Genomic DNA, 72089 nt, shown 5'->3' with positions numbered 1-72089 from the left:
TTAGAATAACTGCGAAATCTTTATTGATCAAGCTAGAGAGTTTGTTTGAGGCGTTTGAGTACACTATTCTCTATTTAGCACAGTTTTATTAAAGAATCGTAAATTAGAATAACTGTGAAATCTTTATTGACCAAGCTAGAGAGTTTGCTTGAGGCGTTTGAGTACACTATTCTCTATTTAGCACAGTTTTATTAAAGAATCGTAAATTAGAATAACTGCGAAATCTTTATTGACCACGCTAGAGAGTTTGCTTGAGGCGTTTGAGTACACTATTCTCTATTTAGCACAGTTTTATTAAAGAATCGTAAATTAGAATAACTGCGAAATCTTTATTGACCAAGCTAGAGAGTTTGCTTGAGGCGTTTGAGTACACTATTCTCTATTTAGCACAGTTTTATTAAAGAATCGTAAATTAGAATAACTGCGAAATCTTTATTGATCAAGCTAGAGAGTTTGCTTGAGGCGTTTGAGTACACTATTCTCTATTTAGCACAGTTTTATTAAAGAATCGTAAATTAGAATAACTGCGAAATCTTTATTGACCAAGCTAGAGAGTTTGCTTGAGGCGTTTGAGTACACTATTCTCTATTTAGCACAGTTTTATTAAAGAATCGTAAATTAGAATAATTGTGAAATCTTTATTGACCAAGCTAGAGAGTTTGCTTGAGGCGTTTGAGTACACTATTCTCTATTTAGCACAGTTTTATTAAAGAATCGTAAATTAGAATAACTGTGAAATCTTTATTGGCCAAGCTAGAGAGTTTGCTTGAGGCGTTTGAGTACACTATTCTCTATTTAGCACAGTTTTATTAAAGAATCGTAAATTAGAATAACTGTGAAATCTTTATTGACCAAGCTAGAGAGTTTGCTTGAGGCGTTTGAGTACACTATTCTCTATTTAGCACAGTTTTATTAAAGAATCGTAAATTAGAATAACTGTGAAATCTTTATTGACCAAGCTAGAGAGTTTGCTTGAGGCATTTGAGTACACTATTCTCTATTTAGCACAGTTTTATTAAAGAATCGTAAATTAGAAATACTGTGAAATCTTTATTGACCAAGCTAGAGAGTTTGCTTGAGGCGTTTGAGTACACTATTCTCTATTTAGCACAGTTTTATTAAAGAATCGTAAATTAGAATAACTGTGAAATCTTTATTGACCAAGCTAGAGAGTTTGCTTGAGGCATTTGAGTACACTATTCTCTATTTAGCACAGTTTTATTAAAGAATCGTAAATTAGAAATACTGTGAAATCTTTAACAAGCTAGAGAGTTTGCTTAAGGCGGTTGAATACACTATTCTCTAATTAGCAGAGTTTTATTAAAGAATCGTAAATTAGAATAACTGTGAAATCTTTAACAAGCTAGAGAGTTTGCTTCAGGCGTTAGATTACACTATTCTCTATTTAGCACAGTTTGATTGAAGAATCGTAAATTAGAATAACTGTGAAATCTTTATTGACCAAGCTAGAGAGTTTGCTTGAGGCGTTTGAGTACACTATTCTCTATTTAGCACAGTTTGATTAAAGAATCATAAATTAGAATAACTGTGAAATCTTTAACAAGCTAGAGAGTTTGCTTAAGGCGTTAGATTACACTATTCTCTATTTAGCACAGTTTTATTAAAGAATCGTAAATTAGAATAACTGTGAAATCTTTATTGACCAAGCTAGAGAGTTTGCTTGAGGCGTTTGAGTACACTAGTCTCTATTTAGCACAGTTTTATTAAAGAATCATAAATTAGAATAACTGTGAAATCTTTAACAAGCTAGAGAGTTTGCTTAAGGCGGTTGAATACACTATTCTCTATTTAGCAGAGTTTTATTAAAGAATCGTAAATTAGAATAACTGCGAAATCTTTATTGACCAGGCTAGAGAGTTTGCTTGAGGCGTTTGAGTACACTATTCTCTATTTAGCACAGTTTTATTAAAGAATCGTAAATTAGAATAACTGCGAAATCTTTATTGACCAAGCTAGAGAGTTTGCTTGAGGCGTTTGAGTACACTATTCTCTATTTAGCACAGTTTTATTAAAGAATCGTAAATTAGAATAACTGTGAAATCTTTAACAAGCTAGAGAGTTTGCTTAAGACGTTAGATTACACTATTCTCTATTTAGCACAGTTTTATTAAAGAATCGTAAATTAGAATAACTGTGAAATCTTTATTGACCAAGCTAGAGAGTTTGCTTGAGGCGTTTGAGTACACTAGTCTCTATTTAGCACAGTTTTATTAAAGAATCATAAATTAGAATAACTGTGAAATCTTTAACAAGCTAGAGAGTTTGCTTAAGGCGGTTGAATACACTATTCTCTATTTAGCAGAGTTTTATTAAAGAATCGTAAATTAGAATAACTGCGAAATCTTTATTGACCAGGCTAGAGAGTTTGCTTGAGGCGTTTGAGTACACTATTCTCTATTTAGCACAGTTTTATTAAAGAATCGTAAATTAGAATAACTGCGAAATCTTTATTGACCAAGCTAGAGAGTTTGCTTGAGGCGTTTGAGTACACTATTCTCTATTTAGCACAGTTTTATTAAAGAATCGTAAATTAGAATAACTGTGAAATCTTTATTGACCAAGCTAGAGAGTTTGCTTGAGGCGTTTGAGTACACTATTCTCTATTTAGCACAGTTTTATAAAAGAATCGTAAATTAGAATAACTGCGAAATCTTTATTGACCAAGCTAGAGAGTTTGCTTGAGGCGTTTGAGTACACTATTCTCTATTTAGCACAGTTTTATTAAAGAATCGTAAATTAGAATAACTGCGAAATCTTTATTGATCAAGCTAGAGAGTTTGCTTGAGGCGTTTGAGTACACTATTCTCTATTTAGCACAGTTTTATTAAAGAATCGTAAATTAGAATAACTGCGAAATCTTTATTGACCAAGCTAGAGAGTTTGCTTGAGGCGTTTGAGTACACTATTCTCTATTTAGCACAGTTTTATTAAAGAATCGTAAATTAGAATAATTGTGAAATCTTTATTGACCAAGCTAGAGAGTTTGCTTGAGGCGTTTGAGTACACTATTCTCTATTTAGCACAGTTTTATTAAAGAATCGTAAATTAGAATAACTGTGAAATCTTTATTGGCCAAGCTAGAGAGTTTGCTTGAGGCGTTTGAGTACACTATTCTCTATTTAGCACAGTTTTATTAAAGAATCGTAAATTAGAATAACTGTGAAATCTTTATTGACCAAGCTAGAGAGTTTGCTTGAGGCGTTTGAGTACACTATTCTCTATTTAGCACAGTTTTATTAAAGAATCGTAAATTAGAATAACTCTGAAATCTTTAACAAGCTAGAGAGTTTGCTTAAGGCGTTAGATTACACTATTCTCTATTTAGCACAGTTTTATTAAAGAATCGTAAATTAGAATAACTGCGAAATCTTTATTGACCAAGCTAGAGAGTTTGCTTGAGGCGTTTGAGTACACTATTCTCTATTTAGCACAGTTTTATTAAAGAATCGTAAATTAGAATAACTGTGAAATCTTTATTGACCAAGCTAGAGAGTTTGCTTGAGGCATTTGAGTACACTATTCTCTATTTAGCACAGTTTTATTAAAGAATCGTAAATTAGAAATACTGTGAAATCTTTAACAAGCTAGAGAGTTTGCTTAAGGCGGTTGAATACACTATTCTCTAATTAGCAGAGTTTTATTAAAGAATCGTAAATTAGAATAACTGTGAAATCTTTAACAAGCTAGAGAGTTTGCTTCAGGCGTTAGATTACACTATTCTCTATTTAGCACAGTTTGATTGAAGAATCGTAAATTAGAATAACTGTGAAATCTTTATTGACCAAGCTAGAGAGTTTGCTTGAGGCGTTTGAGTACACTATTCTCTATTTAGCACAGTTTGATTAAAGAATCATAAATTAGAATAACTGTGAAATCTTTAACAAGCTAGAGAGTTTGCTTAAGGCGTTAGATTACACTATTCTCTATTTAGCACAGTTTTATTAAAGAATCGTAAATTAGAATAACTGTGAAATCTTTATTGACCAAGCTAGAGAGTTTGCTTGAGGCGTTTGAGTACACTATTCTCTATTTAGCACAGTTTTATTAAAGAATCGTAAATTAGAATAACTGCGAAATCTTTATTGACCAAGCTAGAGAGTTTGCTTGAGGCGTTTGAGTACACTATTCTCTATTTAGCACAGTTTTATTAAAGAATCGTAAATTAGAATAACTGTGAAATCTTTAACAAGCTAGAGAGTTTGCTTAAGACGTTAGATTACACTATTCTCTATTTAGCACAGTTTTATTAAAGAATCGTAAATTAGAATAACTGTGAAATCTTTATTGACCAAGCTAGAGAGTTTGCTTGAGGCGTTTGAGTACACTAGTCTCTATTTAGCACAGTTTTATTAAAGAATCATAAATTAGAATAACTGTGAAATCTTTAACAAGCTAGAGAGTTTGCTTAAGGCGGTTGAATACACTATTCTCTATTTAGCAGAGTTTTATTAAAGAATCGTAAATTAGAATAACTGCGAAATCTTTATTGACCAGGCTAGAGAGTTTGCTTGAGGCGTTTGAGTACACTATTCTCTATTTAGCACAGTTTTATTAAAGAATCGTAAATTAGAATAACTGCGAAATCTTTATTGACCAAGCTAGAGAGTTTGCTTGAGGCGTTTGAGTACACTATTCTCTATTTAGCACAGTTTTATTAAAGAATCGTAAATTAGAATAACTGTGAAATCTTTATTGACCAAGCTAGAGAGTTTGCTTGAGGCGTTTGAGTACACTATTCTCTATTTAGCACAGTTTTATAAAAGAATCGTAAATTAGAATAACTGTGAAATCTTTAACAAGCTAGAGAGTTTGCTTAAGGCTTTAGATTACACTATTCTCTATTTAGCACAGTTTTATTAAAGAATCGTAAATTAGAATAACTGTGAAATCCTTATTGACCAAGCTAGAGAGTTTGCTTGAGGCGTTTGAGTACACTATTCTCTATTTAGCACAGTTTTATTAAAGAATCATAAATTAGAATAACTGTGAAATCTTTAACAAGCTAGAGAGTTTGCTTAAGGCGGTTGAATACACTATTCTCTATTTAGCAGAGTTTTATTAAAGAATCGTAAATTAGAATAACTGCGAAATCTTTATTGATCAAGCTAGAGAGTTTGCTTGAGGCGTTTGAGTACACTATTCTCTATTTAGCACAGTTTTATTAAAGAATCGTAAATTAGAATAACTGCGAAATCTTTATTGATCAAGCTAGAGAGTTTGTTTGAGGCGTTTGAGTACACTATTCTCTATTTAGCACAGTTTTATTAAAGAATCGTAAATTAGAATAACTGTGAAATCTTTATTGACCAAGCTAGAGAGTTTGCTTGAGGCGTTTGAGTACACTATTCTCTATTTAGCACAGTTTTATTAAAGAATCGTAAATTAGAATAACTGCGAAATCTTTATTGACCACGCTAGAGAGTTTGCTTGAGGCGTTTGAGTACACTATTCTCTATTTAGCACAGTTTTATTAAAGAATCGTAAATTAGAATAACTGCGAAATCTTTATTGACCAAGCTAGAGAGTTTGCTTGAGGCGTTTGAGTACACTATTCTCTATTTAGCACAGTTTTATTAAAGAATCGTAAATTAGAATAACTGCGAAATCTTTATTGATCAAGCTAGAGAGTTTGCTTGAGGCGTTTGAGTACACTATTCTCTATTTAGCACAGTTTTATTAAAGAATCGTAAATTAGAATAACTGCGAAATCTTTATTGACCAAGCTAGAGAGTTTGCTTGAGGCGTTTGAGTACACTATTCTCTATTTAGCACAGTTTTATTAAAGAATCGTAAATTAGAATAATTGTGAAATCTTTATTGACCAAGCTAGAGAGTTTGCTTGAGGCGTTTGAGTACACTATTCTCTATTTAGCACAGTTTTATTAAAGAATCGTAAATTAGAATAACTGTGAAATCTTTATTGGCCAAGCTAGAGAGTTTGCTTGAGGCGTTTGAGTACACTATTCTCTATTTAGCACAGTTTTATTAAAGAATCGTAAATTAGAATAACTGTGAAATCTTTATTGACCAAGCTAGAGAGTTTGCTTGAGGCGTTTGAGTACACTATTCTCTATTTAGCACAGTTTTATTAAAGAATCGTAAATTAGAATAACTCTGAAATCTTTAACAAGCTAGAGAGTTTGCTTAAGGCGTTAGATTACACTATTCTCTATTTAGCACAGTTTTATTAAAGAATCGTAAATTAGAATAACTGCGAAATCTTTATTGACCAAGCTAGAGTGTTTGCTTGAGGCGTTTGAGTACACTATTCTCTATTTAGCACAGTTTTATTAAAGAATCGTAAATTAGAATAACTGTGAAATCTTTATTGACCAAGCTAGAGAGTTTGCTTGAGGCATTTGAGTACACTATTCTCTATTTAGCACAGTTTTATTAAAGAATCGTAAATTAGAAATACTGTGAAATCTTTAACAAGCTAGAGAGTTTGCTTAAGGCGGTTGAATACACTATTCTCTAATTAGCAGAGTTTTATTAAAGAATCGTAAATTAGAATAACTGTGAAATCTTTAACAAGCTAGAGAGTTTGCTTCAGGCGTTAGATTACACTATTCTCTATTTAGCACAGTTTGATTGAAGAATCGTAAATTAGAATAACTGTGAAATCTTTATTGACCAAGCTAGAGAGTTTGCTTGAGGCGTTTGAGTACACTATTCTCTATTTAGCACAGTTTGATTAAAGAATCATAAATTAGAATAACTGTGAAATCTTTAACAAGCTAGAGAGTTTGCTTAAGGCGTTAGATTACACTATTCTCTATTTAGCACAGTTTTATTAAAGAATCGTAAATTAGAATAACTGTGAAATCTTTATTGACCAAGCTAGAGAGTTTGCTTGAGGCGTTTGAGTACACTATTCTCTATTTAGCACAGTTTTATTGAAGAATCATAAATTAGAATAACTGTGAAAGCTTTATTGACCAAGCTAGAGAGTTTGCTTAAGGCGTTTGAATACACTGTTCTCTATTTAGCAGAGTTTTATTAGAGAATCGTAAATTAGAATAACTGCGAAATCTTTATTGACCAAGCTAGAGAGTTTGCTTGAGGCGTTTGAGTACACTATTCTCTATTTAGCACAGTTTTATTAAAGAATCGTAAATTAGAATAACTGCGAAATCTTTATTGAAAAAGCTAGAGAGTTTGCTTGAGGCGTTTGAGTACACTATTCTCTATTTAGCACAGTTTTATTAAAGAAACGTAAATTAGAATAACTGCGAAATCTTTATTGACCAAGCTAGAGAGTTTGCTTGAGGCGTTTGAGCACACTATTCTCTATTTAGCACAGTTTTATTAAAGAATCGTAAATTAGAATAAATGTGAAATATTTATTGACCAAGCTAGAGAGTTTGCTTGAGGCGTTTGAGTACACTATTCTCTATTTAGCACAGTTTTATTAAAGAATCGTAAATTAGAATAACTGTGAAATCTTTATTGACAAAGCTAGAGAGTTTGCTTAAGGCGTTTGAATACACTGTTCTCTATTTAGCAGAGTTTTATTAGAGAATCGTAAATTAGAATAACTGCGAAATATTTATTGACCAAGCTAGAGAGTTTGCTTGAGGCGTTTGAGTACACTATTCTCTATCTAGCACAGTTTTATTAAAGAATCGTAAATTAGAATAACTGCGAAATCTTTATTGACCAAGCTAGAGAGTTTGCTTGAGGCGTTTGAGTACACTATTCTCTATTTAGCACAGTTTTATTAAAGAATCGTAAATTAGAATAACTGTGAAATCTTTATTGACCAAGCTAGAGAGTTTGCTTGAGGCGTTTGAGTACACTATTCTCTATTTAGCACAGTTTTATTAAAGAATCGTAAATTAGAATAACTGTGAAATCTTTAACAAGCTAGAGAGTTTGCTTAAGGCGGTTGAATACACTATTCTCTATTTAGCACAGTTTGATTGAAGAATCAAATTAGAATAACTGTGAAATCTTTATTGGCCAAGCTAGAGAGTTTGCTTGAGGCGTTTGAGTACACTATTCTCTATTTAGCACAGTTTTATTAAAGAATCGTAAATTAGAATAACTGCGAAATCTTTATTTAACAAGCTAGAGAGATTGCTTGAGGCGTTTGAGAACACTATTCTCTATTTAGCACAGTTTGATTGAAGAATCGTAAATTAGAATAACTGTAAAATCTTTATTGACCAAGCTAGAGAGTTTGCTTGAGGCGTTTGAGTACACTATTCTCTATTTAGAACAGTTTTATTAGAGAATCGTAAATTAGAATAACTGTGACATCTTTATTGACCAAGCTAGAGAGTTTGCTTGAGGCGTTTGAGTACACTATTCTCTATTTAGCACAGTTTTATTAAAGAATCGTAAATTAGAATAACTGTGAAATCTTTATTGACCAAGCTAGAGAGTTTGCTTAAGGCGTTTGAATACACTATTCTCTATTTAGCAGAGTTTTATTAGAGAATCGTAAATTAGAATAACTGTGAAATCTTTATTGACCAAGCTAGAGAGTTTGCTTGAGGCGTTTGAGTACACTATTCTCTATTTAGCACAGTTTTATTAAAGAATCGTAAATTAGAATAACTGCGAAATCTTTATTGACCAAGCTAGAGAGTTTGCTTGAGGCGTTTGAGTACACTATTCTCTATTTAGCACAGTTTTATTAAAGAATCGTAAATTAGAATAACTGCGAAATCTTTATTGACCAAGCTAGAGAGTTTGCTTGAGGCGTTTGAGTACACTATTCTCTATTTAGCACAGTTTTATTAAAGAATCGTAAATTAGAATAACTGTGAAATCTTTATTGACCAAGCTAGAGAGTTTGCTTGAGGCGTTTGAGTACACTATTCTCTATTTAGCACAGTTTTATTAAAGAATCGTAAATTAGAATAACTGCGAAATCTTTATTGACCAAGCTAGAGAGTTTGCTTGAGGCGTTTGAGTACACTATTCTCTATTTAGCACAGTTTTATTAAAGAATCGTAAATTAGAATAACTGCGAAATCTTTATTGACCAAGCTAGAGAGTTTGCTTGAGGCGTTTGAGTACACTATTCTCTATTTAGCACAGTTTTATTAAAGAATCGTAAATTAGAATAACTGCGAAATCTTTATTGACCAAGCTAGAGAGTTTGCTTGAGGCGTTTGAGTACACTATTCTCTATTTAGCACAGTTTTATTAAAGAATCGTAAATTAGAATAACTGTGAAATCTTTATTCACCAAGCTAGAGAGTTTGCTTGAGGCGTTTGAGTACACTATTCTCTATTTAGCACAGTTTTATAAAAGAATCGTAAATTAGAATAACTGCGAAATCTTTATTGACCAAGCTAGAGAGTTTGCTTAAGGCGTTTGAATACACTATTCTCTATTTAGCAGAGTTTTATTAGAGAATCGTAAATTAGAATAACTGTGAAATCTTTATTGACCAAGCTAGAGAGTTTGCTTGAGGCGTTTGAGTACACTATTCTCTATTTAGCACAGTTTTATTAAAGAATCGTAAATTAGAATAACTGCGAAATCTTTATTGACCAAGCTAGAGAGTTTGCTTGAGGCGTTTGAGTACACTATTCTCTATTTAGCACAGTTTTATTAAAGAATCGTAAATTAGAATAACTGCGAAATCTTTATTCACCAAGCTAGAGAGTTTGCTTGAGGCGTTTGAGTACACTATTCTCTATTTAGCACAGTTTTATAAAAGAATCGTAAATTAGAATATCTGTGAAATCTTTAACAAGCTAGGAAGTTTGCTTAAGGCGTTAGATTACACTATTCTCTATTTAGCACAGTTTTATTAAAGAATCGTAAATTAGAATAACTGTGAAATCTTTATTGACCAAGCTAGAGAGTTTGCTTGAGGCGTTTGAATACACTATTCTCTATTTAGCAGAGTTTTATTAGAGAATCGTAAATTAGAATAACTGCGAAATCTTTATTGACCAAGCTAGAGAGTTTGCTTGAGGCGTTTGAGTACACTATTCTCTATTTAGCACAGTTTTATTAAAGAATCGTAAATTAGAATAACTGTGAAATCTTTATTGGCCAAGCTAGAGAGTTTGCTTGAGGCGTTTGAGTACACTATTCTCTATTTAGCACAGTTTTATAAAAGAATCGTAAATTAGAATAACTGTGAAATCTTTAACAAGCTAGAGAGTTTGCTTAAGGCGTTAGATTACACTATTCTCTATTTAGCACAGTTTTATTAAAGAATCGTAAATTAGAATAACTGCGAAATCTTTATTGACCAAGCTAGAGAGTTTGCTTGAGGCGTTTGAGTACACTATTCTCTATTTAGCACAGTTTTATTAAAGAATCGTAAATTAGAATAACTGCGAAATCTTTATTGACCAAGCTAGAGAGTTTGCTTGAGGCGTTTGAGTACACTATTCTCTATTTAGCACAGTTTTATTAAAGAATCGTAAATTAGAATAACTGTGAAATCTTTATTGACCAAGCTAGAGAGTTTGCTTGAGGCGTTTGAGTACACTATTCTCTATTTAGCACAGTTTTATTAAAGAATCGTAAATTAGAATAACTGCGAAATCTTTATTGACCAAGCTAGAGAGTTTGCTTGAGGCGTTTGAGTACACTATTCTCTATTTAGCACAGTTTTATTAAAGAATCGTAAATTAGAATAACTGTGAAATCTTTATTCACCAAGCTAGAGAGTTTGCTTGAGGCGTTTGAGTACACTATTCTCTATTTAGCACAGTTTTATAAAAGAATCGTAAATTAGAATAACTGCGAAATCTTTATTGGCCAAGCTAGAGAGTTTGCTTGAGGCGTTTGAGTACACTATTCTCTATTTAGCACAGTTTTATAAAAGAATCGTAAATTAGAATAACTGTGAAATCTTTAACAAGCTAGAGAGTTTGCTTAAGGCGTTAGATTACACTATTCTCTATTTAGCACAGTTTTATTAAAGAATCGTAAATTAGAATAACTGCGAAATCTTTATTGACCAAGCTAGAGAGTTTGCTTGAGGCGTTTGAGTACACTATTCTCTATTTAGCACAGTTTTATTAAAGAATCGTAAATTAGAATAACTGCGAAATCTTTATTGACCAAGCTAGAGAGTTTGCTTGAGGCGTTTGAGTACACTATTCTCTATTTAGCACAGTTTTATTAAAGAATCGTAAATTAGAATAACTGTGAAATCTTTATTCACCAAGCTAGAGAGTTTGCTTGAGGCGTTTGAGTACACTATTCTCTATTTAGCACAGTTTTATAAAAGAATCGTAAATTAGAAAAACTGCGAAATCTTTATTGGCCAAGCTAGAGAGTTTGCTTGAGGCGTTTGAGTACACTATTCTCTATTTAGCACAGTTTTATAAAAGAATCGTAAATTAGAATAACTGTGAAATCTTTAACAAGCTAGAGAGTTTGCTTAAGGCGTTTGAATACACTATTCTCTATTTAGCAGAGTTTTATTAGAGAATCGTAAATTAGAATAACTGTGAAATCTTTATTGACCAAGCTAGAGAGTTTGCTTGAGGCGTTTGAGTACACTATTCTCTATTTAGCACAGTTTTATTAAAGAATCGTAAATTAGAATAACTGCGAAATCTTTATTGACCAAGCTAGAGAGTTTGCTTGAGGCGTTTGAGTACACTATTCTCTATTTAGCACAGTTTTATTAAAGAATCGTAAATTAGAATAACTGCGAAATCTTTATTCACCAATCTAGAGAGTTTGCTTGAGGCGTTTGAGTACACTATTCTCTATTTAGCACAGTTTTATAAAAGAATCGTAAATTAGAATATCTGTGAAATCTTTAACAAGCTAGGAAGTTTGCTTAAGGCGTTAGATTACACTATTCTCTATTTAGCACAGTTTTATTAAAGAATCGTAAATTAGAATAACTGTGAAATCTTTATTGACCAAGCTAGAGAGTTTGCTTGAGGCGTTTGAATACACTATTCTCTATTTAGCAGAGTTTTATTAGAGAATCGTAAATTAGAATAACTGCGAAATCTTTATTGACCAAGCTAGAGAGTTTGCTTGAGGCGTTTGAGTACACTATTCTCTATTTAGCACAGTTTTATTAAAGAATCGTAAATTAGAATAACTGTGAAATCTTTATTGGCCAAGCTAGAGAGTTTGCTTGAGGCGTTTGAGTACACTATTCTCTATTTAGCACAGTTTTATAAAAGAATCGTAAATTAGAATAACTGTGAAATCTTTAACAAGCTAGAGAGTTTGCTTAAGGCGTTAGATTACACTATTCTCTATTTAGCACAGTTTTATTAAAGAATCGTAAATTAGAATAACTGCGAAATCTTTATTGACCAAGCTAGAGAGTTTGCTTGAGGCGTTTGAGTACACTATTCTCTATTTAGCACAGTTTTATTAAAGAATCGTAAATTAGAATAACTGCGAAATCTTTATTGACCAAGCTAGAGAGTTTGCTTGAGGCGTTTGAGTACACTATTCTCTATTTAGCACAGTTTTATTAAAGAATCGTAAATTAGAATAACTGTGAAATCTTTATTGACCAAGCTAGAGAGTTTGCTTGAGGCGTTTGAGTACACTATTCTCTATTTAGCACAGTTTTATTAAAGAATCGTAAATTAGAATAACTGCGAAATCTTTATTGACCAAGCTAGAGAGTTTGCTTGAGGCGTTTGAGTACACTATTCTCTATTTAGCACAGTTTTATTAAAGAATCGTAAATTAGAATAACTGTGAAATCTTTATTCACCAAGCTAGAGAGTTTGCTTGAGGCGTTTGAGTACACTATTCTCTATTTAGCACAGTTTTATAAAAGAATCGTAAATTAGAATAACTGCGAAATCTTTATTGGCCAAGCTAGAGAGTTTGCTTGAGGCGTTTGAGTACACTATTCTCTATTTAGCACAGTTTTATAAAAGAATCGTAAATTAGAATAACTGTGAAATCTTTAACAAGCTAGAGAGTTTGCTTAAGGCGTTAGATTACACTATTCTCTATTTAGCACAGTTTTATTAAAGAATCGTAAATTAGAATAACTGCGAAATCTTTATTGACCAAGCTAGAGAGTTTGCTTGAGGCGTTTGAGTACACTATTCTCTATTTAGCACAGTTTTATTAAAGAATCGTAAATTAGAATAACTGCGAAATCTTTATTGACCAAGCTAGAGAGTTTGCTTGAGGCGTTTGAGTACACTATTCTCTATTTAGCACAGTTTTATTAAAGAATCGTAAATTAGAATAACTGTGAAATCTTTATTGACCAAGCTAGAGAGTTTGCTTGAGGCGTTTGAGTACACTATTCTCTATTTAGCACAGTTTTATTAAAGAATCGTAAATTAGAATAACTGCGAAATCTTTATTGACCAAGCTAGAGAGTTTGCTTGAGGCGTTTGAGTACACTATTCTCTATTTAGCACAGTTTTATTAAAGAATCGTAAATTAGAATAACTGCGAAATCTTTATTGACCAAGCTAGAGAGTTTGCTTGAGGCGTTTGAGTACACTATTCTCTATTTAGCACAGTTTTATTAAAGAATCGTAAATTAGAATAACTGCGAAATCTTTATTGACCAAGCTAGAGAGTTTGCTTGAGGCGTTTGAGTACACTATTCTCTATTTAGCACAGTTTTATTAAAGAATCGTAAATTAGAATAACTGTGAAATCTTTATTCACCAAGCTAGAGAGTTTGCTTGAGGCGTTTGAGTACACTATTCTCTATTTAGCACAGTTTTATAAAAGAATCGTAAATTAGAATATCTGTGAAATCTTTAACAAGCTAGGAAGTTTGCTTAAGGCGTTAGATTACACTATTCTCTATTTAGCACAGTTTTATTAAAGAATCGTAAATTAGAATAACTGTGAAATCTTTATTGACCAAGCTAGAGAGTTTGCTTGAGGCGTTTGAATACACTATTCTCTATTTAGCAGAGTTTTATTAGAGAATCGTAAATTAGAATAACTGCGAAATCTTTATTGACCAAGCTAGAGAGTTTGCTTGAGGCGTTTGAGTACACTATTCTCTATTTAGCACAGTTTTATTAAAGAATCGTAAATTAGAATAACTGTGAAATCTTTATTGGCCAAGCTAGAGAGTTTGCTTGAGGCGTTTGAGTACACTATTCTCTATTTAGCACAGTTTTATTAAAGAATCATAAATTAGAATAACTGTGAAATCTTTAACAAGCTAGAGAGTTTGCTTAAGGCGGTTGAATACACTATTCTCTATTTAGCAGAGTTTTATTAAAGAATCGTAAATTAGAATAACTGTGAAATCTTTAACAAGCTAGAGAGTTTGCTTGAGGCGTTTGAGTACACTATTCTCTATTTAGCACAGTTTTATTAAAGAATCGTAAATTAGAATAACTGTGAAATCTTTATTCACCAAGCTAGAGAGTTTGCTTGAGGCGTTTGAGTACACTATTCTCTATTTAGCACAGTTTTATAAAAGAATCGTAAATTAGAATAACTGCGAAATCTTTATTGGCCAAGCTAGAGAGTTTGCTTGAGGCGTTTGAGTACACTATTCTCTATTTAGCACAGTTTTATAAAAGAATCGTAAATTAGAATAACTGTGAAATCTTTAACAAGCTAGAGAGTTTGCTTAAGGCGTTAGATTACACTATTCTCTATTTAGCACAGTTTTATTAAAGAATCGTAAATTAGAATAACTGCGAAATCTTTATTGACCAAGCTAGAGAGTTTGCTTGAGGCGTTTGAGTACACTATTCTCTATTTAGCACAGTTTTATTAAAGAATCGTAAATTAGAATAACTGCGAAATCTTTATTGACCAAGCTAGAGAGTTTGCTTGAGGCGTTTGAGTACACTATTCTCTATTTAGCACAGTTTTATTAAAGAATCGTAAATTAGAATAACTGTGAAATCTTTATTGACCAAGCTAGAGAGTTTGCTTGAGGCGTTTGAGTACACTATTCTCTATTTAGCACAGTTTTATTAAAGAATCGTAAATTAGAATAACTGCGAAATCTTTATTGACCAAGCTAGAGAGTTTGCTTGAGGCGTTTGAGTACACTATTCTCTATTTAGCACAGTTTTATTAAAGAATCGTAAATTAGAATAACTGCGAAATCTTTATTGACCAAGCTAGAGAGTTTGCTTGAGGCGTTTGAGTACACTATTCTCTATTTAGCACAGTTTTATTAAAGAATCGTAAATTAGAATAACTGCGAAATCTTTATTGACCAAGCTAGAGAGTTTGCTTGAGGCGTTTGAGTACACTATTCTCTATTTAGCACAGTTTTAGTAAAGAATCGTAAATTAGAATAACTGTGAAATCTTTATTCACCAAGCTAGAGAGTTTGCTTGAGGCGTTTGAGTACACTATTCTCTATTTAGCACAGTTTTATAAAAGAATCGTAAATTAGAATATCTGTGAAATCTTTAACAAGATAGGAAGTTTGCTTAAGGCGTTAGATTACACTATTCTCTATTTAGCACAGTTTTATTAAAGAATCGTAAATTAGAATAACTGTGAAATCTTTATTGACCAAGCTAGAGAGTTTGCTTGAGGCGTTTGAATACACTATTCTCTATTTAGCACAGTTTTAGTAAAGAATCGTAAATTAGAATAACTGTGAAATCTTTATTGACCAAGCTAGAGAGTTTGCTTGAGGCGTTTGAGTACACTATTCTCTATTTAGCACAGTTTTATTAAAGAATCGTAAATTAGAATAACTGCGAAATCTTTATTGACCAAGCTAGAGAGTTTGCTTGAGGCGTTTGAGTACACTATTCTCTATTTAGCACAGTTTTATTAAAGAATCGTAAATTAGAATAACTGTGAAATCTTTATTCACCAAGCTAGAGAGTTTGCTTGAGGCGTTTGAGTACACTATTCTCTATTTAGCACAGTTTTATAAAAGAATCGTAAATTAGAATATCTGTGAAATCTTTAACAAGCTAGGAAGTTTGCTTAAGGCGTTAGATTACACTATTCTCTATTTAGCACAGTTTTATTAAAGAATCGTAAATTAGAATAACTGTGAAATCTTTATTGACCAAGCTAGAGAGTTTGCTTGAGGCGTTTGAATACACTATTCTCTATTTAGCAGAGTTTTATTAGAGAATCGTAAATTAGAATAACTGCGAAATCTTTATTGACCAAGCTAGAGAGTTTGCTTGAGGCGTTTGAGTACACTATTCTCTATTTAGCACAGTTTTATTAAAGAATCGTAAATTAGAATAACTGTGAAATCTTTATTGGCCAAGCTAGAGAGTTTGCTTGAGGCGTTTGAGTACACTATTCTCTATTTAGCACAGTTTTATTAAAGAATCATAAATTAGAATAACTGTGAAATCTTTAACAAGCTAGAGAGTATGCTTAAGCCGGTTGAATACACTATTCTCTATTTAGCAGAGTTTTATTAAAGAATCGTAAATTAGAATAACTGTGAAATCTTTAACAAGCTAGAGAGTTTGCTTGAGGCGTTTGAGTACACTATTCTCTATTTAGCACAGTTTTATTAAAGAATCGTAAATTAGAATAACTGCGAAAACTTTATTGACCAAGCTAGAGAGTTTGCTTAAGGCGTTTGAATACACTATTCTCTATTTAGCAGAGTTTTATTAGAGAATCGTAAATTAGAATAACTGTGAAATCTTTATTGACCAAGCTAGAGAGTTTGCTTGAGGCGTTTGAGTACACTATTCTCTATTTAGCACAGTTTTATTAAAGAATCGTAAATTAGAATAACTGCGAAATCTTTATTGACCAAGCTAGAGAGTTTGCTTGAGGCGTTTGAGTACACTATTCTCTATTTAGCACAGTTTTATTAAAGAATCGTAAATTAGAATAACTGCGAAATCTTTATTGACCAATAGAGAGTTTGCTTGAGGCGTTTGAGTACACTATTCTCTATTTAGCACAGTTTTATTAAAGAATCGTAAATTAGAATAACTGTGAAATCTTTATTGACCAAGCTAGAGAGTTTGCTTGAGGCGTTTGAGTACACTATTCTCTATTTAGCACAGTTTTATTAAAGAATCGTAAATTAGAATAACTGCGAAATCTTTATTGACCAAGCTAGAGAGTTTGCTTGAGGCGTTTGAGTACACTATTCTCTATTTAGCACAGTTTTATTAAAGAATCGTAAATTAGAATAACTGCGAAATCTTTATTGACCAAGCTAGAGAGTTTGCTTGAGGCGTTTGAGTACACTATTCTCTATTTAGCACAGTTTTATTAAAGAATCGTAAATTAGAATAACTGCGAAATCTTTATTGACCAAGCTAGAGAGTTTGCTTGAGGCGTTTGAGTACACTATTCTCTATTTAGCACAGTTTTATTAAAGAATCGTAAATTAGAATAACTGTGAAATCTTTATTGACCAAGCTAGAGAGTTTGCTTGAGGCGTTTGAGTACACTATTCTCTATTTAGCACAGTTTTATAAAAGAATCGTAAATTAGAATAACTGTGAAATCTTTAACAAGCTAGGAAGTTTGCTTAAGGCGTTAGATTACACTATTCTCTATTTAGCACAGTTTTATTAAAGAATCGTAAATTAGAATAACTGTGAAATCTTTATTGACCAAGCTAGAGTGTTTGCTTGAGGCGTTTGAGTACACTATTCTCTATTTAGCACAGTTTTATTAAAGAATCATAAATTAGAATAACTGTGAAATCTTTAACAAGCTGGAGAGTTTGCTTAAGGCGGTTGAATACACTATTCTCTATTTAGCAGAGTTTTATTAAAGAATCGTAAATTAGAATAACTGTGAAATCTTTAACAAGCTAGAGAGTTTGCTTGAGGCGTTTGAGTACACTATTCTCTATTTAGAACAGTTTTATTAAAGAATCGTAAATTAGAATAACTGCGAAAACTTTATTGACCAAGCTAGAGAGTTTGCTTGAGGCGTTTGAGTACACTATTCTCTATTTAGCACAGTTTTATTAAAGAATCGTAAATTAGAATAACTGCGAAATCTTTATTGACCACGCTAGAGAGTTTGCTTGAGGCGTTTGAGTACACTATTCTCTATTTAGCACAGTTTTATTAAAGAATCGTAAATTAGAATAACTGCGAAATCTTTATTGACCAAGCTAGAGACTTTGCTTGACGCGTTTGAGTACACTATTCTCTATTTAGCACAGTTTTATTAAAGAATCGTAAATTAGAATAACTGCGAAATCTTTATTGACCAAGCTAGAGAGTTTGCTTGAGGCGTTTGAGTACACTATTCTCTATTTAGCACAGTTTTATTAAAGAATCGTAAATTAGAATAACTGCGAAATCTTTATTGACCAAGCTAGAGAGTTTGTTTGAATCGTTTGAGTACACTATTCTCTATTTAGCACAGTTTTATTAAAGAATCGTAAATTAGAATAACTGTGAAATCTTTATTGACCAAGCTAGAGAGTTTGCTTGAGGCGTTTGAGTACACTATTCTCTATTTAGCAGAATTTTATTAAAGAATCGTAAATTAGAATAACTGTGAAATCTTTAACAAGCTAGAGAGTTTGCTTGAGGCGTTTGAGTACACTATTCTCTATTTAGCACAGTTTTATTAAAGAATCGTAAATTAGAATAACTGCGAAATCTTTATTGACCAAGCTAGAGAGTTTGCTTGAGGCGTTTGAGTAAACTATTCTCTATTTAGCACAGTTTTATTAAAGAATCGTAAATTAGAATAACTGCCAAATCTTTATTGACCAAGCTAGAGAGTTTGCTTGAGGCGTTTGAGTACACTATTCTCTATTTAGAACAGTTTTATTAAAGAATCGTAAATTAGAATAACTGTGAAATCTTTATTGACCAAGCTAGAGAGTTTGCTTAAGGCGTTTGAATACACTATTCTCTATTTAGCAGAGTTTTATTAGAGAATCGTAAATTAGAATAACTGTGAAATCTTTATTGACCAAGCTAGAGAGTTTGCTTGAGGCGTTTGAGTACACTATTTTCTATTTAGCACAGTTTTATTAAAGAATCGTAAATTAGAATAACTGTGAAATCTTTATTGACCAAGCTAGAGAGTTTGCTTAAGGCGTTTGAATACACTATTCTCTATTTAGCAGAGTTTTATTAGAGAATCGTAAATTAGAATAACTGCGAAATCTTTATTGACCAAGCTAGAGAGTTTGCTTGAGGCGTTTGAGTACACTATTCTCTATTTAGCACAGTTTTATTAAAGAATCGTAAATTAGAATAACTGTGAAATCTTTATTGGCCAAGCTAGAGAGTTTGCTTGAGGCGTTTGAGTACACTATTCTCTATTTAGCACAGTTTTATTAAAGAATCGTAAATTAGAATAACTGCGAAATCTTTATTGACCAAGCTAGAGAGTTTGCTTGAGGCGTTTGAGTACACTATTCTCTATTTAGCACAGTTTTATTAAAGAATCGTAAATTAGAATAACTGTGAAATCTTTATTGACCAAGCTAGAGAGTTTGCTTGAGGCGTTTGAGTACACTATTCTCTATTTAGCACAGTTTTATTAAAGAATCGTAAATTAGAATAACTGTGAAATCTTTAACAAGCTAGAGAGTTTGCTTGAGGCGTTTGAGTACACTATTCTCTATTTAGAACAGTTTTATTAAAGAATCGTAAATTAGAATAACTGTGAAATCTTTATTGACCAAGCTAGAGAGTTTGCTTGAGGCGTTTGAGTACACTATTCTCTATTTAGCACAGTTTTATTAAAGAATCGTAAATTAGAATAACTGTGAAATCTTTATTGGCCAAGCTAGAGAGTTTGCTTGAAGCGTTTGAGTACACTATTCTCTATTTAGCACAGTTTTATTAAAGAATCGTAAATTAGAATAACTGCGAAATCTTTATTGACCAAGCTAGAGAGTTTGCTTGAGGCGTTTGAGTACACTATTCTCTATTTAGCACAGTTTTATTAAAGAATCGTAAATTAGAATAACTGTGAAATCTTTATTGACCAAGCTAGAGAGTTTGCTTGAGGCGTTTGAGTACACTATTCTCTATTTAGCACAGTTTTATTAAAGAATCGTAAATTAGAATAACTGTGAAATCTTTAACAAGCTAGAGAGTTTGCTTGAGGCGTTTGAGTACACTATTCTCTATTTAGCACAGTTTTATTAAAGAATCGTAAATTAGAATAACTGCGAAATCTTTATTGACCAAGCTAGAGAGTTTGCTTGAGGCGTTTGAGTACACTATTCTCTATTTAGCACAGTTTTATTAAAGAATCGTAAATTAGAATAACTGTGAAATCTTTATTGGCCAAGCTAGAGAGTTTGCTTGAGGCGTTTGAGTACACTATTCTCTATTTAGCACAGTTTTATTAAAGAATCGTAAATTAGAATAACTGCGAAATCTTTATTGACAAAGCTAGAGAGTTTGCTTGAGGCGTTTGAGTACACTATTCTCTATTTAGCACAGTTTTATTAAAGAATCGTAAATTAGAATAACTGTGAAATCTTTATTGACCAAGCTAGAGAGTTTGCTTGAGGCGTTTGAGTACACTATTCTCTATTTAGCACAGTTTTATTAAAGAATCGTAAATTAGAATAACTGTGAAATCTTTAACAAGCTAGAGAGTTTGCTTAAGGCGTTAGATTACACTATTCTCTATTTAGCACAGTTTTATTAAAGAATCGTAAATTAGAATAACTGCGAAATCTTTATTGACCAAGCTAGAGAGTTTGCTTGAGGCGTTTGAGTACACTATTCTCTATTTAGCACAGTTTTATTAAAGAATCGTAAATTAGAATAACTGTGAAATCTTTATTGACCAAGCTAGAGAGTTTGCTTGAGGCGTTTGAGTACACTATTCTCTATTTAGCACAGTTTTATTAAAGAATCGTAAATTAGAAATACTGTGAAATCTTTAACAAGCTAGAGAGTTTGCTTAAGGCGGTTGAATACACTATTCTCTATTTAGTAGAGTTTTATTAAAGAATCGTAAATTAGAATAACTGTGAAATCTTTAACAAGCTAGAGAGTTTGCTTCAGGCGTTAGATTACACTATTCTCTATTTAGCACAGTTTGATTGAAGAATCGTAAATTAGAATAACTGTGAAATCTTTATTGACGAAGCTAGAGAGTTTGCTTGAGGCGTTTGAGTACACTATTCTCTATTTAGCACAGTTTGATTAAAGAATCATAAATTAGAATAACTGTGAAATCTTTAACAAGCTAGAGAGTTTGCTTAAGGCGTTAGATTACACTATTCTCTATTTAGCACAGTTTTATTAAAGAATCGTAAATTAGAATAACTGTGAAATCTTTATTGACCAAGCTAGAGAGTTTGCTTGAGGCGTTTGAGTACACTATTCTCTATTTAGCACAGTTTTATTAAAGAATCATAAATTAGAATAACTGTGAAAGCTTTATTGACCAAGCTAGAGAGTTTGCTTAAGGCGTTTGAATACACTGTTCTCTATTTAGCAGAGTTTTATTAGAGAATCGTAAATTAGAATAACTGCGAAATCTTTATTGACCAAGCTAGAGAGTTTGCTTGAGGCGTTTGAGTACACTATTCTCTATTTAGCACAGTTTTATTAAAGAATCGTAAATTAGAATAACTGCGAAATCTTTATTGAAAAAGCTAGAGAGTTTGCTTGAGGCGTTTGAGTACACTATTCTCTATTTAGCACAGTTTTATTAAAGAATCGTAAATTAGAATAACTGTGAAATCTTTATTGACCAAGCTAGAGAGTTTGCTTGAGGCGTTTGAGCACACTATTCTCTATTTAGCACAGTTTTATTAAAGAATCGTAAATTAGAATAAATGTGAAATCTTTATTGACCAAGCTAGAGAGTTTGCTTGAGGCGTTTGAGTACACTATTCTCTATTTAGCACAGTTTTATTAAAGAATCGTAAATTAGAATAACTGTGAAATCTTTATTGACCAAGCTAGAGAGTTTGCTTAAGGCGTTTGAATACACTGTTCTCTATTTAGCAGAGTTTTATTAGAGAATCGTAAATTAGAATAACTGCGAAATATTTATTGACCAAGCTAGAGAGTTTGCTTGAGGCGTTTGAGTACACTATTCTCTATCTAGCACAGTTTTATTAAAGAATCGTAAATTAGAATAACTGCGAAATCTTTATTGACCAAGCTAGAGAGTTTGCTTGAGGCGTTTGAGTACACTATTCTCTATTTAGCACAGTTTTATAAAAGAATCGTAAATTAGAATAACTGTGAAATCTTTAACAAGCTAGGAAGTTTGCTTAAGGCGTTAGATTACACTATTCTCTATTTAGCACAGTTTTATTAAAGAATCGTAAATTAGAATAACTGTGAAATCTTTATTGACCAAGCTAGAGAGTTTGCTTGAGGCGTTTGAGTACACTATTCTCTATTTAGCACAGTTTTATTAAAGAATCATAAATTAGAATAACTGTGAAATCTTTAACAAGCTAGAGAGTTTGCTTAAGGCGGTTGAATACACTATTCTCTATTTAGCAGAGTTTTATTAAAGAATCGTAAATTAGAATAACTGTGAAATCTTTAACAAGCTAGAGAGTTTGCTTGAGGCGTTTGAGTACACTATTCTCTATTTAGCACAGTTTTATTAAAGAATCGTAAATTAGAATAACTGCGAAATCTTTATTGACCAAGCTAGAGAGTTTGCTTGAGGCGTTTGAGTACACTATTCTCTATTTAGCACAGTTTTATTAAAGAATCGTAAATTAGAATAACTGCGAAATCTTTATTGACCACGCTAGAGAGTTTGCTTGAGGCGTTTGAGTACACTATTCTCTATTTAGCACAGTTTTATTAAAGAATCGTAAATTAGAATAACTGCGAAATCTTTATTGACCAAGCTAGAGAGTTTGCTTGAGGCGTTTGAGTACACTATTCTCTATTTAGCACAGTTTTATTAAAGAATCGTAAATTAGAATAACTGCGAAATCTTTATTGACCAAGCTAGAGAGTTTGCTTGAGGCGTTTGAGTACACTATTCTCTATTTAGCACAGTTTTATTAAAGAATCGTAAATTAGAATAACTGCGAAATCTTTATTGACCAAGCTAGAGAGTTTGCTTGAATCGTTTGAGTACACTATTCTCTATTTAGCACAGTTTTATTAAAGAATCGTAAATTAGAATAACTGTGAAATCTTTATTGACCAAGCTAGAGAGTTTGCTTGAGGCGTTTGAGTACACTATTCTCTATTTAGCAGAGTTTTATTAAAGAATCGTAAATTAGAATAACTGTGAAATCTTTAACAAGCTAGAGAGTTTGCTTGAGGCGTTTGAGTACACTATTCTCTATTTAGCACAGTTTTATTAAAGAATCGTAAATTAGAATAACTGCGAAATCGTTATTGACCAAGCTAGAGAGTTTGCTTGAGGCGTTTGAGTAAACTATTCTCTATTTTGCACAGTTTTATTAAAGAATCGTAAATTAGAATAACTGCGAAATCTTTATTGACCAAGCTAGAGAGTTTGCTTGAGGCGTTTGAGTACACTATTCTCTATTTAGAACAGTTTTATTAAAGAATCGTAAATTAGAATAACTGTGAAATCTTTATTGACCAAGCTAGAGAGTTTGCTTAAGGCGTTTGAATACACTATTCTCTATTTAGCAGAGTTTTATTAGAGAATCGTAAATTAGAATAACTGTGAAATCTTTATTGACCAAGCTAGAGAGTTTGCTTGAGGCGTTTGAGTACACTATTCTCTATTTAGCACAGTTTTATTAAAGAATCGTAAATTAGAATAACTGTGAAATCTTTATTGACCAAACTAGAGAGTTTGCTTAAGGCGTTTGAATACACTATTCTCTATTTAGCAGAGTTTTATTAGAGAATCGTAAATTAGAATAACTGCGAAATCTTTATTGACCAAGCTAGAGAGTTTGCTTGAGGCGTTTGAGTACACTATTCTCTATTTAGCACAGTTTTATTAAAGAATCGTAAATTAGAATAACTGTGAAATCTTTATTGGCCAAGCTAGAGAGTTTGCTTGAGGCGTTTGAGTACACTATTCTCTATTTAGCACAGTTTTATTAAAGAATCGTAAATTAGAATAACTGCGAAATCTTTATTGACCAAGCTAGAGAGTTTGCTTGAGGCGTTTGAGTACACTATTCTCTATTTAGCACAGTTTTATTAAAGAATCGTAAATTAGAATAACTGTGAAATCTTTATTGACCAAGCTAGAGAGTTTGCTTGATGCGTTTGAGTACACTATTCTCTATTTAGCACAGTTTTATTAAAGAATCGTAAATTAGAATAACTGCGAAATCTTTATTGACCAAGCTAGAGAGTTTGCTTGAGGCGTTTGAGTACACTATTCTCTATTTAGCACAGTTTTATTAAAGAATCGTAAATTAGAATAACTGTGAAATCTTTATTGACCAAGCTAGAGAGTTTGCTTGATGCGTTTGAGTACACTATTCTCTATTTAGCACAGTTTTATTAAAGAATCGTAAATTAGAATAACTGTGAAATCTTTAACAAGCTAGAGAGTTTGCTTGAGGCGTTTGAGTACACTATTCTCTATTTAGAACAGTTTTATTAAAGAATCGTAAATTAGAATAACTGTGAAATCTTTATTGACCAAGCTAGAGAGTTTGCTTGAGGCGTTTGAGTACACTATTCTCTATTTAGCACAGTTTTATTAAAGAATCGTAAATTAGAATAACTGTGAAATCTTTATTGGCCAAGCTAGAGAGTTTGCTTGAGGCGTTTGAGTACACTATTCTCTATTTAGCACAGTTTTATTAAAGAATCGTAAATTAGAATAACTGCGAAAACTTTATTGACCAAGCTAGAGAGTTTGCTTGAGGCGTTTGAGTACACTATTCTCTATTTAGCACAGTTTTATTAAAGAATCGTAAATTAGAATAACTGTGAAATCTTTATTGACCAAGCTAGAGAGTTTGCTTGAGGCGTTTGAGTACACTATTCTCTATTTAGCACAGTTTTATTAAAGAATCGTAAATTAGAATAACTGTGAAATCTTTAACAAGCTAGAGAGTTTGCTTGAGGCGTTTGAGTACACTATTCTCTATTTAGCACAGTTTTATTAAAGAATCGTAAATTAGAATAACTGCGAAATCTTTATTGACCAAGCTAGAGAGTTTGCTTGAGGCGTTTGAGTACACTATTCTCTATTTAGCACAGTTTTATTAAAGAATCGTAAATTAGAATAACTGTGAAATCTTTATTGGCCAAGCTAGAGAGTTTGCTTGAGCCGTTTGAGTACACTATTCTCTATTTAGCACAGTTTTATTAAAGAATCGTAAATTAGAATAACTGCGAAATCTTTATTGACCAAGCTAGAGAGTTTGCTTGAGGCGTTTGAGTACACTATTCTCTATTTAGCACAGTTTTATTAAAGAATCGTAAATTAGAATAACTGTGAAATCTTTATTGACCAAGCTAGAGAGTTTGCTTGAGGCGTTTGAGTACACTATTCTCTATTTAGCACAGTTTTATTAAAGAATCGTAAATTAGAAATACTGTGAAATCTTTAACAAGCTAGAGAGTTTCCTTAAGGCGGTTGAATACACTATTCTCTATTTAGCAGAGTTTTATTAAAGAATCGTAAATTAGAATAACTGTGAAATCTTAAACAAGCTAGAGAGTTTGCTTCAGGCGTTAGATTACACTATTCTCTATTTAGCACAGTTTGATTGAAGAATCGTAAATTAGAATAACTGTGAAATCTTTATTGACCAAGCTAGAGAGTTTGCTTGAGGCGTTTGAGTACACTATTCTCTATTTAGCACAGTTTGATTAAAGAATCATAAATTAGAATAACTGTGAAATCTTTAACAAGCTAGAGAGTTTGCTTAAGGCGTTAGATTACACTATTCTCTATTTAGCACAGTTTTATTAAAGAATCGTAAATTAGAATAACTGTGAAATCTTTATTGACCAAGCTAGAGAGTTTGCTTGAGGCGTTTGAGTACACTATTCTCTATTTAGCACAGTTTTATTAAAGAATCATAAATTAGAATAACTGTGAAAGCTTTATTGACCAAGCTAGAGAGTTTGCTTAAGGCGTTTGAATACACTGTTCTCTATTTAGCAGAGTTTTATTAGAGAATCGTAAATTAGAATAACTGCGAAATCTTTATTGACCAAGCTAGAGAGTTTGCTTGAGGCGTTTGAGTACACTATTCTCTATTTAGCACAGTTTTATTAAAGAATCGTAAATTAGAATAACTGCGAAATCTTTATTGAAAAAGCTAGAGAGTTTGCTTGAGGCGTTTGAGCACACTATTCTCTATTTAGCACAGTTTTATTAAAGAATCGTAAATTAGAATAAATGTGAAATCTTTATTGACCAAGCTAGAGAGTTTGCTTGAGGCGTTTGAGTACACTATTCTCTATTTAGCACAGTTTTATTAAAGAATCGTAAATTAGAATAACTGTGAAATCTTTATTGACCAAGCTAGAGAGTTTGCTTAAGGCGTTTGAATACACTGTTCTCTATTTAGCAGAGTTTTATTAGAGAATCGTAAATTAGAATAACTGCGAAATATTTATTGACCAAGCTAGAGAGTTTGCTTGAGGCGTTTGAGTACACTATTCTCTATCTAGCACAGTTTTATTAAAGAATCGTAAATTAGAATAACTGCGAAGTCTTTATTGACCAAGCTAGAGAGTTTGCTTGAGGCGTTTGAGTACACTATTCTCTATTTAGCACAGTTTTATTAAAGAATCGTAAATTAGAATAACTGTGAAATCTTTATTGACCAAGCTAGAGAGTTTGCTTGAGGCGTTTGAGTACACTATTCTCTATTTAGCACAGTTTTATTAAAGAATCGTAAATTAGAATAACTGTGAAATCTTTAACAAGCTAGAGAGTTTGCTTAAGGCGGTTGAATACACTATTCTCTATTTAGCAGAGTTTTATTAAAGAATCGTAAATTAGAATAACTGTGAAAACTTTAACAAGCTAGAGAGTTTGCTTAAGGCGTTAGATTACACTATTCTCTATTTAGCACAGTTTGATTGAAGAATCAAATTAGAATAACTGTGAAATCTTTATTGGCCAAGCTAGAGAGTTTGCTTGAGGCGTTTGAGTACACTATTCTCTATTTAGCACAGTTTTATTAAAGAATCGTAAATTAGAATAACTGCGAAATCTTTATTTAACAAGCTAGAGAGATTGCTTGAGGCGTTTGAGAACACTATTCTCTATTTAGCACAGTTTGATTGAAGAATCGTAAATTAGAATAACTGTAAAATCTTTATTGACCAAGCTAGAGAGTTTGCTTGAGGCGTTTGAGTACACTATTCTCTATTTAGAACAGTTTTATTAAAGAATCGTAAATTAGAATAACTGTGAAATCTTTATTGACCAAGCTAGAGAGTTTGCTTAAGGCGTTTGAATACACTATTCTCTATTTAGCAGAGTTTTATTAGAGAATATCAAATTAGAATAACTGTGACATCTTTATTGACCAAGCTAGAGAGTTTGCTTGAGGCGTTTGAGTACACTATTCTCTATTTAGCACAGTTTTATTAAAGAATCGTAAATTAGAATAACTGTGAAATCTTTATTGACCAAGCTAGAGAGTTTGCTTAAGGCGTTTGAATACACTATTCTCTATTTAGCAGAGTTTTATTAGAGAATCGTAAATTAGAATAACTGTGAAATCTTTATTGACCAAGCTAGAGAGTTTGCTTGAGGCGTTTGAGTACACTATTCTCTATTTAGCACAGTTTATTAAAGAATCGTAAATTAGAATAACTGCGAAATCTTTATTGACCAAGCTAGAGAGTTTGCTTGAGGCGTTTGAGTACACTATTCTCTATTTAGCACAGTTTTATTAAAGGATCGTAAATTAGAATAACTGCGAAATCTTTATTGACCAAGCTAGAGAGTTTGCTTGAGGCGTTTGAGTACACTATTCTCTATATAGCACAGTTTTATTAAAGAATCGTAAATTAGAATAACTGTGAAATCTTTATTGACCAAGCTCGAGAGTTTGCTTGAGGCGTTTGAGTACACTATTCTCTATTTAGCACAGTTTTATTAAAGAATCGTAAATTAGAATAACTGTGAAATCTTTATTGACCAAACTAGAGAGTTTGCTTGAGGCGTTTGAGTACACTATTCTCTATTTAGCACAGTTTTATTAAAGAATCGTAAATTAGAATAACTGCGAAATCTTTATTGACCAAGCTAGAGAGTTTGCTTGAGGCGTTTGAGTACACTATTCTCTATTTAGCACAGTTTTATTAAAGAATCGTAAATTAGAATAACTGCGAAATCTTTATTGACCAAGCTAGAGAGTTTGCTTGAGGCGTTTGAGTACACTATTCTCTATTTAGCACAGTTTTATTAAAGAATCGTAAATTAGAATAACTGCGAAATCTTTATTGACCAAGCTAGAGAGTTTGCTTGAGGCGTTTGAGTACACTATTCTCTATTTAGCACAGTTTTATTAAAGAATCGTAAATTAGAATAACTGTGAAATCTTTATTGACCAAGCTAGAGAGTTTGCTTGAGGCGTTTGAGTACACTATTCTCTATTTAGCACAGTTTTATAAAAGAATCGTAAATTAGAATAACTCTGAAATCTTTAACAAGCTAGAGAGTTTGCTTAAGGCGTTAGATTACACTATTCTCTATTTAGCACAGTTTTATTAAAGAATCGTAAATTAGAATAACTGTGAAATCTTTATTGACCAAGCTAGAGAGTTTGCTTGAGGCGTTTGAGTACACTATTCTCTATTTAGCACAGTTTTATTAAAGAATCATAAATTAGAATAACTTTGAAATCTTTAACAAGCTAGAGAGTTTGCTTAAGGGGGTTGAATACACTATTCTCTATTTAGCAGAGTTTTATTAAAGAATCGTAAATTAGAATAACTGTGAAATCTTTAACAAGCTAGAGAGTTTGCTTGAGGCGTTTGAGTACACTATTCTCTATTTAGCACAGTTTTATTAAAGAATCATAAATTAGAATAACTGTGAAATCTTTAACAAGCTAGAGAGTTTGCTTAAGGCGGTTGAATACACTATTCTCTATTTAGCAGAGTTTTATTAAAGAATCGTAAATTAGAATAACTGTGAAATCTTTAACAAGCTAGAGAGTTTGCTTGAGGCGTTTGAGTACACTATTCTCTATTTAGCACAGTTTTATTAAAGAATCGTAAATTAGAATAACTGCGAAATCTTTATTGACCAAGCTAGAGAGTTTGCTTGAGGCGTTTGAGTACACTATTCTCTATTTAGCACAGTTTTATTAAAGAATCGTAAATTAGAATAACTGCGAAATCTTTATTGACCACGCTAGAGAGTTTGCTTGAGGCGTTTGAGTACACTATTCTCTATTTAGCACAGTTTTATTAAAGAATCGTAAATTAGAATAACTGCGAAATCTTTATTGACCAAGCTAGAGAGTTTGCTTGAGGCGTTTGAGTACACTATTCTCTATTTAGCACAGTTTTATTAAAGAATCGTAAATTAGAATAACTGCGAAATCTTTATTGACCAAGCTAGAGAGTTTGCTTGAGGCGTTTGAGTACACTATTCTCTATTTAGCACAGTTTTATGAAAGAATCGTAAATTAGAATAACTGCGAAATCTTTATTGACCAAGCTAGAGAGTTTGCTTGAATCGTTTGAGTACACTATTCTCTATTTAGCACAGTTTTATTAAAGAATCGTAAATTAGAATAACTGTGAAATCTTTATTGACCAAGCTAGAGAGTTTGCTTGAGGCGTTTGAGTACACTATTCTCTATTTAGCAGAGTTTTATTAAAGAATCGTAAATTAGAATAACTGTGAAATCTTTAACAAGCTAGAGAGTTTGCTTAAGGCGGTTGAATACACTATTCTCTATTTAGCAGAGTTTTATTAAAGAATCGTAAATTAGAATAACTGTGAAAACTTTAACAAGCTAGAGAGTTTGCTTAAGGCGTTAGATTACACTATTCTCTATTTAGCACAGTTTGATTGAAGAATCAAATTAGAATAACTGTGAAATCTTTATTGGCCAAGCTAGAGAGTTTGCTTGAGGCGTTTGAGTACACTATTCTCTATTTAGCACAGTTTTATTAAAGAATCGTAAATTAGAATAACTGCGAAATCTTTTTTTAACAAGCTAGAGAGATTGCTTGAGGCGTTTGAGAACACTATTCTCTATTTAGCACAGTTTGATTGAAGAATCGTAAATTAGAATAACTGTAAAATCTTTATTGACCAAGCTAGAGAGTTTGCTTGAGGCGTTTGAGTACACTATTCTCTATTTAGAACAGTTTTATTAAAGAATCGTAAATTAGAATAACTGTGAAATCTTTATTGACCAAGCTAGAGAGTTTGCTTAAGGCGTTTGAATACACTATTCTCTATTTAGCAGAGTTTTATTAGAGAATAGTAAATTAGAATAACTGTGACATCTTTATTGACCAAGCTAGAGAGTTTGCTTGAGGCGTTTGAGTACACTATTCTCTATTTAGCACAGTTTTATTAAAGAATCGTAAATTAGAATAACTGTGAAATCTTTATTGACCAAGCTAGAGAGTTTGCTTAAGGCGTTTGAATACACTATTCTCTATTTAGCAGAGTTTTATTAGAGAATCGTAAATTAGAATAACTGTGAAATCTTTATTGACCAAGCTAGAGAGTTTGCTTGAGGCGTTTGAGTACACTATTCTCTATTTAGCACAGTTTATTAAAGAATCGTAAATTAGAATAACTGCGAAATCTTTATTGACCAAGCTAGAGAGTTTGCTTGAGGCGTTTGAGTACACTATTCTCTATTTAGCACAGTTTTATTAAAGGATCGTAAATTAGAATAACTGCGAAATCTTTATTGACCAAGCTAGAGAGTTTGCTTGAGGCGTTTGAGTACACTATTCTCTATATAGCACAGTTTTATTAAAGAATCGTAAATTAGAATAACTGTGAAATCTTTATTGACCAAGCTCGAGAGTTTGCTTGAGGCGTTTGAGTACACTATTCTCTATTTAGCACAGTTTTATTAAAGAATCGTAAATTAGAATAACTGTGAAATCTTTATTGACCAAACTAGAGAGTTTGCTTGAGGCGTTTGAGTACACTATTCTCTATTTAGCACAGTTTTATTAAAGAATCGTAAATTAGAATAACTGCGAAATCTTTATTGACCAAGCTAGAGAGTTTGCTTGAGGCGTTTGAGTACACTATTCTCTATTTAGCACAGTTTTATTAAAGAATCGTAAATTAGAATAACTGCGAAATCTTTATTGACCAAGCTAGAGAGTTTGCTTGAGGCGTTTGAGTACACTATTCTCTATTTAGCACAGTTTTATTAAAGAATCGTAAATTAGAATAACTGCGAAATCTTTATTGACCAAGCTAGAGAGTTTGCTTGAGGCGTTTGAGTACACTATTCTCTATTTAGCACAGTTTTATTAAAGAATCGTAAATTAGAATAACTGTGAAATCTTTATTGACCAAGCTAGAGAGTTTGCTTGAGGCGTTTGAGTACACTATTCTCTATTTAGCACAGTTTTATAAAAGAATCGTAAATTAGAATAACTCTGAAATCTTTAACAAGCTAGAGAGTTTGCTTAAGGCGTTAGATTACACTATTCTCTATTTAGCACAGTTTTATTAAAGAATCGTAAATTAGAATAACTGTGAAATCTTTATTGACCAAGCTAGAGAGTTTGCTTGAGGCGTTTGAGTACACTATTCTCTATTTAGCACAGTTTTATTAAAGAATCATAAATTAGAATAACTGTGAAATCTTTAACAAGCTAGAGAGTTTGCTTAAGGCGGTTGAATACACTATTCTCTATTTAGCAGAGTTTTATTAAAGAATCGTAAATTAGAATAACTGTGAAATCTTTAACAAGCTAGAGAGTTTGCTTGAGGCGTTTGAGTACACTATTCTCTATTTAGCACAGTTTTATTAAAGAATCATAAATTAGAATAACTGTGAAATCTTTAACAAGCTAGAGAGTTTGCTTAAGGCGGTTGAATACACTATTCTCTATTTAGCAGAGTTTTATTAAAGAATCGTAAATTAGAATAACTGTGAAATCTTTAACAAGCTAGAGAGTTTGCTTGAGGCGTTTGAGTACACTATTCTCTATTTAGCACAGTTTTATTAAAGAATCGTAAATTAGAATAACTGCGAAATCTTTATTGACCAAGCTAGAGAGTTTGCTTGAGGCGTTTGAGTACACTATTCTCTATTTAGCACAGTTTTATTAAAGAATCGTAAATTAGAATAACTGCGAAATCTTTATTGACCACGCTAGAGAGTTTGCTTGAGGCGTTTGAGTACACTATTCTCTATTTAGCACAGTTTTATTAAAGAATCGTAAATTAGAATAACTGCGAAATCTTTATTGACCAAGCTAGAGAGTTTGCTTGAGGCGTTTGAGTACACTATTCTCTATTTAGCACAGTTTTATTAAAGAATCGTAAATTAGAATAACTGCGAAATCTTTATTGACCAAGCTAGAGAGTTTGCTTGAGGCGTTTGAGTACACTATTCTCTATTTAGCACAGTTTTATTAAAGAATCGTAAATTAGAATAACTGCGAAATCTTTATTGACCAAACTAGAGAGTTTGCTTGAATCGTTTGAGTACACTATTCTCTATTTAGCACAGTTTTATTAAAGAATCGTAAATTAGAATAACTGTGAAATCTTTATTGACCAAGCTAGAGAGTTTGCTTGAGGCGTTTGAGTACACTATTCTCTATTTAGCAGAGTTTTATTAAAGAATCGTAAATTAGAATAACTGTGAAATCTTTAACAAGCTAGAGAGTTTGCTTGAGGCGTTTGAGTACACTATTCTCTATTTAGCACAGTTTTATTAAAGAATCGTAAATTAGAATAACTGCGAAATCTTTATTGACCAAGCTAGAGAGTTTGCTTGAGGCGTTTGAGTAAACTATTCTCTATTTAGCACAGTTTTATTAAAGAATCGTAAATTAGAATAACTGCGAAATCTTTATTGACCAAGCTAGAGAGTTTGCTTGAGGCGTTTGAGTACACTATTCTCTATTTAGAACAGTTTTATTAAAGAATCGTAAATTAGAATAACTGTGAAATCTTTATTGACCAAGCTAGAGAGTTTGCTTAAGGCGTTTGAATACACTATTCTCTATTTAGCAGAGTTTTATTAGAGAATCGTAAATTAGAATAACTGTGAAATCTTTATTGACCAAGCTAGAGAGTTTGCTTGAGGCGTTTGAGTACACTATTCTCTATTTAGCACAGTTTTATTAAAGAATCGTAAATTAGAATAACTGTGAAATCTTTATTGACCAAGCTAGAGAGTTTGCTTAAGGCGTTTGAATACACTATTCTCTATTTAGCAGAGTTTTATTAGAGAATCGTAAATTAGAATAACTGCGAAATCTTTATTGACCAAGCTAGAGAGTTTGCTTGAGGCGTTTGAGTACACTATTCTCTATTTAGCACAGTTTTATTAAAGAATCGTAAATTAGAATAACTGTGAAATCTTTATTGGCCAAGCTAGAGAGTTTGCTTGAGGCGTTTGAGTACACTATTCTCTATTTAGCACAGTTTTATTAAAGAATCGTAAATTAGAATAACTGCGAAATCTTTATTGACCAAGCTAGAGAGTTTGCTTGAGGCGTTTGAGTACACTATTCTCTATTTAGCACAGTTTTATTAAAGAATCGTAAATTAGAATAACTGTGAAATCTTTATTGACCAAGCTAGAGAGTTTGCTTGAGGCGTTTGAGTACACTATTCTCTATTTAGCACAGTTTTATTAAAGAATCGAAAATTAGAATAACTGTGAAATCTTTAACAAGCTAGAGAGTTTGCTTGAGGCGTTTGAGTACACTATTCTCTATTTAGAACAGTTTTATTAAAGAATCGTAAATTAGAATAACTGTGAAATCTTTATTGACCAAGCTAGAGAGTTTGCTTGAGGCGTTTGAGTACACTATTCTCTATTTAGCACAGTTTTATTAAAGAATCGTAAATTAGAATAACTGTGAAATCTTTATTGGCCAAGCTAGAGAGTTTGCTTGAGGCGTTTGAGTACACTATTCTCTATTTAGCACAGTTTTATTAAAGAATCGTAAATTAGAATAACTGCGAAAACTTTATTGACCAAGCTAGAGAGTTTGCTTGAGGCGTTTGAGTACACTATTCTCTATTTAGCACAGTTTTATTAAAGAATCGTAAATTAGAATAACTGTGAAATTTTTATTGACCAAGCTAGAGAGTTTGCTTGAGGCGTTTGAGTACACTATTCTCTATTTAGCACAGTTTTATTAAAGAATCGTAAATTAGAATAACTGTGAAATCTTTAACAAGCTAGAGAGTTTGCTTGAGGCGTTTGAGTACACTATTCTCTATTTAGCACAGTTTTATTAAAGAACCGTAAATTAGAATAACTGCGAAATCTTTATTGACCAAGCTAGAGAGTTTGCTTGAGGCGTTTGAGTACACTATTCTCTATTTAGCACAGTTTTATTAAAGAATCGTAAATTAGAATAACTGTGAAATCTTTATTGGCCAAGCTAGAGAGTTTGCTTGAGGCGTTTGAGTACACTATTCTCTATTTAGCACAGTTTTATTAAAGAATCGTAAATTAGAATAACTGCGAAATCTTTATTGACCAAGCTAGAGAGTTTGCTTGAGGCGTTTGAGTACACTATTCTCTATTTAGCACAGTTTTATTAAAGAATCGTAAATTAGAATAACTGTGAAATCTTTATTGACCAAGCTAGAGAGTTTGCTTGAGGCGTTTGAGTACACTATTCTCTATTTAGCACAGTTTTATTAAAGAATCGTAAATTAGAATAACTGTGAAATCTTTAACAAGCTAGAGAGTTTGCTTAAGGCGTTAGATTACACTATTCTCTATTTAGCACAGTTTTATTAAAGAATCGTAAATTAGAATAACTGCGAAATCTTTATTGACCAAGCTAGAGAGTTTGCTTGAGGCGTTTGAGTACACTATTCTCTATTTAGCACAGTTTTATTAAAGAATCGTAAATTAGAATAACTGTGAAATCTTTATTGACCAAGCTAGAGAGTTTGCTTGAGGCGTTTGAGTACACTATTCTCTATTTAGCACAGTTTTATTAAAGAATCGTAAATTAGAAATACTGTGAAATCTTTAACAAGCTAGAGAGTTTGCTTAAGGCGGTTGAATACACTATTCTCTATTTAGCAGAGTTTTATTAAAGAATCGTAAATTAGAATAACTGTGAAATCTTAAACAAGCTAGAGAGTTTGCTTCAGGCGTTAGATTACACTATTCTCTATTTAGCACAGTTTGATTGAAGAATCGTAAATTAGAATAACTGTGAAATCTTTATTGACCAAGCTAGAGAGTTTGCTTGAGGCGTTTGAGTACACTATTCTCTATTTAGCACAGTTTGATTAAAGAATCATAAATTAGAATAACTGTGAAATCTTTAACAAGCTAGAGAGTTTGCTTAAGGCGTTAGATTACACTATTCTCTATTTAGCACAGTTTTATTAAAGAATCGTAAATTAGAATAACTGTGAAATCTTTATTGACCAAGCTAGAGAGTTTGCTTGAGTCGTTTGAGTACACTATTCTCTATTTAGCACAGTTTTATTAAAGAATCATAAATTAGAATAACTGTGAAAGCTTTATTGACCAAGCTAGAGAGTTTGCTTAAGGCGTTTGAATACACTGTTCTCTATTTAGCAGAGTTTTATTAGAGAATCGTAAATTAGAATAACTGCGAAATCTTTATTGACCAAGCTAGAGAGTTTGCTTGAGGCGTTTGAGTACACTATTCTCTATTTAGCACAGTTTTATTAAAGAATCGTAAATTAGAATAACTGTGAAATCTTTATTGACCAAGCTAGAGAGTTTGCTTGAGGCGTTTGAGTACACTATTCTCTATTTAGCACAGTTTTATTAAAGAATCATAAATTAGAATAACTGTGAAATCTTTAACAAGCTAGAGAGTTTGCTTAAGGCGGTTGAATACACTATTCTCTATTTAGCAGAGTTTTATTAAAGAATCGTAAATTAGAATAACTGTGAAATCTTTAACAAGCTAGAGAGTTTGCTTGAGGCGTTTGAGTACACTATTCTCTATTTAGCACAGTTTTATTAAAGAATCATAAATTAGAATAACTGTGAAATCTTTAACAAGCTAGAGAGTTTGCTTAAGGCGGTTGAATACACTATTCTCTATTTAGCAGAGTTTTATTAGAGAATCGTAAATTAGAATAACTGCGAAATATTTATTGACCAAGCTAGAGAGTTTGCTTGAGGCGTTTGAGTACACTATTCTCTATCTAGCACAGTTTTATTAAAGAATCGTAAATTAGAATAACTGCGAAGTCTTTATTGACCAAGCTAGAGAGTTTGCTTGAGGCGTTTGAGTACACTATTCTCTATTTAGCACAGTTTTATTAAAGAATCGTAAATTAGAATAACTGTGAAATCTTTATTGACCAAGCTAGAGAGTTTGCTTGAGGCGTTTGAGTACACTATTCTCTATTTAGCACAGTTTTATTAAAGAATCGTAAATTAGAATAACTGTGAAATCTTTAACAAGCTAGAGAGTTTGCTTAAGGCGGTTGAATACACTATTCTCTATTTAGCAGAGTTTTATTAAAGAATCGTAAATTAGAATAACTGTGAAAACTTTAACAAGCTAGAGAGTTTGCTTAAGGCGTTAGATTACACTATTCTCTATTTAACACAGTTTGATTGAAGAATCAAATTAGAATAACTGTGAAATCTTTATTGGCCAAGCTAGAGAGTTTGCTTGAGGCGTTTGAGTACACTATTCTCTATTTAGCACAGTTTTATTAAAGAATCGTAAATTAGAATAACTGTGAAATCTTTATTGACCAAGCTAGAGAGTTTGCTTAAGGCGTTTGAATACACTATTCTCTATTTAACAGAGTTTTATTAGAGAATCGTAAATTAGAATAACTGCGAAATCTTTATTGACCAAGCTAGAGAGTTTGCTTGAGTCGTTTGAGTACACTATTCTCTATTTAGCACAGTTTTATTAAAGAATCGTAAATTAGAATAACTGTGAAATCTTTATTGGCCAAGCTAGAGAGTTTGCTTGAGGCGTTTGAGTACACTATTCTCTATTTAGCACAGTTTTATTAAAGAATCGTAAATTAGAATAACTGCGAAATCTTTATTGACCAAGCTAGAGAGTTTGCTTGAGGCGTTTGAGTACACTATTCTCTATTTAGCACAGTTTTATTAAAGAATCGTAAATTAGAATAACTGTGAAATCTTTATTGACCAAGCTAGAGAGTTTGCTTGAGGCGTTTGAGTACACTATTCTCTATTTAGCACAGTTTTATTAAAGAATCGTAAATTAGAATAGCTGTGAAATCTTTAACAAGCTAGAGAGTTTGCTTGAGGCGTTTGAGTACACTATTCTCTATTTAGAACAGTTTTATTAAAGAATCGTAAATTAGAATAACTGTGAAATCTTTATTGACCAAGCTAGAGAGTTTGCTTGAGGCGTTTGAGTACACTATTCTCTATTTAGCACAGTTTTATTAAAGAATCGTAAATTAGAATAACTGTGAAATCTTTATTGGCCAAGCTAGAGAGTTTGCTTGAGGCGTTTGAGTACACTATTCTCTATTTAGCACAGTTTTATTAAAGAATCGTAAATTAGAATAACTGCGAAAACTTTATTGACCAAGCTAGAGAGTTTGCTTGAGGCGTTTGAGTACACTATTCTCTATTTAGCACAGTTTTATTAAAGAATCGTAAATTAGAATAACTGTGAAATCTTTATTGACCAAGCTAGAGAGTTTGCTTGAGGCGTTTGAGTACACTATTCTCTATTTAGCACAGTTTTATTAAAGAATCGTAAATTAGAATAACTGTGAAATCTTTAACAAGCTAGAGAGTTTGCTTGAGGCGTTTGAGTACACTATTCTCTATTTAGCACAGTTTTATTAAAGAATCGTAAATTAGAATAACTGCGAAATCTTTATTGACCAAGCTAGAGAGTTTGCTTGAGGCGTTTGAGTACACTATTCTCTATTTAGCACAGTTTTATTAAAGAATCGTAAATTAGAATAACTGTGAAATCTTTATTGGCCAAGCTAGAGAGTTTGCTTGAGGCGTTTGAGTACACTATTCTCTATTTAGCACAGTTTTATTAAAGAATCGTAAATTAGAATAACTGCGAAATCTTTATTGACCAAGCTAGAGAGTTTGCTTGAGGCGTTTGAGTACACTATTCTCTATTTAGCACAGTTTTATTAAAGAATCGTAAATTAGAATAACTGTGAAATCTTTATTGACCAAGCTAGAGAGTTTGCTTGAGGCGTTTGAGTACACTATTCTCTATTTAGCACAGTTTTATTAAAGAATCGTAAATTAGAATAACTGTGAAATCTTTAACAAGCTAGAGAGTTTGCTTAAGGCGTTAGATTACACTATTCTCTATTTAGCACAGTTTTATTAAAGAATCGTAAATTAGAATAACTGCGAAATCTTTATTGACCAAGCTAGAGAGTTTGCTTGAGGCGTTTGAGTACACTATTCTCTATTTAGAACAGTTTTATTAAAGAATCGTAAATTAGAATAACTGTGAAATCTTTATTGACCAAGCTAGAGAGTTTGCTTAAGGCGTTTGAATACACTATTCTCTATTTAGCAGAGTTTTATTAGAGAATCGTAAATTAGAATAACTGTGAAATCTTTATTGACCAAGCTAGAGAGTTTGCTTGAGGCGTTTGAGTACACTATTCTCTATTTAGCACAGTTTTATTAAAGAATCGTAAATTAGAATAACTGTGAAATCTTTATTGACCAAGCTAGAGAGTTTGCTTAAGGCGTTTGAATACACTATTCTCTATTTAGCAGAGTTTTATTAGAGAATCGTAAATTAGAATAACTGCGAAATCTTTATTGACCAAGCTAGAGAGTTTGCTTGAGGCGTTTGAGTACACTATTCTCTATTTAGCACAATTTTATTAAAGAATCGTAAATTAGAATAACTGTGAAATCTTTATTGGCCAAGCTAGAGAGTTTGCTTGAGGCGTTTGAGTACACTATTCTCTATTTAGCACAGTTTTATTAAAGAATCGTAAATTAGAATAACTGCGAAATCTTTATTGACCAAGCTAGAGAGTTTGCTTGAGGCGTTTGAGTACACTATTCTCTATTTAGCACAGTTTTATTAAAGAATCGTAAATTAGAATAACTGTGAAATCTTTATTGACCAAGCTAGAGAGTTTGCTTGATGCGTTTGAGTACACTATTCTCTATTTAGCACAGTTTTATTAAAGAATCGTAAATTAGAATAACTGTGAAATCTTTAACAAGCTAGAGAGTTTGCTTGAGGCGTTTGAGTACACTATTCTCTATTTAGAACAGTTTTATTAAAGAATCGTAAATTAGAATAACTGTGAAATCTTTATTGACCAAGCTAGAGAGTTTGCTTGAGGCGTTTGAGTACACTATTCTCTATTTAGCACAGTTTTATTAAAGAATCGTAAATTAGAATAACTGTGAAATCTTTATTGGCCAAGCTAGAGAGTTTGCTTGAGGCGTTTGAGTACACTATTCTCTATTTAGCACAGTTTTATTAAAGAATCGTAAATTAGAATAACTGCGAAAACTTTATTGACCAAGCTAGAGAGTTTGCTTGAGGCGTTTGAGTACACTATTCTCTATTTAGCACAGTTTTATTAAAGAATCGTAAATTAGAATAACTGTGAAATCTTTATTGACCAAGCTAGAGAGTTTGCTTGAGGCGTTTGAGTACACTATTCTCTATTTAGCACAGTTTTATTAAAGAATCGTAAATTAGAATAACTGTGAAATCTTTAACAAGCTAGAGAGTTTGCTTGAGGCGTTTGAGTACACTATTCTCTATTTAGCACAGTTTTATTAAAGAATCGTAAATTAGAATAACTGCGAAATCTTTATTGACCAAGCTAGAGAGTTTGCTTGAGGCGTTTGAGTACACTATTCTCTATTTAGCACAGTTTTATTAAAGAATCGTAAATTAGAATAACTGTGAAATCTTTATTGGCCAAGCTAGAGAGTTTGCTTGAGGCGTTTGAGTACACTATTCTCTATTTAGCACAGTTTTATTAAAGAATCGTAAATTAGAATAACTGCGAAATCTTTATTGACCAAGCTAGAGAGTTTGCTTGAGGCGTTTGAGTACACTATTCTCTATTTAGCACAGTTTTATTAAAGAATCGTAAATTAGAATAACTGTGAAATCTTTATTGACCAAGCTAGAGAGTTTGCTTGAGGCGTTTGAGTACACTATTCTCTATTTAGCACAGTTTTATTAAAGAATCGTAAATTAGAAATACTGTGAAATCTTTAACAAGCTAGAGAGTTTGCTTAAGGCGGTTGAATACACTATTCTCTATTTAGCAGAGTTTTATTAAAGAATCGTAAATTAGAATAACTGTGAAATCTTAAACAAGCTAGAGAGTTTGCTTCAGGCGTTAGATTACACTATTCTCTATTTAGCACAGTTTGATTGAAGAATCGTAAATTAGAATAACTGTGAAATCTTTATTGACCAAGCTAGAGAGTTTGCTTGAGGCGTTTGAGTACACTATTCTCTATTTAGCACAGTTTGATTAAAGAATCATAAATTAGAATAACTGTGAAATCTTTAACAAGCTAGAGAGTTTGCTTAAGGCGTTAGATTACACTATTCTCTATTTAGCACAGTTTTATTAAAGAATCGTAAATTAGAATAACTGTGAAATCTTTATTGACCAAGCTAGAGAGTTTGCTTGAGGCGTTTGAGTACACTATTCTCTATTTAGCACAGTTTTATTAAAGAATCATAAATTAGAATAACTGTGAAAGCTTTATTGACCAAGCTAGAGAGTTTGCTTAAGGCGTTTGAATACACTGTTCTCTATTTAGCAGAGTTTTATTAGAGAATCGTAAATTAGAATAACTGCGAAATCTTTATTGACCAAGCTAGAGAGTTTGCTTGAGGCGTTTGAGTACACTATTCTCTATTTAGCACAGTTTTATTAAAGAATCGTAAATTAGAATAACTGCGAAATCTTTATTGAAAAAGCTAGAGAGTTTGCTTGAGGCGTTTGAGTACACTATTCTCTATTTAGCACAGTTTTATTAAAGAATCGTAAATTAGAATAACTGCGAAATCTTTATTGACCAAGCTAGAGAGTTTGCTTGAGGCGTTTGAGCACACTATTCTCTATTTAGCACAGTTTTATTAAAGAATCGTAAATTAGAATAAATGTGAAATCTTTATTGACCAAGCTAGAGAGTTTGCTTGAGGCGTTTGAGTACACTATTCTCTATTTAGCACAGTTTTATTAAAGAATCGTAAATTAGAATAACTGTGAAATCTTTAACAAGCTAGAGAGTTTGCTTAAGGCGGTTGAATACACTATTCTCTATTTAGCAGAGTTTTATTAAAGAATCGTAAATTAGAATAACTGTGAAAACTTTAACAAGCTAGAGAGTTTGCTTAAGGCGTTAGATTACACTATTCTCTATTTAGCACAGTTTGATTGAAGAATCAAATTAGAATAACTGTGAAATCTTTATTGGCCAAGCTAGAGAGTTTGCTTGAGGCGTTTGAGTACACTATTCTCTATTTAGCACAGTTTTATTAAAGAATCGTAAATTAGAATAACTGCGAAATCTTTATTTAACAAGCTAGAGAGATTGCTTGAGGCGTTTGAGAACACTATGCTCTATTTAGCACAGTTTGATTGAAGAATCGTAAATTAGAATAACTGTAAAATCTTTATTGACCAAGCTAGAGAGTTTGCTTGAGGCGTTTGAGTACACTATTCTCTATTTAGAACAGTTTTATTAAAGAATCGTAAATTAGAATAACTGTGAAATCTTTATTGACCAAGCTAGAGAGTTTGCTTAAGGCGTTTGAATACACTATTCTCTATTTAGCAGAGTTTTATTAGAGAATCGTAAATTAGAATAACTGTGACATCTTTATTGACCAAGCTAGAGAGTTTGCTTGAGGCGTTTGAGTACACTATTCTCTATTTAGCACAGTTTTATTAAAGAATCGTAAATTAGAATAACTGTGAAATCTTTATTGACCAAGCTAGAGAGTTTGCTTAAGGCGTTTGAATACACTATTCTCTATTTAGCAGAGTTTTATTAGAGAATCGTAAATTAGAATAACTGTGAAATCTTTATTGACCAAGCTAGAGAGTTTGCTTGAGGCGTTTGAGTACACTATTCTCTATTTAGCACAGTTTATTAAAGAATCGTAAATTAGAATAACTGCGAAATCTTTATTGACCAAGCTAGAGAGTTTGCTTGAGGCGTTTGAGTACACTATTCTCTATTTAGCACAGTTTTATTAAAGGATCGTAAATTAGAATAACTGCGAAATCTTTATTGACCAAGCTAGAGAGTTTGCTTGAGGCGTTTGAGTACACTATTCTCTATATAGCACAGTTTTATTAAAGAATCGTAAATTAGAATAACTGTGAAATCTTTATTGACCAAGCTCGAGAGTTTGCTTGAGGCGTTTGAGTACACTATTCTCTATTTAGCACAGTTTTATTAAAGAATCGTAAATTAGAATAACTGTGAAATCTTTATTGACCAAGCTAGAGAGTTTGCTTGAGGCGTTTGAGTACACTATTCTCTATTTAGCACAGTTTTATTAAAGAATCGTAAATTAGAATAACTGCGAAATCTTTATTGACCAAGCTAGAGAGTTTGCTTAAGGCGTTTGAGTACATTATTCTCTATTTAGCACAGTTTTATTAAAGAATCGTAAATTAGAATAACTGCGAAATCTTTATTGACCAAGCTAGAGAGTTTGCTTGAGGCGTTTGAGTACACTATTCTCTATTTAGCACAGTTTTATTAAAGAATCGTAAATTAGAATAACTGCGAAATCTTTATTGACCAAGCTAGAGAGTTTCCTTGAGGCGTTTGAGTACACTATTCTCTATTTAGCACAGTTTTATTAAAGAATCGTAAATTAGAATAACTGTGAAATCTTTATTGACCAAGCTAGAGAGTTTGCTTGAGGCGTTTGAGTACACTATTCTCTATTTAGCACAGTTTTATAAAAGAATCGTAAATTAGAATAACTGTGAAATCTTTAACAAGCTAGAGAGTTTGCTTAAGGCGTTAGATTACACTATTCTCTATTTAGCACAGTTTTATTAAAGAATCGTAAATTAGAATAACTGTGAAATCTTTATTGACCAAGCTAGAGAGTTTGCTTGAGGCGTTTGAGTACACTATTCTCTATTTAGCAGAGTTTTATTAAAGAATCGTAAATTAGAATAACTGTGAAATCTTTAACAAGCTAGAGAGTTTGCTTGAGGCGTTTGAGTACACTATTCTCTATTTAGCACAGTTTTATTAAAGAATCATAAATTAGAATAACTGTGAAATCTTTAACAAGCTAGAGAGTTTGCTTAAGGCGGTTGAATACACTATTCTCTATTTAGCAGAGTTTTATTAAAGAATCGTAAATTAGAATAACTGTGAAATCTTTAACAAGCTAGAGAGTTTGCTTGAGGCGTTTGAGTACACTATTCTCTATTTAGCACAGTTTTATTAAAGAATCGTAAATTAGAATAACTGCGAAATCTTTATTGACCAAGCTAGAGAGTTTGCTTGAGGCGTTTGAGTACACTATTCTCTATTTAGCACAGTTTTATTAAAGAATCGTAAATTAGAATAACTGCGAAATCTTTATTGACCACGCTAGAGAGTTTGTTTGAGGCGTTTGAGTACACTATTCTCTATTTAGCACAGTTTTATTAAAGAATCGTAAATTAGAATAACTGCGAAATCTTTATTGACCAAGCTAGAGAGTTTGCTTGAGGCGTTTGAGTACACTATTCTCTATTTAGCACAGTTTTATTAAAGAATCGTAAATTAGAATAACTGCGAAATCTTTATTGACCAAGCTAGAGAGTTTGCTTGAATCGTTTGAGTACACTATTCTCTATTTAGCACAGTTTTATTAAAGAATCGTAAATTAGAATAACTGTGAAATCTTTATTGACCAAGCTAGAGAGTTTGCTTGAGGCGTTTGAGTACACTATTCTCTATTTAGCAGAGTTTTATTAAAGAATCGTAAATTAGAATAACTGTGAAATCTTTAACAAGCTAGAGAGTTTGCTTGAGGCGTTTGAGTACACTATTCTCTATTTAGCACAGTTTTATTAAAGAATCGTAAATTAGAATAACTGCGAAATCTTTATTGACCAAGCTAGAGAGTTTGCTTGAGGCGTTTGAGTAAACTATTCTCTATTTAGCACAGTTTTATTAAAGAATCGTAAATTAGAATAACTGCGAAATCTTTATTGACCAAGCTAGAGAGTTTGCTTGAGGCGTTTGAGTACACTATTCTCTATTTAGAACAGTTTTATTAAAGAATCGTAAATTAGAATAACTGTGAAATCTTTATTGACCAAGCTAGAGAGTTTGCTTAAGGCGTTTGAATACACTATTCTCTATTTAGCAGAGTTTTATTAGAGAATCGTAAATTAGAATAACTGTGAAATCTTTATTGACCAAGCTAGAGAGTTTGCTTGAGGCGTTTGAGTACACTATTCTCTATTTAGCACAGTTTTATTAAAGAATCGTAAATTAGAATAACTGTGAAATCTTTATTGACCAAGCTAGAGAGTTTGCTTAAGGCGTTTGAATACACTATTCTCTATTTAGCAGAGTTTTATTAGAGAATCGTAAATTAGAATAACTGCGAAATCTTTATTGACCAAGCTAGAGAGTTTGCTTGAGGCGTTTGAGTACACTATTCTCTATTTAGCACAGTTTTATTAAAGAATCGTAAATTAGAATAACTGTGAAATCTTTATTGGCCAAGCTAGAGAGTTTGCTTGAGGCGTTTGAGTACACTATTCTCTATTTAGCACAGTTTTATTAAAGAATCGTAAATTAGAATAACTGCGAAATCTTTATTGACCAAGCTAGAGAGTTTGCTTGAGGCGTTTGAGTACATTATTCTCTATTTAGCACAGTTTTATTAAAGAATCGTAAATTAGAATAACTGTGAAATCTTTATTGACCAAGCTAGAGAGTTTGCTTGAGGCGTTTGAGTACACTATTCTCTATTTAGCACAGTTTTATTAAAGAATCGTAAATTAGAATAACTGTGAAATCTTTAACAAGCTAGAGAGTTTGCTTGAGGCGTTTGAGTACACTATTCTCTATTTAGAACAGTTTTATTAAAGAATCGTAAATTAGAATAACTGTGAAATCTTTATTGACCAAGCTAGAGAGTTTGCTTGAGGCGTTTGAGTACACTATTCTCTATTTAGCACAGTTTTATTAAAGAATCGTAAATTAGAATAACTGTGCAATCTTTATTGGCCAAGCTAGAGAGTTTGCTTGAGGCGTTTGAGTACACTATTCTCTATTTAGCACAGTTTTATTAAAGAATCGTAAATTAGAATAACTGCGAAAACTTTATTGACCAAGCTAGAGAGTTTGCTTGAGGCGTTTGAGTACACTATTCTCTATTTAGCACAGTTTTATTAAAGAATCGTAAATTAGAATAACTGTGAAATCTTTATTGACCAAGCTAGAGAGTTTGCTTGAGGCGTTTGAGTACACTATTCTCTATTTAGCACAGTTTTATTAAAGAATCGTAAATTAGAATAACTGTGAAATCTTTAACAAGCTAGAGAGTTTGCTTGAGGCGTTTGAGTACACTATTCTCTATTTAGCACAGTTTTATTAAAGAATCGTAAATTAGAATAACTGCGAAATCTTTATTGACCAAGCTAGAGAGTTTGCTTGAGGCGTTTGAGTACACTATTCTCTATTTAGCACAGTTTTATTAAAGAATCGTAAATTAGAATAACTGTGAAATCTTTATTGACCAAGCTAGAGAGTTTGCTTGAGGCGTTTGAGTACACTATTCTCTATTTAGCACAGTTTTATTAAAGAATCGTAAATTAGAATAACTGTGAAATCTTTAACAAGCTAGAGAGTTTGCTTAAGGCGTTAGATTACACTATTCTCTATTTAGCACAGTTTTATTAAAGAATCGTAAATTAGAATAACTGCGAAATCTTTATTGACCAAGCTAGAGAGTTTGCTTGAGGCGTTTGAGTACACTATTCTCTATTTAGCACAGTTTTATTAAAGAATCGTAAATTAGAATAACTGTGAAATCTTTATTGATAAAGCTAGAGAGTTTGCTTGAGGCGTTTGAGTACACTATTCTCTATTTAGCACAGTTTTATTAAAGAATCGTAAATTAGAAATACTGTGAAATCTTTAACAAGCTAGAGAGTTTGCTTAAGGCGGTTGAATACACTATTCTCTATTTAGCAGAGTTTTATTAAAGAATCGTAAATTAGAATAACTGTGAAATCTTAAACAAGCTAGAGAGTTTGCTTCAGGCGTTAGATTACACTATTCTCTATTTAGCACAGTTTGATTGAAGAATCGTAAATTAGAATAACTGTGAAATCTTTATTGACCAAGCTAGAGAGTTTGCTTGAGGCGTTTGAGTACACTATTCTCTATTTAGCACAGTTTGATTAAAGAATCATAAATTAGAATAACTGTGAAATCTTTAACAAGCTAGAGAGTTTGCTTAAGGCGTTAGATTACACTATTCTCTATTTAGCACAGTTTTATTAAAGAATCGTAAATTAGAATAACTGTGAAATCTTTATTGACCAAGCTAGAGAGTTTGCTTGAGGCGTTTGAGTACACTATTCTCTATTTAGCACAGTTTTATTAAAGAATCATAAATTAGAATAACTGTGAAAGCTTTATTGACCAAGCTAGAGAGTTTGCTTAAGGCGTTTGAATACACTGTTCTCTATTTAGCAGAGTTTTATTAGAGAATCGTAAATTAGAATAACTGCGAAATCTTTATTGACCAAGCTAGAGAGTTTGCTTGAGGCGTTTGAGTACACTATTCTCTATTTAGCACAGTTTTATTAAAGAATCGTAAATTAGAATAACTGCGAAATCTTTATTGAAAAAGCTAGAGAGTTTGCTTGAGGCGTTTGAGTACACTATTCTCTATTTAGCACAGTTTTATTAAAGAATCGTAAATTAGAATAACTGCGAAAGCTTTATTGACCAAGCTAGAGAGTTTGCTTGAGGCGTTTGAGCACACTATTCTCTATTTAGCACAGTTTTATTAAAGAATCGTAAATTAGAATAAATGTGAAATCTTTATTGACCAAGCTAGAGAGTTTGCTTGAGGCGTTTGAGTACACTATTCTCTATTTAGCACAGTTTTATTAAAGAATCGTAAATTAGAATAACTGTGAAATCTTTATTGACCAAGCTAGAGAGTTTGCTTAAGGCGTTTGAATACACTGTTCTCTATTTAGCAGAGTTTTATTAGAGAATCGTAAATTAGAATAACTGCGAAATATTTATTGACCAAGCTAGAGAGTTTGCTTGAGGCGTTTGAGTACACTATTCTCTATCTAGCACAGTTTTATTAAAGAATCGTAAATTAGAATAACTGCGAAGTCTTTATTGACCAAGCTAGAGAGTTTGCTTGAGGCGTTTGAGTACACTATTCTCTATTTAGCACAGTTTTATTAAAGAATCGTAAATTAGAATAACTGTGAAATCTTTATTGACCAAGCTAGAGAGTTTGCTTGAGGCGTTTGAGTACACTATTCTCTATTTAGCACAGTTTTATTAAAGAATCGTAAATTAGAATAACTGTGAAATCTTTAACAAGCTAGAGAGTTTGCTTAAGGCGGTTGAATACACTATTCTCTATTTAGCAGAGTTTTATTAAAGAATCGTAAATTAGAATAACTGTGAAAACTTTAACAAGCTAGAGAGTTTGCTTAAGGCGTTAGATTACACTATTCTCTATTTAGCACAGTTTGATTGAAGAATCAAATTAGAATAACTGTGAAATCTTTATTGGCCAAGCTAGAGAGTTTGCTTGAGGCGTTTGAGTACACTATTCTCTATTTAGCACAGTTTTATTAAAGAATCGTAAATTAGAATAACTGTGAAATCTTTATTGACCAAGCTAGAGAGTTTGCTTAAGGCGTTTGAATACACTATTCTCTATTTAGCAGAGTTTTATTAGAGAATCGTAAATTAGAATAACTGCGAAATCTTTATTGACCAAGCTAGAGAGTTTGCTTGAGGCGTTTGAGTACACTATTCTCTATTTAGCACAGTTTTATTAAAGAATCGTAAATTAGAATAACTGTGAAATCTTTATTGGCCAAGCTAGAGAGTTTGCTTGAGGCGTTTGAGTACACTATTCTCTATTTAGCACAGTTTTATTAAAGAATCGTAAATTAGAATAACTGCGAAATCTTTATTGACCAAGCTAGAGAGTTTGCTTGAGGCGTTTGAGTACACTATTCTCTATTTAGCACAGTTTTATTAAAGAATCGTAAATTAGAATAACTGTGAAATCTTTATTGACCAAGCTAGAGAGTTTGCTTGAGGCGTTTGAGTACACTATTCTCTATTTAGCACAGTTTTATGAAAGAATCGTAAATTAGAATAACTGTGAAATCTTTAACAAGCTAGAGAGTTTGCTTGAGGCGTTTGAGTACACTATTCTCTATTTAGAACAGTTTTATTAAAGAATCGTAAATTAGAATAACTGTGAAATCTTTATTGACCAAGCTAGAGAGTTTGCTTGAGGCGTTTGAGTACACTATTCTCTATTTAGCACAGTTTTATTAAAGAATCGTAAATTAGAATAACTGTGAAATCTTTATTGGCCAAGCTAGAGAGTTTGCTTGAGGCGTTTGAGTACACTATTCTCTATTTAGCACAGTTTTATTAAAGAATCGTAAATTAGAATAACTGCGAAAACTTTATTGACCAAGCTAGAGAGTTTGCTTGAGGCGTTTGAGTACACTATTCTCTATTTAGCACAGTTTTATTAAAGAATCGTAAATTAGAATAACTGTGAAATCTTTATTGACCAAGCTAGAGAGTTTGCTTGAGGCGTTTGAGTACACTATTCTCTATTTAGCACAGTTTTATTAAAGAATCGTAAATTAGAATAACTGTGAAATCTTTATTGACCAAGCTAGAGAGTTTGCTTGAGGCGTTTGAGTACACTATTCTCTATTTAGCACAGTTTTATTAAAGAATCGTAAATTAGAATAACTGCGAAATCTTTATTGACCAAGCTAGAGAGTTTGCTTGAGGCGTTTGAGTACACTATTCTCTATTTAGCACAGTTTTATTAAAGAATCGTAAATTAGAATAACTGTGAAATCTTTATTGATAAAGCTAGAGAGTTTGCTTGAGGCGTTTGAGTACACTATTCTCTATTTAGCACAGTTTTATTAAAGAATCGTAAATTAGAAATACTGTGAAATCTTTAACAAGCTAGAGAGTTTGCTTAAGGCGGTTGAATACACTATTCTCTATTTAGCAGAGTTTTATTAAAGAATCGTAAATTAGAATAACTGTGAAATCTTAAACAAGCTAGAGAGTTTGCTTCAGGCGTTAGATTACACTATTCTCTATTTAGCACAGTTTGATTGAAGAATCGTAAATTAGAATAACTGTGAAATCTTTATTGACCAAGCTAGAGAGTTTGCTTGAGGCGTTTGAGTACACTATTCTCTATTTAGCACAGTTTGATTAAAGAATCATAAATTAGAATAACTGTGAAATCTTTAACAAGCTAGAGAGTTTGCTTAAGGCGTTAGATTACACTATTCTCTATTTAGCACAGTTTTATTAAAGAATCGTAAATTAGAATAACTGTGAAATCTTTATTGACCAAGCTAGAGAGTTTGCTTGAGGCGTTTGAGTACACTATTCTCTATTTAGCACAGTTTTATTAAAGAATCATAAATTAGAATAACTGTGAAAGCTTTATTGACCAAGCTAGAGAGTTTGCTTAAGGCGTTTGAATACACTGTTCTCTATTTAGCAGAGTTTTATTAGAGAATCGTAAATTAGAATAACTGCGAAATCTTTATTGACCAAGCTAGAGAGTTTGCTTGAGGCGTTTGAGTACACTATTCTCTATTTAGCACAGTTTTATTAAAGAATCGTAAATTAGAATAACTGCGAAATCTTTATTGAAAAAGCTAGAGAGTTTGCTTGAGGCGTTTGAGTACACTATTCTCTATTTAGCACAGTTTTATTAAAGAATCGTAAATTAGAATAACTGCGAAAGCTTTATTGACCAAGCTAGAGAGTTTGCTTGAGGCGTTTGAGCACACTATTCTCTATTTAGCACAGTTTTATTAAAGAATCGTAAATTAGAATAAATGTGAAATCTTTATTGACCAAGCTAGAGAGTTTGCTTGAGGCGTTTGAGTACACTATTCTCTATTTAGCACAGTTTTATTAAAGAATCGTAAATTAGAATAACTGTGAAATCTTTATTGACCAAGCTAGAGAGTTTGCTTAAGGCGTTTGAATACACTGTTCTCTATTTAGCAGAGTTTTATTAGAGAATCGTAAATTAGAATAACTGCGAAATATTTATTGACCAAGCTAGAGAGTTTGCTTGAGGCGTTTGAGTACACTATTCTCTATCTAGCACAGTTTTATTAAAGAATCGTAAATTAGAATAACTGCGAAGTCTTTATTGACCAAGCTAGAGAGTTTGCTTGAGGCGTTTGAGTACACTATTCTCTATTTAGCACAGTTTTATTAAAGAATCGTAAATTAGAATAACTGTGAAATCTTTATTGACCAAGCTAGAGAGTTTGCTTGAGGCGTTTGAGTACACTATTCTCTATTTAGCACAGTTTTATTAAAGAATCGTAAATTAGAATAACTGTGAAATCTTTAACAAGCTAGAGAGTTTGCTTAAGGCGGTTGAATACACTATTCTCTATTTAGCAGAGTTTTATTAAAGAATCGTAAATTAGAATAACTGTGAAAACTTTAACAAGCTAGAGAGTTTGCTTAAGGCGTTAGATTACACTATTCTCTATTTAGCACAGTTTGATTGAAGAATCAAATTAGAATAACTGTGAAATCTTTATTGGCCAAGCTAGAGAGTTTGCTTGAGGCGTTTGAGTACACTATTCTCTATTTAGCACAGTTTTATTAAAGAATCGTAAATTAGAATAACTGTGAAATCTTTATTGACCAAGCTAGAGAGTTTGCTTAAGGCGTTTGAATACACTATTCTCTATTTAGCAGAGTTTTATTAGAGAATCGTAAATTAGAATAACTGCGAAATCTTTATTGACCAAGCTAGAGAGTTTGCTTGAGGCGTTTGAGTACACTATTCTCTATTTAGCACAGTTTTATTAAAGAATCGTAAATTAGAATAACTGTGAAATCTTTATTGGCCAAGCTAGAGAGTTTGCTTGAGGCGTTTGAGTACACTATTCTCTATTTAGCACAGTTTTATTAAAGAATCGTAAATTAGAATAACTGCGAAATCTTTATTGACCAAGCTAGAGAGTTTGCTTGAGGCGTTTGAGTACACTATTCTCTATTTAGCACAGTTTTATTAAAGAATCGTAAATTAGAATAACTGTGAAATCTTTATTGACCAAGCTAGAGAGTTTGCTTGAGGCGTTTGAGTACACTATTCTCTATTTAGCACAGTTTTATGAAAGAATCGTAAATTAGAATAACTGTGAAATCTTTAACAAGCTAGAGAGTTTGCTTGAGGCGTTTGAGTACACTATTCTCTATTTAGAACAGTTTTATTAAAGAATCGTAAATTAGAATAACTGTGAAATCTTTATTGACCAAGCTAGAGAGTTTGCTTGAGGCGTTTGAGTACACTATTCTCTATTTAGCACAGTTTTATTAAAGAATCGTAAATTAGAATAACTGTGAAATCTTTATTGGCCAAGCTAGAGAGTTTGCTTGAGGCGTTTGAGTACACTATTCTCTATTTAGCACAGTTTTATTAAAGAATCGTAAATTAGAATAACTGCGAAAACTTTATTGACCAAGCTAGAGAGTTTGCTTGAGGCGTTTGAGTACACTATTCTCTATTTAGCACAGTTTTATTAAAGAATCGTAAATTAGAATAACTGTGAAATCTTTATTGACCAAGCTAGAGAGTTTGCTTGAGGCGTTTGAGTACACTATTCTCTATTTAGCACAGTTTTATTAAAGAATCGTAAATTAGAATAACTGTGAAATCTTTATTGACCAAGCTAGAGAGTTTGCTTGAGGCGTTTGAGTACACTATTCTCTATTTAGCACAGTTTTATTAAAGAATCGTAAATTAGAATAACTGTGAAATCTTTATTGACCAAGCTAGAGAGTTTGCTTGAGGCGTTTGAGTACACTATTCTCTATTTAGCACAGTTTTATTAAAGAAACGTAAATTAGAATAACTGCGAAATCTTTATTGACCAAGCTAGAGAGTTGGTTTGAGGCGTTTGAGTACACTATTCTCTATTTAGAACAGTTTTATTAAAGAATCGTAAATTAGAATAACTGTGAAATCTTTATTGACCAAGCTAGAGAGTTTGCTTGAGGCGTTTGAGTACACTATTCTCTATTTAGCACAGTTTTATTAAAGAATCGTAAATTAGAATAACTGTGAAATCTTTATTGGCCAAGCTAGAGAGTTTGCTTGAGGCGTTTGAGTACACTATTCTCTATTTAGCACAGTTTTATTAAAGAATCGTAAATTAGAATAACTGCGAAAACTTTATTGACCAAGCTAGAGAGTTTGCTTGAGGCGTTTGAGTACACTATTCTCTATTTAGCACAGTTTTATTAAAGAATCGTAAATTAGAATAACTGTGAAATCTTTATTGACCAAGCTAGAGAGTTTGCTTGAGGCGTTTGAGTACACTATTCTCTATTTAGCACAGTTTTATTAAAGAATCGTAAATTAGAATAACTGTGAAATCTTTAACAAGCTAGAGAGTTTGCTTAAGGCGTTAGATTACACTATTCTCTATTTAGCACAGTTTTATTAAAGAATCGTAAATTAGAATAACTGTGAAATCTTTATTGACCAAGCTAGAGAGTTTGCTTGAGGCGTTTGAGTACACTATTCTCTATTTAGCACAGTTTTATTAAAGAATCATAAATTAGAATAACTGTGAAAGCTTTATTGACCAAGCTAGAGAGTTTGCTTAAGGCGTTTGAATACACTGTTCTCTATTTAGCAGAGTTTTATTAGAGAATCGTAAATTAGAATAACTGCGAAATCTTTATTGACCAAGCTAGAGAGTTTGCTTGAGGCGTTTGAGTACACTATTCTCTATTTAGCACAGTTTTATTAAAGAATCGTAAATTAGAATAACTGCGAAATCTTTATTGAAAAAGCTAGAGAGTTTGCTTGAGGCGTTTGAGTACACTATTCTCTATTTAGCACAGTTTTATTAAAGAATCGTAAATTAGAATAACTGCGAAAGCTTTATTGACCAAGCTAGAGAGTTTGCTTGAGGCGTTTGAGCACACTATTCTCTATTTAGCACAGTTTTATTAAAGAATCGTAAATTAGAATAAATGTGAAATCTTTATTGACCAAGCTAGAGAGTTTGCTTGAGGCGTTTGAGTACACTATTCTCTATTTAGCACAGTTTTATTAAAGAATCGTAAATTAGAATAACTGTGAAATCTTTATTGACCAAGCTAGAGAGTTTGGTTAAGGCGTTTGAATACACTGTTCTCTATTTAGCAGAGTTTTATTAGAGAATCGTAAATTAGAATAACTGCGAAATATTTATTGACCAAGCTAGAGAGTTTGCTTGAGGCGTTTGAGTACACTATTCTCTATCTAGCACAGTTTTATTAAAGAATCGTAAATTAGAATAACTGCGAAGTCTTTATTGACCAAGCTAGAGAGTTTGCTTGAGGCGTTTGAGTACACTATTCTCTATTTAGCACAGTTTTATTAAAGAATCGTAAATTAGAATAACTGTGAAATCTTTATTGACCAAGCTAGAGAGTTTGCTTGAGGCGTTTGAGTACACTATTCTCTATTTAGCACAGTTTTATTAAAGAATCGTAAATTAGAATAACTGTGAAATCTTTAACAAGCTAGAGAGTTTGCTTAAGGCGGTTGAATACACAATTCTCTATTTAGCAGAGTTTTATTAAAGAATCGTAAATTAGAATAACTGTGAAAACTTTAACAAGCTAGAGAGTTTGCTTAAGGCGTTAGATTACACTATTCTCTATTTAGCACAGTTTGATTGAAGAATCAAATTAGAATAACTGTGAAATCTTTATTGGCCAAGCTAGAGAGTTTGCTTGAGGCGTTTGAGTACACTATTCTCTATTTAGCACAGTTTTATTAAAGAATCGTAAATTAGAATAACTGTGAAATCTTTATTGACCAAGCTAGAGAGTTTGCTTAAGGCGTTTGAATACACTATTCTCTATTTAGCAGAGTTTTATTAGAGAATCGTAAATTAGAATAACTGCGAAATCTTTATTGACCAAGCTAGAGAGTTTGCTTGAGGCGTTTGAGTACACTATTCTCTATTTAGCACAGTTTTATTAAAGAATCGTAAATTAGAATAACTGTGAAATCTTTATTGGCCAAGCTAGAGAGTTTGCTTGAGGCGTTTGAGTACACTATTCTCTATTTAGCACAGTTTTATTAAAGAATCGTAAATTAGAATAACTGCGAAATCTTTATTGACCAAGCTAGAGAGTTTGCTTGAGGCGTTTGAGTACACTATTCTCTATTTAGCACAGTTTTATTAAAGAATCGTAAATTAGAATAACTGTGAAATCTTTATTGACCAAGCTAGAGAGTTTGCTTGAGGCGTTTGAGTACACTATTCTCTATTTAGCACAGTTTTATGAAAGAATCGTAAATTAGAATAACTGTGAAATCTTTAACAAGCTAGAGAGTTTGCTTGAGGCGTTTGAGTACACTATTCTCTATTTAGAACAGTTTTATTAAAGAATCGTAAATTAGAATAACTGTGAAATCTTTATTGACCAAGCTAGAGAGTTTGCTTGAGGCGTTTGAGTACACTATTCTCTATTTAGCACAGTTTTATTAAAGAATCGTAAATTAGAATAACTGTGAAATCTTTATTGGCCAAGCTAGAGAGTTTGCTTGAGGCGTTTGAGTACACTATTCTCTATTTAGCACAGTTTTATTAAAGAATCGTAAATTAGAATAACTGCGAAAACTTTATTGACCAAGCTAGAGAGTTTGCTTGAGGCGTTTGAGTACACTATTCTCTATTTAGCACAGTTTTATTAAAGAATCGTAAATTAGAATAACTGTGAAATCTTTATTGACCAAGCTAGAGAGTTTGCTTGAGGCGTTTGAGTACACTATTCTCTATTTAGCACAGTTTTATTAAAGAATCGTAAATTAGAATAACTGTGAAATCTTTATTGACCAAGCTAGAGAGTTTGCTTGAGGCGTTTGAGTACACTATTCTCTATTTAGCACAGTTTTATTAAAGAATCGTAAATTAGAATAACTGTGAAATCTTTATTGACCAAGCTAGAGAGTTTGCTTGAGGCGTTTGAGTACACTATTCTCTATTTAGCACAGTTTTATTAAAGAAACGTAAATTAGAATAACTGCGAAATCTTTATTGACCAAGCTAGAGAGTTGGTTTGAGGCGTTTGAGTACACTATTCTCTATTTAGAACAGTTTTATTAAAGAATCGTAAATTAGAATAACTGTGAAATCTTTATTGACCAAGCTAGAGAGTTTGCTTGAGGCGTTTGAGTACACTATTCTCTATTTAGCACAGTTTTATTAAAGAATCGTAAATTAGAATAACTGTGAAATCTTTATTGGCCAAGCTAGAGAGTTTGCTTGAGGCGTTTGAGTACACTATTCTCTATTTAGCACAGTTTTATTAAAGAATCGTAAATTAGAATAACTGCGAAAACTTTATTGACCAAGCTAGAGAGTTTGCTTGAGGCGTTTGAGTACACTATTCTCTATTTAGCACAGTTTTATTAAAGAATCGTAAATTAGAATAACTGTGAAATCTTTATTGACCAAGCTAGAGAGTTTGCTTGAGGCGTTTGAGTACACTATTCTCTATTTAGCACAGTTTTATTAAAGAATCGTAAATTAGAATAACTGTGAAATCTTTAACAAGCTAGAGAGTTTGCTTGAGGCGTTTGAGTACACTATTCTCTATTTAGCACAGTTTTATTAAAGAATCGTAAATTAGAATAACTGCGAAATCTTTATTGACCAAGCTAGAGAGTTTGCTTGAGGCGTTTGAGTACACTATTCTCTATTTAGCACAGTTTTATTAAAGAATCGTAAATTAGAATAACTGTGAAATCTTTATTGACCAAGCTAGAGAGTTTGCTTGAGGCGTTTGAGTACACTATTCTCTATTTAGCACAGTTTTATTAAAGAATCGTAAATTAGAATAACTGTGAAATCTTTAACAAGCTAGAGAGTTTGCTTAAGGCGTTAGATTACACTATTCTCTATTTAGCACAGTTTTATTAAAGAATCGTAAATTAGAATAACTGCGAAATCTTTATTGACCAAGCTAGAGAGTTTGCTTGAGGCGTTTGAGTACACTATTCTCTATTTAGCACAGTTTTATTAAAGAATCGTAAATTAGAATAACTGTGAAATCTTTATTGATAAAGCTAGAGAGTTTGCTTGAGGCGTTTGAGTACACTATTCTCTATTTAGCACAGTTTTATTAAAGAATCGTAAATTAGAAATACTGTGAAATCTTTAACAAGCTAGAGAGTTTGCTTAAGGCGGTTGAATACACTATTCTCTATTTAGCAGAGTTTTATTAAAGAATCGTAAATTAGAATAACTGTGAAATCTTAAACAAGCTAGAGAGTTTGCTTCAGGCGTTAGATTACACTATTCTCTATTTAGCACAGTTTGATTGAAGAATCGTAAATTAGAATAACTGTGAAATCTTTATTGACCAAGCTAGAGAGTTTGCTTGAGGCGTTTGAGTACACTATTCTCTATTTAGCACAGTTTGATTAAAGAATCATAAATTAGAATAACTGTGAAATCTTTAACAAGCTAGAGAGTTTGCTTAAGGCGTTAGATTACACTATTCTCTATTTAGCACAGTTTTATTAAAGAATCGTAAATTAGAATAACTGTGAAATCTTTATTGACCAAGCTAGAGAGTTTGCTTGAGGCGTTTGAGTACACTATTCTCTATTTAGCACAGTTTTATTAAAGAATCATAAATTAGAATAACTGTGAAAGCTTTATTGACCAAGCTAGAGAGTTTGCTTAAGGCGTTTGAATACACTGTTCTCTATTTAGCAGAGTTTTATTAGAGAATCGTAAATTAGAATAACTGCGAAATCTTTATTGACCAAGCTAGAGAGTTTGCTTGAGGCGTTTGAGTACACTATTCTCTATTTAGCACAGTTTTATTAAAGAATCGTAAATTAGAATAACTGCGAAATCTTTATTGAAAAAGCTAGAGAGTTTGCTTGAGGCGTTTGAGTACACTATTCTCTATTTAGCACAGTTTTATTAAAGAATCGTAAATTAGAATAACTGCGAAAGCTTTATTGACCAAGCTAGAGAGTTTGCTTGAGGCGTTTGAGCACACTATTCTCTATTTAGCACAGTTTTATTAAAGAATCGTAAATTAGAATAAATGTGAAATCTTTATTGACCAAGCTAGAGAGTTTGCTTGAGGCGTTTGAGTACACTATTCTCTATTTAGCACAGTTTTATTAAAGAATCGTAAATTAGAATAACTGTGAAATCTTTATTGACCAAGCTAGAGAGTTTGCTTAAGGCGTTTGAATACACTGTTCTCTATTTAGCAGAGTTTTATTAGAGAATCGTAAATTAGAATAACTGCGAAATATTTATTGACCAAGCTAGAGAGTTTGCTTGAGGCGTTTGAGTACACTATTCTCTATCTAGCACAGTTTTATTAAAGAATCGTAAATTAGAATAACTGCGAAGTCTTTATTGACCAAGCTAGAGAGTTTGCTTGAGGCGTTTGAGTACACTATTCTCTATTTAGCACAGTTTTATTAAAGAATCGTAAATTAGAATAACTGTGAAATCTTTATTGACCAAGCTAGAGAGTTTGCTTGAGGCGTTTGAGTACACTATTCTCTATTTAGCACAGTTTTATTAAAGAATCGTAAATTAGAATAACTGTGAAATCTTTAACAAGCTAGAGAGTTTGCTTAAGGCGGTTGAATACACTATTCTCTATTTAGCAGAGTTTTATTAAAGAATCGTAAATTAGAATAACTGTGAAAACTTTAACAAGCTAGAGAGTTTGCTTAAGGCGTTAGATTACACTATTCTCTATTTAGCACAGTTTGATTGAAGAATCAAATTAGAATAACTGTGAAATCTTTATTGGCCAAGCTAGAGAGTTTGCTTGAGGCGTTTGAGTACACTATTCTCTATTTAGCACAGTTTTATTAAAGAATCGTAAATTAGAATAACTGTGAAATCTTTATTGACCAAGCTAGAGAGTTTGCTTAAGGCGTTTGAATACACTATTCTCTATTTAGCAGAGTTTTATTAGAGAATCGTAAATTAGAATAACTGCGAAATCTTTATTGACCAAGCTAGAGAGTTTGCTTGAGGCGTTTGAGTACACTATTCTCTATTTAGCACAGTTTTATTAAAGAATCGTAAATTAGAATAACTGTGAAATCTTTATTGGCCAAGCTAGAGAGTTTGCTTGAGGCGTTTGAGTACACTATTCTCTATTTAGCACAGTTTTATTAAAGAATCGTAAATTAGAATAACTGCGAAATCTTTATTGACCAAGCTAGAGAGTTTGCTTGAGGCGTTTGAGTACACTATTCTCTATTTAGCACAGTTTTATTAAAGAATCGTAAATTAGAATAACTGTGAAATCTTTATTGACCAAGCTAGAGAGTTTGCTTGAGGCGTTTGAGTACACTATTCTCTATTTAGCACAGTTTTATGAAAGAATCGTAAATTAGAATAACTGTGAAATCTTTAACAAGCTAGAGAGTTTGCTTGAGGCGTTTGAGTACACTATTCTCTATTTAGAACAGTTTTATTAAAGAATCGTAAATTAGAATAACTGTGAAATCTTTATTGACCAAGCTAGAGAGTTTGCTTGAGGCGTTTGAGTACACTATTCTCTATTTAGCACAGTTTTATTAAAGAATCGTAAATTAGAATAACTGTGAAATCTTTATTGGCCAAGCTAGAGAGTTTGCTTGAGGCGTTTGAGTACACTATTCTCTATTTAGCACAGTTTTATTAAAGAATCGTAAATTAGAATAACTGCGAAAACTTTATTGACCAAGCTAGAGAGTTTGCTTGAGGCGTTTGAGTACACTATTCTCTATTTAGCACAGTTTTATTAAAGAATCGTAAATTAGAATAACTGTGAAATCTTTATTGACCAAGCTAGAGAGTTTGCTTGAGGCGTTTGAGTACACTATTCTCTATTTAGCACAGTTTTATTAAAGAATCGTAAATTAGAATAACTGTGAAATCTTTAACAAGCTAGAGAGTTTGCTTGAGGCGTTTGAGTACACTATTCTCTATTTAGCACAGTTTTATTAAAGAATCGTAAATTAGAATAACTGCGAAATCTTTATTGACCAAGCTAGAGAGTTTGCTTGAGGCGTTTGAGTACACTATTCTCTATTTAGCACAGTTTTATTAAAGAATCGTAAATTAGAATAACTGTGAAATCTTTATTGGCCAAGCTAGAGAGTTTGCTTGAGGCGTTTGAGTACACTATTCTCTATTTAGCACAGTTTTATTAAAGAATCGTAAATTAGAATAACTGCGAAATCTTTATTGACCAAGCTAGAGAGTTTGCTTGAGGCGTTTGAGTACACTATTCTCTATTTAGCACAGTTTTATTAAAGAATCGTAAATTAGAATAACTGTGAAATCTTTATTGACCAAGCTAGAGAGTTTGCTTGAGGCGTTTGAGTACACTATTCTCTATTTAGCACAGTTTTATTAAAGAATCGTAAATTAGAATAACTGTGAAATCTTTAACAAGCTAGAGAGTTTGCTTAAGGCGTTAGATTACACTATTCTCTATTTAGCACAGTTTTATTAAAGAATCGGAAATTAGAATAACTGCGAAATCTTTATTGACCAAGCTAGAGAGTTTGCTTGAGGCGTTTGAGTACACTATTCTCTATTTAGCACAGTTTTATTAAAGAATCGTAAATTAGAATAACTGTGAAATCTTTATTGACCAAGCTAGAGAGTTTGCTTGAGGCGTTTGAGTACACTATTCTCTATTTAGCACAGTTTTATTAAAGAATCGTAAATTAGAAATACTGTGAAATCTTTAACAAGCTAGAGAGTTTGCTTAAGGCGGTTGAATACACTATTCTCTATTTAGCAGAGTTTTATTAAAGAATCGTAAATTAGAATAACTGTGAAATCTTAAACAAGCTAGAGAGTTTGCTTCAGGCGTTAGATTACACTATTCTCTATTTAGCACAGTTTGATTGAAGAATCTTAAATTAGAATAACTGTGAAATCTTTATTGACCAAGCTAGAGAGTTTGCTTGAGGCGTTTGAGTACACTATTCTCTATTTAGCACAGTTTGATTAAAGAATCATAAATTAGAATAACTGTGAAATCTTTAACAAGCTAGAGAGTTTGCTTAAGGCGTTAGATTACACTATTCTCTATTTAGCACAGTTTTATTAAAGAATCGTAAATTAGAATAACTGTGAAATCTTTATTGACCAAGCTAGAGAGTTTGCTTGAGGCGTTTGAGTACACTATTCTCTATTTAGCACAGTTTTATTAAAGAATCATAAATTAGAATAACTGTGAAAGCTTTATTGACCAAGCTAGAGAGTTTGCTTAAGGCGTTTGAATACACTGTTCTCTATTTAGCAGAGTTTTATTAGAGAATCGTAAATTAGAATAACTGCGAAATCTTTATTGACCAAGCTAGAGAGTTTGCTTGAGGCGTTTGAGTACACTATTCTCTATTTAGCACAGTTTTATTAAAGAATCGTAAATTAGAATAACTGCGAAATCTTTATTGAAAAAGCTAGAGAGTTTGCTTGAGGCGTTTGAGTACACTATTCTCTATTTAGCACAGTTTTATTAAAGAATCGTAAATTAGAATAACTGCGAAAGCTTTATTGACCAAGCTAGAGAGTTTGCTTGAGGCGTTTGAGCACACTATTCTCTATTTAGCACAGTTTTATTAAAGAATCGTAAATTAGAATAAATGTGAAATCTTTATTGACCAAGCTAGAGAGTTTGCTTGAGGCGTTTGAGTACACTATTCTCTATTTAGCACAGTTTTATTAAAGAATCGTAAATTAGAATAACTGTGAAATCTTTATTGACCAAGCTAGAGAGTTTGCTTAAGGCGTTTGAATACACTGTTCTCTATTTAGCAGAGTTTTATTAGAGAATCGTAAATTAGAATAACTGCGAAATATTTATTGACCAAGCTAGAGAGTTTGCTTGAGGCGTTTGAGTACACTATTCTCTATCTAGCACAGTTTTATTAAAGAATCGTAAATTAGAATAACTGCGAATTCTTTATTGACCAAGCTAGAGAGTTTGCTTGAGGCGTTTGAGTACACTATTCTCTATTTAGCACAGTTTTATTAAAGAATCGTAAATTAGAATAACTGTGAAATCTTTATTGACCAAGCTAGAGAGTTTGCTTGAGGCGTTTGAGTACACTATTCTCTATTTAGCACAGTTTTATTAAAGAATCGTAAATTAGAATAACTGTGAAATCTTTAACAAGCTAGAGAGTTTGCTTAAGGCGGTTGAATACACTATTCTCTATTTAGCAGAGTTTTATTAAAGAATCGTAAATTAGAATAACTGTGAAAACTTTAACAAGCTAGAGAGTTTGCTTAAGGCGTTAGATTACACTATTCTCTATTTAGCACAGTTTGATTGAAGAATCAAATTAGAATAACTGTGAAATCTTTATTGGCCAAGCTAGAGAGTTTGCTTGAGGCGTTTGAGTACACTATTCTCTATTTAGCACAGTTTTATTAAAGAATCGTAAATTAGAATAACTGCGAAATCTTTATTTAACAAGCTAGAGAGATTGCTTGAGGCGTTTGAGAACACTATTCTCTATTTAGCACAGTTTGATTGAAGAATCGTAAATTAGAATAACTGTAAAATCTTTATTGACCAAGCTAGAGAGTTTGCTTGAGGCGTTTGAGTACACTATTCTCTATTTAGAACAGTTTTATTAAAGAATCGTAAATTAGAATAACTGTGAAATCTTTATTGACCAAGCTAGAGAGTTTGCTTAAGGCGTTTGAATACACTATTCTCTATTTAGCAGAGTTTTATTAGAGAATCGTAAATTAGAATAACTGTGAAATCTTTATTGACCAAGCTAGAGAATTTGCTTGAGGCGTTTGAGTACACTATTCTCTATTTAGCACAGTTTATTAAAGAATCGTAAATTAGAATAACTGCGAAATCTTTATTGACCAAGCTAGAGAGTTTGCTTGAGGCGTTTGAGTACACTGTTCTCTATTTAGCACAGTTTTATTAAAGAATCGTAAATTAGAATAACTGCGAAATCTTTATTGACCAAGCTAGAGAGTTTGCTTGAGGCGTTTGAGTACACTATTCTCTATATAGCACAGTTTTATTAAAGAATCGTAAATTAGAATAACTGTGAAATCTTTATTGACCAAGCTCGAGAGTTTGCTTGAGGCGTTTGAGTACACTATTCTCTATTTAGCACAGTTTTATTAAAGAATCGTAAATTAGAATAACTGTGAAATCTTTATTGACCAAGCTAGAGAGTTTGCTTGAGGCGTTTGAGTACACTATTCTCTATTTAGCACAGTTTTATTAAAGAATCGTAAATTAGAATAACTGCGAAATCTTTATTGACCAAGCTAGAGAGTTTGCTTGAGGCGTTTGAGTACACTATTCTCTATTTAGCACAGTTTTATTAAAGAATCGTAAATTAGAATAACTGCGAAATCTTTATTGACCAAGCTAGAGAGTTTGCTTGAGGCGTTTGAGTACACTATTCTCTATTTAGCACAGTTTTATTAAAGAATCGTAAATTAGAATAACTGCGAAATCTTTATTGACCAAGCTAGAGAGTTTGCTTGAGGCGTTTGAGTACACTATTCTCTATTTAGCACTGTTTTATAAAAGAATCGTAAATTAGAATAACTGTGAAATCTTTAACAAGCTAGAGAGTTTGCTTAAGGCGTTAGATTACACTATTCTCTATTTAGCACAATTTTATTAAAGAATCGTAAATTAGAATAACTGTGAAATCTTTATTGACCAAGCTAGAGAGTTTGCTTGAGGCGTTTGAGTACACTATTCTCTATTTAGCACAGTTTTATTAAAGAATCATAAATTAGAATAACTGTGAAATCTTTAACAAGCTAGAGAGTTTGCTTAAGGCGGTTGAATACACTATTCTCTATTTAGCAGAGTTTTATTAAAGAATCGTAAATTAGAATAACTGTGAAATCTTTAACAACCTAGAGAGTTTGCTTGAGGCGTTTGAGTACACTATTCTCTATTTAGCACAGTTTTATTAAAGAATCGTAAATTAGAATAACTGCGAAATCTTTATTGACCAAGCTAGAGAGTTTGCTTGAGGCGTTTGAGTACACTATTCTCTATTTAGCACAGTTTTATTAAAGAATCGTAAATTAGAATAACTGCGAAATCTTTATTGACCACGCTAGAGAGTTTGCTTGAGGCGTTTGAGTACACTATTCTCTATTTAGCACAGTTTTATTAAAGAATCGTAAATTAGAATAACTGCGAAATCTTTATTGACCAAGCTAGAGAGTTTGCTTGAGGCGTTTGAGTACACTATTCTCTATTTAGCACAGTTTTATTAAAGAATCGTAAATTAGAATAACTGCGAAATCTTTATTGACCAAGCTAGAGAGTTTCCTTGAGGCGTTTGAGTACACTATTCTCTATCTAGCACAGTTTTATTAAAGAATCGTAAATTAGAATAACTGCGAAGTCTTTATTGACCAAGCTAGAGAGTTTGCTTGAGGCGTTTGAGTACACTATTCTCTATTTAGCACAGTTTTATTAAAGAATCGTAAATTAGAATAACTGTGAAATTTTTATTGACCAAGCTAGAGAGTTTGCTTGAGGCGTTTGAGTACACTATTCTCTATTTAGCACAGTTTTATTAAAGAATCGTAAATTAGAATAACTGTGAAATCTTTAACAAGCTAGAGAGTTTGCTTAAGGCGGTTGAATACACTATTCTCTATTTAGCAGAGTTTTATTAAAGAATCGTAAATTAGAATAACTGTGAAAACTTTAACAAGCTAGAGAGTTTGCTTAAGGCGTTAGATTACACTATTCTCTATTTAGCACAGTTTGATTGAAGAATCAAATTAGAATAACTGTGAAATCTTTATTGGCCAAGCTAGAGAGTTTGCTTGAGGCGTTTGAGTACACTATTCTCTATTTAGCACAGTTTTATTAAAGAATCGTAAATTAGAATAACTGCGAAATCTTTATTTAACAAGCTAGAGAGATTGCTTGAGGCGTTTGAGAACACTATTCTCTATTTAGCACAGTTTGATTGAAGAATCGTAAATTAGAATAACTGTAAAATCTTTATTGACCAAGCTAGAGAGTTTGCTTGAGGCGTTTGAGTACACTATTCTCTATTTAGAACAGTTTTATTAAAGAATCGTAAATTAGAATAACTGTGAAATCTTTATTGACCAAGCTAGAGAGTTTGCTTAAGGCGTTTGAATACACTATTCTCTATTTAGCAGAGTTTTATTAGAGAATCGTAAATTAGAATAACTGTGACATCTTTATTGACCAAGCTAGAGAGTTTGCTTGAGGCGTTTGAGTACACTATTCTCTATTTAGCACAGTTTTATTAAAGAATCGTAAATTAGAATAACTGTGAAATCTTTATTGACCAAGCTAGAGAGTTTGCTTAAGGCGTTTGAATACACTATTCTCTATTTAGCAGAGTTTTATTAGAGAATCGTAAATTAGAATAACTGTGAAATCTTTATTGACCAAGCTAGAGAGTTTGCTTGAGGCGTTTGAGTACACTATTCTCTATTTAGCACAGTTTTATTAAAGAATCGTAAATTAGAATAACTGTGAAATCTTTATTGACCAAGCTAGAGAGTTTGCTTGAGGCGTTTGAGTACACTATTCTCTATTTAGCACAGTTTTATGAAAGAATCGTAAATTAGAATAACTGTGAAATCTTTAACAAGCTAGAGAGTTTGCTTGAGGCGTTTGAGTACACTATTCTCTATTTAGAACAGTTTTATTAAAGAATCGTAAATTAGAATAACTGTGAAATCTTTATTGACCAAGCTAGAGAGTTTGCTTGAGGCGTTTGAGTACACTATTCTCTATTTAGCACAGTTTTATTAAAGAATCGTAAATTAGAATAACTGTGAAATCTTTATTGGCCAAGCTAGAGAGTTTGCTTGAGGCGTTTGAGTACACTATTCTCTATTTAGCACAGTTTTATTAAAGAATCGTAAATTAGAATAACTGCGAAAACTTTATTGACCAAGCTAGAGAGTTTGCTTGAGGCGTTTGAGTACACTATTCTCTATTTAGCACAGTTTTATTAAAGAATCGTAAATTAGAATAACTGTGAAATCTTTATTGACCAAGCTAGAGAGTTTGCTTGAGGCGTTTGAGTACACTATTCTCTATTTAGCACAGTTTTATTAAAGAATCGTAAATTAGAATAACTGTGAAATCTTTAACAAGCTAGAGAGTTTGCTTGAGGCGTTTGAGTACACTATTCTCTATTTAGCACAGTTTTATTAAAGAATCGTAAATTAGAATAACTGCGAAATCTTTATTGACCAAGCTAGAGAGTTTGCTTGAGGCGTTTGAGTACACTATTCTCTATTTAGCACAGTTTTATTAAAGAATCGTAAATTAGAATAACTGTGAAATCTTTATTGGCCAAGCTAGAGAGTTTGCTTGAGGCGTTTGAGTACACTATTCTCTATTTAGCACAGTTTTATTAAAGAATCGTAAATTAGAATAACTGCGAAATCTTTATTGACCAAGCTAGAGAGTTTGCTTGAGGCGTTTGAGTACACTATTCTCTATTTAGCACAGTTTTATTAAAGAATCGTAAATTAGAATAACTGTGAAATCTTTATTGACCAAGCTAGAGAGTTTGCTTGAGGCGTTTGAGTACACTATTCTCTATTTAGCACAGTTTTATTAAAGAATCGTAAATTAGAATAACTGTGAAATCTTTAACAAGCTAGAGAGTTTGCTTAAGGCGTTAGATTACACTATTCTCTATTTAGCACAGTTTTATTAAAGAATCGGAAATTAGAATAACTGCGAAATCTTTATTGACCAAGCTAGAGAGTTTGCTTGAGGCGTTTGAGTACACTATTCTCTATTTAGCACAGTTTTATTAAAGAATCGTAAATTAGAATAACTGTGAAATCTTTATTGACCAAGCTAGAGAGTTTGCTTGAGGCGTTTGAGTACACTATTCTCTATTTAGCACAGTTTTATTAAAGAATCGTAAATTAGAAATACTGTGAAATCTTTAACAAGCTAGAGAGTTTGCTTAAGGCGGTTGAATACACTATTCTCTATTTAGCAGAGTTTTATTAAAGAATCGTAAATTAGAATAACTGTGAAATCTTAAACAAGCTAGAGAGTTTGCTTCAGGCGTTAGATTACACTATTCTCTATTTAGCACAGTTTGATTGAAGAATCGTAAATTAGAATAACTGTGAAATCTTTATTGACCAAGCTAGAGAGTTTGCTTGAGGCGTTTGAGTACACTATTCTCTATTTAGCACAGTTTGATTAAAGAATCATAAATTAGAATAACTGTGAAATCTTTAACAAGCTAGAGAGTTTGCTTAAGGCGTTAGATTACACTATTCTCTATTTAGCACAGTTTTATTAAAGAATCGTAAATTAGAATAACTGTGAAATCTTTATTGACCAAGCTAGAGAGTTTGCTTGAGGCGTTTGAGTACACTATTCTCTATTTAGCACAGTTTTATTAAAGAATCATAAATTAGAATAACTGTGAAAGCTTTATTGACCAAGCTAGAGAGTTTGCTTAAGGCGTTTGAATACACTGTTCTCTATTTAGCAGAGTTTTATTAGAGAATCGTAAATTAGAATAACTGCGAAATCTTTATTGACCAAGCTAGAGAGTTTGCTTGAGGCGTTTGAGTACACTATTCTCTATTTAGCACAGTTTTATTAAAGAATCGTAAATTAGAATAACTGCGAAATCTTTATTGAAAAAGCTAGAGAGTTTGCTTGAGGCGTTTGAGTACACTATTCTCTATTTAGCACAGTTTTATTAAAGAATCGTAAATTAGAATAACTGCGAAAGCTTTATTGACCAAGCTAGAGAGTTTGCTTGAGGCGTTTGAGCACACTATTCTCTATTTAGCACAGTTTTATTAAAGAATCGTAAATTAGAATAAATGTGAAATCTTTATTGACCAAGCTAGAGAGTTTGCTTGAGGCGTTTGAGTACACTATTCTCTATTTAGCACAGTTTTATTAAAGAATCGTAAATTAGAATAACTGTGAAATCTTTATTGACCAAGCTAGAGAGTTTGCTTAAGGCGTTTGAATACACTGTTCTCTATTTAGCAGAGTTTTATTAGAGAATCGTAAATTAGAATAACTGCGAAATATTTATTGACCAAGCTAGAGAGTTTGCTTGAGGCGTTTGAGTACACTATTCTCTATCTAGCACAGTTTTATTAAAGAATCGTAAATTAGAATAACTGCGAATTCTTTATTGACCAAGCTAGAGAGTTTGCTTGAGGCGTTTGAGTACACTATTCTCTATTTAGCACAGTTTTATTAAAGAATCGTAAATTAGAATAACTGTGAAATCTTTATTGACCAAGCTAGAGAGTTTGCTTGAGGCGTTTGAGTACACTATTCTCTATTTAGCACAGTTTTATTAAAGAATCGTAAATTAGAATAACTGTGAAATCTTTAACAAGCTAGAGAGTTTGCTTAAGGCGGTTGAATACACTATTCTCTATTTAGCAGAGTTTTATTAAAGAATCGTAAATTAGAATAACTGTGAAAACTTTAACAAGCTAGAGAGTTTGCTTAAGGCGTTAGATTACACTATTCTCTATTTAGCACAGTTTGATTGAAGAATCAAATTAGAATAACTGTGAAATCTTTATTGGCCAAGCTAGAGAGTTTGCTTGAGGCGTTTGAGTACACTATTCTCTATTTAGCACAGTTTTATTAAAGAATCGTAAATTAGAATAACTGCGAAATCTTTATTTAACAAGCTAGAGAGATTGCTTGAGGCGTTTGAGAACACTATTCTCTATTTAGCACAGTTTGATTGAAGAATCGTAAATTAGAATAACTGTAAAATCTTTATTGACCAAGCTAGAGAGTTTGCTTGAGGCGTTTGAGTACACTATTCTCTATTTAGAACAGTTTTATTAAAGAATCGTAAATTAGAATAACTGTGAAATCTTTATTGACCAAGCTAGAGAGTTTGCTTAAGGCGTTTGAATACACTATTCTCTATTTAGCAGAGTTTTATTAGAGAATCGTAAATTAGAATAACTGTGAAATCTTTATTGACCAAGCTAGAGAATTTGCTTGAGGCGTTTGAGTACACTATTCTCTATTTAGCACAGTTTATTAAAGAATCGTAAATTAGAATAACTGCGAAATCTTTATTGACCAAGCTAGAGAGTTTGCTTGAGGCGTTTGAGTACACTGTTCTCTATTTAGCACAGTTTTATTAAAGAATCGTAAATTAGAATAACTGCGAAATCTTTATTGACCAAGCTAGAGAGTTTGCTTGAGGCGTTTGAGTACACTATTCTCTATATAGCACAGTTTTATTAAAGAATCGTAAATTAGAATAACTGTGAAATCTTTATTGACCAAGCTCGAGAGTTTGCTTGAGGCGTTTGAGTACACTATTCTCTATTTAGCACAGTTTTATTAAAGAATCGTAAATTAGAATAACTGTGAAATCTTTATTGACCAAGCTAGAGAGTTTGCTTGAGGCGTTTGAGTACACTATTCTCTATTTAGCACAGTTTTATTAAAGAATCGTAAATTAGAATAACTGCGAAATCTTTATTGACCAAGCTAGAGAGTTTGCTTGAGGCGTTTGAGTACACTATTCTCTATTTAGCACAGTTTTATTAAAGAATCGTAAATTAGAATAACTGCGAAATCTTTATTGACCAAGCTAGAGAGTTTGCTTGAGGCGTTTGAGTACACTATTCTCTATTTAGCACAGTTTTATTAAAGAATCGTAAATTAGAATAACTGCGAAATCTTTATTGACCAAGCTAGAGAGTTTGCTTGAGGCGTTTGAGTACACTATTCTCTATTTAGCACAGTTTTATTAAAGAATCGTAAATTAGAATAACTGTGAAATCTTTATTGACCAAGCTAGAGAGTTTGCTTGAGGCGTTTGAGTACACTATTCTCTATTTAGCACTGTTTTATAAAAGAATCGTAAATTAGAATAACTGTGAAATCTTTAACAAGCTAGAGAGTTTGCTTAAGGCGTTAGATTACACTATTCTCTATTTAGCACAATTTTATTAAAGAATCGTAAATTAGAATAACTGTGAAATCTTTATTGACCAAGCTAGAGAGTTTGCTTGAGGCGTTTGAGTACACTATTCTCTATTTAGCACAGTTTTATTAAAGAATCATAAATTAGAATAACTGTGAAATCTTTAACAAGCTAGAGAGTTTGCTTAAGGCGGTTGAATACACTATTCTCTATTTAGCAGAGTTTTATTAAAGAATCGTAAATTAGAATAACTGTGAAATCTTTAACAACCTAGAGAGTTTGCTTGAGGCGTTTGAGTACACTATTCTCTATTTAGCACAGTTTTATTAAAGAATCGTAAATTAGAATAACTGCGAAATCTTTATTGACCAAGCTAGAGAGTTTGCTTGAGGCGTTTGAGTACACTATTCTCTATTTAGCACAGTTTTATTAAAGAATCGTAAATTAGAATAACTGCGAAATCTTTATTGACCACGCTAGAGAGTTTGCTTGAGGCGTTTGAGTACACTATTCTCTATTTAGCACAGTTTTATTAAAGAATCGTAAATTAGAATAACTGCGAAATCTTTATTGACCAAGCTAGAGAGTTTGCTTGAGGCGTTTGAGTACACTATTCTCTATTTAGCACAGTTTTATTAAAGAATCGTAAATTAGAATAACTGCGAAATCTTTATTGACCAAGCTAGAGAGTTTCCTTGAGGCGTTTGAGTACACTATTCTCTATCTAGCACAGTTTTATTAAAGAATCGTAAATTAGAATAACTGCGAAGTCTTTATTGACCAAGCTAGAGAGTTTGCTTGAGGCGTTTGAGTACACTATTCTCTATTTAGCACAGTTTTATTAAAGAATCGTAAATTAGAATAACTGTGAAATTTTTATTGACCAAGCTAGAGAGTTTGCTTGAGGCGTTTGAGTACACTATTCTCTATTTAGCACAGTTTTATTAAAGAATCGTAAATTAGAATAACTGTGAAATCTTTAACAAGCTAGAGAGTTTGCTTAAGGCGGTTGAATACACTATTCTCTATTTAGCAGAGTTTTATTAAAGAATCGTAAATTAGAATAACTGTGAAAACTTTAACAAGCTAGAGAGTTTGCTTAAGGCGTTAGATTACACTATTCTCTATTTAGCACAGTTTGATTGAAGAATCAAATTAGAATAACTGTGAAATCTTTATTGGCCAAGCTAGAGAGTTTGCTTGAGGCGTTTGAGTACACTATTCTCTATTTAGCACAGTTTTATTAAAGAATCGTAAATTAGAATAACTGCGAAATCTTTATTTAACAAGCTAGAGAGATTGCTTGAGGCGTTTGAGAACACTATTCTCTATTTAGCACAGTTTGATTGAAGAATCGTAAATTAGAATAACTGTAAAATCTTTATTGACCAAGCTAGAGAGTTTGCTTGAGGCGTTTGAGTACACTATTCTCTATTTAGAACAGTTTTATTAAAGAATCGTAAATTAGAATAACTGTGAAATCTTTATTGACCAAGCTAGAGAGTTTGCTTAAGGCGTTTGAATACACTATTCTCTATTTAGCAGAGTTTTATTAGAGAATCGTAAATTAGAATAACTGTGACATCTTTATTGACCAAGCTAGAGAGTTTGCTTGAGGCGTTTGAGTACACTATTCTCTATTTAGCACAGTTTTATTAAAGAATCGTAAATTAGAATAACTGTGAAATCTTTATTGACCAAGCTAGAGAGTTTGCTTAAGGCGTTTGAATACACTATTCTCTATTTAGCAGAGTTTTATTAGAGAATCGTAAATTAGAATAACTGTGAAATCTTTATTGACCAAGCTAGAGAGTTTGCTTGAGGCGTTTGAGTACACTATTCTCTATTTAGCACAGTTTTATTAAAGAATCGTAAATTAGAATAACTGTGAAATCTTTAACAAGCTAGAGAGTTTGCTTAAGGCGGTTGAATACACTATTCTCTATTTAGCAGAGTTTTATTAAAGAATCGTAAATTAGAATAACTGTGAAAACTTTAACAAGCTAGAGAGTTTGCTTAAGGCGTTAGATTACACTATTCTCTATTTAGCACAGTTTGATTGAAGAATCAAATTAGAATAACTGTGAAATCTTTATTGGCCAAGCTAGAGAGTTTGCTTGAGGCGTTTGAGTACACTATTCTCTATTTAGCACAGTTTTATTAAAGAATCGTAAATTAGAATAACTGCGAAATCTTTATTTAACAAGCTAGAGAGATTGCTTGAGGCGTTTGAGAACACTATTCTCTATTTAGCACAGTTTGATTGAAGAATCGTAAATTAGAATAACTGTAAAATCTTTATTGACCAAGCTAGAGAGTTTGCTTGAGGCGTTTGAGTACACTATTCTCTATTTAGAACAGTTTTATTAAAGAATCGTAAATTAGAATAACTGTGAAATCTTTATTGACCAAGCTAGAGAGTTTGCTTAAGGCGTTTGAATACACTATTCTCTATTTAGCAGAGTTTTATTAGAGAATCGTAAATTAGAATAACTGTGACATCTTTATTGACCAAGCTAGAGAGTTTGCTTGAGGCGTTTGAGTACACTATTCTCTATTTAGCACAGTTTTATTAAAGAATCGTAAATTAGAATAACTGTGAAATCTTTATTGACCAAGCTAGAGAGTTTGCTTAAGGCGTTTGAATACACTATTCTCTATTTAGCACAGTTTTATTAAAGAATCGTAAATTAGAATAACTGTGAAATCTTTAACAAGCTAGAGAGTTTGCTTAAGGCGGTTGAATACACTATTCTCTATTTAGCAGAGTTTTATTAAAGAATCGTAAATTAGAATAACTGTGAAATCTTTAACAAGCTAGAGAGTTTGCTTGAGGCGTTTGAGTACACTATTCTCTATTTAGCACAGTTTTATTAAAGAATCGTAAATTAGAA

This window comes from Stegodyphus dumicola, chromosome 11 (assembly GCF_044657685.1).
Source record: "Stegodyphus dumicola isolate Sdum_Otavi_A_Nest chromosome 11, ASM4465768v1".
Taxonomy (NCBI): domain Eukaryota; kingdom Metazoa; phylum Arthropoda; class Arachnida; order Araneae; family Eresidae; genus Stegodyphus; species Stegodyphus dumicola.
The sequence above is the reverse complement of the archived record's forward strand: the minus strand, read 5'-3'. Positions refer to the sequence as shown.